We start from the raw sequence: 60948 nt of genomic DNA on the forward strand, positions 1-60948 counted from the left end.
CCCCACTATTTTCTACTGAGCAACTCTGAGGGTGAAAAAAGACTTCTTTGTACCTCTCCACCAAACTATCATAAAGTCACTAAAGTCTCGAAACATCACAAACAGTAACGAAAAGTCATGGAAAGTAGCGGAAAATGACGTCGCGAAAAGTCATTACAATTCGGCCATATCCGGAATGTCCCGGATTCACAAAGTCGAGGTTCTGACCGTCTTTTTTCGAGCCAGTTTTCCCCTCTGTAATACAACAACAGGAAGTGAGCGAACATCGTCATTTCATTAGGTCGATTTTGTTCATCGGTGGATCAGATCTCATGAATTTGATGGAAGAATCAAAAACTTTCGAAAATCTGTTCAAATCGTTAGGTCGATATTGATCCCAAAACATTTACTACTCGTCGATTCAAACCAAAATTTCCAAAATCGGTTCAGCATGGCTCAAAATACATTTCTGTATTTTCCGTTTTTTGCCGACATTTCACAAAATCGGTCATAGGTAACGCCAAGTCGAGACATATATCATGCCCGCACGTTAGTTAGCGGGCGTGACGCAAGTCCACTACCAAAAATATTTTAACAAAAATTTTTTGAGGACGGCGGAGCATATTTACAGCAACTTTTTGACTTCTTCTCCCCCTTAACTCCAACTACCCCCAAACTAGGATATCGGGAATCTTCGAATCTATACGAGTTCAACGAGCTATCACACGTTACTGCAGCTTCAAAATTGGTCGATATATTGAACTTCGAAATATTGATGTTTGTTTGAAAATAAGCAAAATTTCATATTTTCAGATAACTCAAATTGCCTACGTTAGTTAGTTAGTTAGTTAGTTAGTTCCTATGAAAAAGGACGATTTCGTAACTCCTAAACGTTTCTTACGATTTTCCTGAAATTTTGGTTATAGGTCAATCTCGGGCCCTAGATCAAAATAAGATTTTAAAAAAATGGGGGTATGCAAGCGTTTTTGGGAGCTAGGACTCCCGGAAGTTTCCATACAATGCCATATAACAGCGTGTGTTGTCTGTGTGTGTGTGTGAAAAGAAATAATTTTTTTTCAGCTAGTAATTATGAATTATGATTGGTAAATGTTGGAAAAAGTGTTTTGATGGATTTGCGCTATTTTCGTCATGATTGATGTGTTCCGAGGATGGTTCCTAAATTTTGGGATGACAGATGATTTCTCTGGCATTCCTAACTTCCAACGGATTTTTCGATAGATTTTGGTTATTTTCGATATAAGTGAGGTGTTCCAGGGTTGGTTCCTAAATTTAGGGATGACAGATGATTCCCCTGGCACTTCTTAACTTCCATCGGATTTTTCGATGGATTTGGGTTATTTTCGATATAAGTGAGGTGTTTCGAGGTTGGTTCCTAAATTTTAGGATGACAGATGATTCCTCTGGCACTTCCTAACTTAAATCGGATTTTTCGATGGATTTGGGTTATTTTCGATATGGATGAGGTGTTACAAGTTTGGTTCCTAAATTTTGGGATGACAGATGATTCCTCTGGCACTTCCTAACTTCCATCAGATTTTTCGATAGATTTTGGTTATTTTCGATATAAGTGAGGTGTTCCAGGGTTGGTTCCTAAATTTTGGGATGACAGATGATTCCCCTGGCACTTCCTAACTTCCATCGGATTTTTCGATGGATTCAAGTTATTTTCGATATAAGTGAGGTGTTCCAAGGTTGGTTCCTAAATTTTGGGATGACAGATGGTTCCTCTGTTACTTCCTAACTTCCAACGGATTTTTCGATAGATTTTGGTTATTTTCGATATAAGTGAGGTGTTCCAAGGTTGGTTCCTAAATTTTTGGATGACAGATGATTCCCCTGGCACTTCTTAACTTCCATCGGATTTTTCGATGGATTTGGGTTATTTTCGATATAAGTGAGGTGTTCCGAGGTTGGTTCCTAAATTTTAGGACGACAGATGATTCCTCTGGCACTTCCTAACTTCCATCGGATTTTTCGATGGATTTGGGTTATTTTCGATATAAGTGAGGTGTTCCGAGGTTGGTTCCTAAATTTTGGGATGACAGATGATTCCTCTGGCACTTCCTAACTTCCATCAGATGTTGAGGAAAATGGTTAAAAAATGTACTGAAAGAATTTAAACGGAAAAAACCGACTAATCTGCCACTTGTGACGCAAATTTATTTTTGTAAAATTTTCTTTCACAAATTTTTTGGGTCAATTTTTTGTTGATGAAACCTTTGCGTACGGCACACAATGCGTCACCCTCAGCGATATCAGTTATTTTGTAAGTAAGATAAAGGACTTGCGTCACATTTACCCTTTAAGGGTTTTTTGACTGATTCTGGTATAAGTCAAACTGCGAAGCGTTGATAACGACTGTAAAAAGTAACAATGAAATCGAGGGCATAGATAATATCGCATTCAGGATTGTGGTATGGCATTGAATGGGACGATCCGAACCGGGAAAGCATAATGGCTGTGTCGATGGAATACAATACTTTTCATGCGAGTATGTAGACAGAGAGGAACGGCTTAATGGAACATTCGAAACGAAAAAAAAAATGTTTTCTACGTTTTCAGTGAACCATTGGCTGGCTCGATGATCCGACCAAAAAAAGTGCGTCGCTTTGAAACGGTTCGTGATGCAATCGAGAACAGGTACATCCTCACTCCGATCGAAGACGATTTGAATTTCGATGATTTTCAAATGGTGATCGGTGCACCCCTCGTGGAATTCGTTGGTGTGGAAAAGACGTGGAAGAAGCAGAGGTAGAAACGGATGGGAGGATGATGTTGTTGTAGCACTCCAGTGAATTTAATATTTTTGCCATTTAACAGTGACATGAAGGCCTTAACCCTCTTTTATTTCTTGGTGAACATACTTACCAGCCAGGATTTTTCAATAAATGCTCTAGCGGTGATCTAGTAGGCAATGGAAAATCGTGCAAAGTTACTTTCACTCATCTAGTAGACTAGAGATCAAATATTTTCAGCTGTCTCTCGACTTAGTGTCATTTCAGTATTTTTTACGCAAAAATGAAAACAGACTCAAAATTAAGTCGAATTAAAGTAAAACCGAACAAAGCTCGGCAAATAAAAAAACCCAACAAAGCCGCAAAAAATCAGAATAGTGCAAACGGTGTTTTGCGACGCTCGATTCGGATATCAGAACGTCGTTTACAGCTTCATTTTTCATTGCCTGACTCCGATGACTCAGAAAACGAGGCAGATGACGGTGCATATGATGAGCTGCAAGAGCTCAGTGATTGTGAAGATAATGATGTTGAGAATAATTCTATCTCAGACTATGGTGAAGATGAATATGAAGATGGAAATGTAAGTGATGGTTCAGTCGAAGATTTGGAACATAAAAAAGCAGCAAAAGTTAATAAGGAACGTGATGCTGATTGGGGTTGCGAAACGGAGTACTTCGATAAGTTAGACAAAACGTTCGGTAACAGTCCAGTGATTATTGGCAATATTGGTCAATCAGAAGTCGATTGTTTTGGTTCGATTTTTGATGATCAAGTTGTGTCCATTCTTGTAACAGAAACAAACCGTTACGCAAAACAGAACTACTCGAAGGATTGGATCGATGTGACACTCGATGAAATGAAAGCATTCATTGGGTGCTTGATAATCATGGGGATCCACCAGCTACCGGCGTTGAAACACTACTGGTCATCAGATCCATTTTTGCGCGTCGAAGCGGTCGCCTCTGTAATGACAGCAAATCGCTTCAAGAAAATCGTCGAAAATTTGCATTGCAATGACAATGAAACTCAACCGCCAAAGTCAGACCCCAAATTCGACAAATTGCATAAAGTAAAACCGCTGCTGGATGTTTTGAATGAGAAAGTTCGCAAAGTGTATAAACCTTCTGGAGTCGTCACTGTCGATGAGTCCATGATCCCGTTCAAAGGCAGATACATTTTGAAACAGTACATGCCTAACAAGCCGGTAAAATGGGGATACAAAGTCTGGTGCCTTTGCGATTCGTATACAGGTCAGCTGAGTTTTACTATTCAAAATATAAACAAATTTCAGAACTAAAATAGTCGATTCTATCTGACCAGGCTTCGTCGTTGCATTTTTTATCTACACTGGAAAAGAGGACTCACTGAAAAATATGACACTGGGGGAGAAGGTCGTGACGAAACTAGTGGAAGCTGCCAAAATCGAGCGAGGATCGTTGGTCGTGATGGATAATTTCTTTAGTAGCTGCTCGTTATTCGAAAATCTTATGAAAAATGAAACGTTTGCATGTGGAACAGTGAAAGGAAATTCGAAGGGACTACCCGATTTCATGCGAAAGAACAAAAAAGACGAAAAGAGTATGGCGCGAGGTGAGTTCCAGTTTGGTGTCAAAAATAAAACAGCAGCGGTAAAGTGGATGGATCGAAAGGCAGTAAATTTTCTATCAACAGCCCACAGTCCTCGAAAAGCCTCAACTGTTCTCCGTCGACAACGAAATGGCACGCGTATTGAAGTCGGATGTCCAGAAGTTGTCAAAGCCTACAACCAGACAATGGGTGGTGTCGATAAGTTCGACCAGCTTCGAGAATGTTACGCTATCGGCAGACGATCAGTCAAGTGGTGGCACCGCATCTTTTACTATTTGGTGGACTTAGCCATAGTGAATAGCTTCGCTATGTGGAAAGTCAAAAGTGCATGTCCATCGAAATGCCACCAGCTAGACTATCGCATTGAATTGGCTCGTCAGTTGATTGACGGTTTTTCGTCGCGGAAAAATCGTGGTCGTCCACCGAATTTTCTAAAACAAAATGTTCCAGACTCGGTCCGAATGGCTAATGTAGGCAGTCACATGCCAGAAAAACATGAGAACTATCGTTGATGCAAATTGTGTGCACAAAAAAAACTTCAGAAAAGAACAGTGTTCGTATGCAGCTTCTGTAAGGTTCCATTGTGCATCTACCCGTGCTTCATAAAATACCACAAATAATTTTAATATTTCAGCTGTTTATTGAGTACTAACATTTAGTTGGTAAAAAATCCAGCAATGTATGAACTGAGTACTAACATTTGGTTGGTAAAAACTTCGAATCGAAAATAAATTCGGCATTTACTGAGTACTAACATTGTCGAACCAAAAATAAATTTCTGTGCGCAAAAACCAGGCCTTTTATACTCGATGCTCTCGTGACATCAAATGTTTCAAAACTAGTTAGACAAAAGCGGTTGGAATTCTGGGAATATCATAAAACAATATCCCGAGGTAATCTAGAAAATAGAATTGTATCAAACACACACAACCTAACCGCAAATCTCATCAAACCAACATGATCAAACAACAAGATTTCGTCATAATGTTGCTCTCTTTGTGCTGCATTACAAACAACGATCGGATCTAAACAAGTGCATAGTCAACGCCGAACGGAGTTATATCGTTAGATTCGAATAAACTTTGGAATTGTCTTGATTATTTGTAGCATCTTCTTCTTCTTCTTTTTCAGCCTGTTTCTATCCACTGCTGGATGTAGGCCTCTCCAACTTCTTTCCATTTCGTACGATCCATTGCCATTTGCTGCCAGTTTGTACCTGCAATATTCTTAATTCCGTTTGTCCATCTCTCTGGTGGTCTACCTATAGCTCGTCTTTTATATGGTCGCCAGTTCATGATCTTTTTGGTCCAACGTTCGTCTGTCCTTCTTGCAATATGTCCCGCCCAGCTCCATTTCAGAGATGCTATTCTTTCCATGACATCAACGACCCTGGTTTGTTGTCGAATCCATTGATTCGTCATTCTGTCTCTGAGTGTTATTCCAAGCATACTCCGTTCCATGGCTCTTTGTGTCACTCTCAATTTTTCTTCGGATGCTTTCGTTAAAGTTAACGTTTCCGCTCCATAAGTGAGCACTGGAAGGACACAAGTGTCGAAAACTTTGCGTTTCAGACTATTATTCATTTTGCTTTTGAAAATTAGTCTGAGTTTTCCGAACGCTGCCCATGCAAGACCAATCCTACGTCTTATTTCTGCAGTTTGGTTGTCCAGACCTAACTTCAGCTTATGTCCTAGATATACGTAGCTGTCGACTCGTTCAATGACAGTGTCACCAATTTTGATTTCTCTATCGTCCCCGATGTTGGTCATGACTTTTGTTTTCGATAAGTTCATCTTGAGGCCAACTTTGTTTGCCTCTTCACTTAACTGTTGTAGCATAAGCTGAGCCTGACCTAGATTCGCTGCTATCGGTACAATGTCATCAGCGAAGCGGAGATTGCTCAGGTACTCTCCATTTATCTTTATTCCCATTTTACTCCAGTTTAACTTCCTAAAAACACTCTGCAGAATCGCCGTGAATAATTTCGGTGAAATGGTGTCACCCTGCCTTACACCTCGGCCAATTCTGAATTTCTCCGTGCTCTTATGAAGTTTTATACATGAAGTAGCATTTTTGTACACATATCGAATTGTGTTGGAGTACCTTGAGTCTACTCTACATTCGTCTAATGCGTCCAATATCGACCATGTTTCCACTGAATCGAAAGCTTTTTCGAAGTCTATGAATAGCAAGACTATGTCGATGTTGTATTCACGACACTTCTCAATAAGCGTTCTCATCACTTGCAAATGGTCGTTTGTGCTGAAACCAGATCTGAAAGCAGCTTGCTCAACAGGTTGGTAGAAGTCGAACTTGTTAGTGTTCCTCTTCGTAATGATTTTCATAAACAACTTGTAGAGTGTTGACAATAGGCTTATGGGTCGGTAATTTTCCAGCTTTGTTATGTCTCCTTTTTTATGCAGCAATGTAATTACCGCATTTTCCCAAGCTTCTGGTACTTCTTCCCATTGGAGACATTGATTAAACAAAGCCGTGATTGCCTTTAATAAGGAGTCTCCACCTAGTTTAATGGCTTCCACTGGAACACCATCTTCTCCTGGAGACTTTTTGTTTTTCATCTCGGCTACTGCGGCCTTGACTTCATCAACAGTTATGTCGGGCATATCCTCCGATCCCACGTTTCTTATTATTGGTCTATCTTCGGTTTCTTCCGTTGGACTCTGTCTTGCTGAAGAAAACAAATTCTCATAAAATTCTGTTGCAATGTTTAATATCGCATTTCGATCCGTTTGGATCGTTCCTGTTTTGTCTCGTAATTTGAAGATTTCTTTTTTGGCGTCTGTCATTTTTCTCCGTAGGACTTTCATATTACAGTTAGCTTCAATTATGTTTTGAGCCAATTGGACATTATATTTTCTTTCATCTGATCTCCTTGCTTTGTTGATACTTTTAGACAAGTTCCGGTATTCCACCGAATCTCGTCCTCCGTTTTTTACCAACTCTGCTCTGCTTGCGATCAGGTCTAATGTTTCTCTGCTGAGTTTTGATTCTTTGTAGCATGATTGCCTAAAAAAAGTCCAAAGAGGACGAATAAATTTCCATGGAATTGTTAATTTTTCGAAATATGCCGTTTGATGTAACGTAAATAAGATAAATATTCACATGTTATTAATGCAGTCTCACCGATTGATTGGTAAAATTCGATTTCTTTTGTGACCATTGAATTGTTTTCAAAAAAAAAAAACACTGAAAGTAATAACGTGACAGTTGATAGGTTAGGTACATACACAGTAAAAGAAACACTGTAAATATGCTTCAAACAAGACTCGTACACTTCTAAAATTGCTAAAATTATTTACATACTAAAAGGTTAACTCACGTAGTTCTACCTGATTCGAATGTGAATGCTCCCGGAGACCTGACTCCGTTGAAAAATCTGAGTGAATTGCCCGGGTAAAAATTTCAGTCTCAGTGAGACCTAAAAATACGTAGTCTCAAGGGTCTCATTTCGGTCTCATTGACTTTTTCAGTTTACGAGAAGTCTCAATTTTAATTTATTTTATGTAAATGAACAAGAATGAACGAGAGAAGCTGAGTGGTCTCGTTTCGACTACTTTTCGAGAATGTTTGAGGATGAATGAGTAGTCTTTTTTGACTTTTATTTGTTAGGCGTGATGAGACTGTCCGAGTGGTCTCGGATTTAATACTTTCCGAGATTGGACAAGTGGTCTCTTTTCGAATAATTTTTCCTTACACTTTCCGAGACTGACCGAGTGGTCTCGTTTCGACTACTTCTCGAGAATGTTTGAGGATGAATGAGTAGTCTTTTTAGACTTTCATTTGTTAGACGCGATGAGACTGTCCGAGTGGTCTCGGATTTAATACTTTCCGAGACTGAACGAGTAGTCTCATTTAAAAAAAGAATTATTCAAATTTTGAGAACGGAAAAGTGGTCTCATTTCGAGAAAATATTTTATTCGAATTTTGAGAACGGAAAAGTGGTCTCATTTCGAGAAAATATTTTCTTCCAATTTTGAGAACGGAAAAGTGGTCTCATTTCGAGAAAATATTTTATTCGAATTTTGAGAACGGAAAAGTGGTCTCATTTCGAGAAAATATTTTATTCGAATTTTGAGAACAGAAAAGTGTTCTCATTTTGAGAAAATATTTTATTTGAATTTTGAGAACGGAAAAGTGGTCTCATTTCGAGAAAATATTTTATTCGAATTTTGAGAACGGAAAAGTGGTCTCATTTCGAGAAAATATTTTATTCGAATTTTGAGAACGGAAAAGTGGTCTCATTTCGAGAAAATATTTTATTCGAATTTTGAGAACGGAAAAGTGGTCTCATTTCGAGAAAATATTTTATTCGAATTTTGAGAACAGAAAAGTGTTCTCATTTCGAGAAAATATTTTATTCGAATTTTGAGAACAGAAAAGTGTTCTCATTTTGAGAAAATATTTTATTTGAATTTTGAGAACGGAAAAGTGGTCTCATTTCGAGAAAATATTTTATTCGAATTTTGAGAACGGAAAAGTGGTCTCATTTCGAGAAAATATTTTATTCGAATTTTGAGAACGGAAAAGTGGTCTCATTTCGAGAGAATATTTTATTCGAATTTTGAGAACAGAAAAGTGTTCTCATTTCGAGAAAATATTTTATTCGAATTTTGAGAACAGAAAAGTGTTCTCATTTTGAGAAAATATTTTATTTGAATTTTGAGAACGGAAAAGTGGTCTCATTTCGAGAAAATATTTTATTCGAATTTTGAGAACGGAAAAGTGGTCTCATTTCGAGAAAATATTTTATTCGAATTTTGAGAACGGAAAAGTGGTCTCATTTCGAGAAAATATTTTATTCGAATTTTGAGAACGGAAAAGTGGTCTCATTTCGAGAAAATATTTTATTCGAATTTTGAGAACGGAAAAGTGGTCTCATTTCGAGAAAATATTTTATTCGAATTTTGAGAACGGAAAAGTGGTCTCATTTCGAGAAAATATTTTATTCGAATTTTGAGAACGGAAAAGTGGTCTCATTTCGAGAAAATATTTTATTCGAATTTTGAGAACGGAAAAGTGGTCTCATTTCGAGAAAATATTTTATTCGAATTTTGAGAACGGAAAAGTGGTCTCATTTCGAGAAAATATTTTATTCGAATTTTGAGAACAGAAAAGTGTTCTCATTTCGAGAAAATATTTTATTCGAATTTTGAGAACAGAAAAGTGTTCTCATTTTGAGAAAATATTTTATTTGAATTTTGAGAACGGAAAAGTGGTCTCATTTCGAGAAAATATTTTCTTCCAATTTTGAGAACGGAAAAGTGTTCTCATTTCGAGAAAATATTTTCTTCCAATTTTGAGAACGGAAAAGTGGTCTCATTTCGAGAAAATATTTTATTCGAATTTTGAGAGCGGAAAAGTGGTCTCATTTCGAGAAAATATTTTATTCGAATTTTGAGAACGGAACAGTGGTCTCATTTCGAGAAAATATTTTATTCGAATTTTGAGAACGGAAAAGTGGTCTCATTTCGAGAAAATATTTTATTCGAATTTTGAGAACAGAAAAGTGGTCTCATTTCGAGAAAATATTTTATTCTCGAAATGAGACCACTTTTCCGTTCTCAAAATTGAAAGAAAATATTTTCTCGAAATGAGACCACTTTTCCGTTCTCAAAATTGGAAGAAAATATTTTCTCGAAATGAGACCACTTTTCCGTTCTCAAAATTGGAAGAACATATTTTCTCGAAATGAGACCACTTTTCCGTTCTCAAAATTGGAAGAAAATATTTTCTCGAAATGAGACCACTTTTCCGTTCTCAAAAATGGAATAAAATATTTTCTCGAAATGAGACCACTTTTCCGTTCTCAAAATTGGAAGAAAATATTTTCTCGAAATGAGACCACTTTTCCGTTCTCAAAATTCCAATAAAATATTTTCTCGAAATGAGAACTCTTTTCCGTTCTCAAAATTGGAGTAAAATATTTTCTCGAAATGAGACCACTTTTCCGTTCTCAAAAATGGAATAAAATATTTTCTCGAAATGAGACCACTTTTCCGTTCTCAAAATTGGAAGAAAATATTTTCTCGAAATGAGACCACTTTTCCGTTCTCAAAAATGGAATTAAATATTTTCTCGAAATGAGACCACTTTTCCGTTCTCAAAATTGGAAGAAAATATTTTCTCGAAATGAGAACACTTTTCCGTTCTCAAAATTGGAAGAAAATATTTTCTCGAAATGAGAACACTTTTCCGTTCTCAAAATTGGAAGAAAATTTTTTTTTTTCGAAATGAGACCACTTTTCTGTTCTCAAAAATGGAATAAAATATTTTCTTCAAATGAGACCACTCAACGGGTCTCACAAAGCGAAGAAAATATTTTCTTCAAATGAGACCACTCAACGGGTCTCACAAATCAAAGGAAATATTTTCTTCAAATGAGACCATTCAACGGGTCTCAAAAGTAGAAAAAACTTTAGAAATGAGACTACTCATCTGGTCTCGGAAATTGCAACAACGGTTCAAAATTAGATCCACAAATACATATATCTGATTTAGCAACATGAGTAACGTCGATGGCCGTCCAGATTGAAAGTTAAGCATCATTCGTCGCGGTTAGTACTTGGATGGGTGACCGGAAAAAACATTACAAAAAGGTAAAAAAAAAATATTACTAACGATTCTACATAATTTCAGTCAATTTGATCTAGCGAATTATAAGAAAAGTAAAGGGCAGTGGCCATCTATGAACTCAACATAGAAGTACAGATATTCACATAAACAAATCGTCCGATAAATAATATCAAAAGAAGAAAATAGTCTAACAGCATGGCCAAAGCAATGAAATATGAGTAGTCTCAAACGGTATCGGAAAAACTCAAAAATGAGGAGTCTCAAAGGGTCTCGGAAAAACTCAAAAATGAGAAGTCTCAAAGGGTCTCGGAAAAACTCAAGAATAAAAAGTCTCAAAGGGTCTCGGAAAAACTCAAAGATTAGAAGTCTCAAAGGGTCTCGGAAAAACTCAAAAATGAGAAGTCTCATAGGGTCTCGGAAAAACTCAAAAATGAGAAGTCTCAAAGGGTCTCGGAAAAACTCAAAAATGAGAAGTCTCACAGGGTATCGGAAAAACTCAAACAGTCTTTTTTATCCTATTTCTTCTTATCAAAATGAGACCACTCATCCATTCTCATAACGTCTAACAAATCCATAATGAGACCACTCATCCATTCTCATAACGTCTAACAAATCCTTAATGAGACCACTCCTTCAGTCTCACATCGTCTCAAAAAGTCAAAATGAGACCACTCCTTCAGTCTCACAGCGTCTCGAAAAGCCGAAATGAGACCACTCCTTCAGTCTCACAGCGTCTCGAAAAGACGAAATGAGACCACTCCTTCAGTCTCACAGCGTCTCGAAAAGACGAAATGAGACCACTCCTACAGTCTCACACCGTCTCGAAAAGCCGAAATGAGACCACTCCTTCAGTCTCACAGCGTCTCGAAAAGCCGAAATGAGACCACTCCTTCAGTCTCACAATGTATAATCAGGTCGAAATGAGACTTCTCACCAGTCTCTTGAAGTCCAACAAAAAGTATTCTCGTTCAGTCTCAAACATTCTCGAAGAATATACAAAATGAGACCACTCTGACATTCTCATAAAGTCTCGTAAAAGTTTGAAAAGAGACTACTCATCCAGTCTCAAACATCTCCGAAAGACATTTAAAACAAGACTTCTCAACAGTTTCAGATGAATTCGGATGAATTTTGGATGAATTATGAGAACTAATCCAGTCTCAAAGGTCAAAAAAGAGACGTCTCGCCTCCATACAAAATAGCTGTCTCGAAGAGACGTCTCACAACCACTTTTTTTTTTACCCGGGTGGTGCTTAGTGCGTCATTGATCTGGAACTGGCAGACTGTTGGCGACATCGTCAAGCAAATTCCATCGTTAAACGTTCTGGATTTGTCGTTAGTATCATTTTAGTCGAGTGACACACTCGACGACGGCTCGGAATCATTCTAACGAGACAACAAAATTTAATTTGCAGCAAAAATCGCATCAAACAACCGACAAGCGCAGAAATATCGGAGCTGCAACCAATTTTTGTGTTTTTGAAGAGTCTACATCTGCAAAACTGTAAAATGAAGTCGTGGACTGACGTTATGTATGTGGTTCAGCTGTGGCCGTTCGTCGACAATTTGTCGTTACATGGAAATGAAATTATACGACTAGTGGAGCCGGACCTGACTAACATTTTCAAAAATTTACAGTAAGTCGAATCGAATGAAATAAATTGGTGCCGTTGGGTGTGATTGGAAGGCAGTTTGAGTTTCAAATTTTCCTTTGATTGACAGATCGCTGGACTTGAGCAACAATAAAATTTCCAATTTCAACGAAATCGTTAAACTGGGAAAAATTGAAACATTGAGATGTCTGAACGTTGCTGGCAATGGAATTAAACGCATTGAACAACCTGAATGTCGACCTGATCAACAGCTGAATATTTTTGTGAATTTAGTCGAGCTTATACTCCGGGACAATCCGATTGAAGACAAGGTGAGCAAATGATTTTTCATCTTTTTGCCAACGAAGCCAATCTGAAGTCTGAACCGAACTGTCCCAAAGACTGAAGCAATCGAATTCAGTTTGTCACTGCTAGTCTGAACGATCTTGGTCTTTCTCATATACAACGATTTAAAAATCTGTTTCTTGACTATTGCAGAGCTTTGCATTCAATGAACTGGACAAACTTCCCTGTCAATGTCACGGAAAGGGGCCGACTTCAAAGACATGTTTTCGGATGGTGCGGCCAGAATCTCACGACTCAAAACACTGAACAACATTCGCATATCGGACGTGGATAGACGTGGCGCTGAATACGATCTGCTCAAAATGTACGGTCCGAAAATGTTGCTGGCCAAAGACGAACTGGCCAAGGAAAATTTATTCAGAGAATGTCGAGCGCTCTCCGTTATATTCAAAAGTAAGATCAAAATTGGTCGGGATTTCGAAGCAGTGGCGTAAATTTTAACATTTATATTCCGCTCTTCAAGAATATGGATCACCAGACGAACTACTCACTCCCGCCCCGAAGGAATGTGATCAACATTGAAATCCAAACGATTCCATTCACAAAGACCGTCAAGAAACGTTTACCGCGCAAGATTACAGTACAAGCGCTACAGGGCATCATCAGAAGAATCCGGATATTCGCGTGGAATTGGACAAAGTGTCGAAAAGTTTGGATTATTATTCGATACAGGACGGTGATGTTATATTGGTGGAGTGGTGATTTGGAGACACGTTTCCGGTTAAATTTTTTATTTATTTTATTACACACAAACTACACGAAGCGACAAAGAGTTTGAAGAGTTTTCGGATTTTTCTTTTGAGATTTTTATTTCTTTGCTTTTTTTACGAAGTGGAGTTCCCAGTCATTTGGCCTTTTAATTGAAACAATGTTGACGCACGACCCAACTTCTAAAAATGTTCATGGTAATCCTGGTGAGACTTACAAGATTCCTAAAGCTACCTGCAACCAAAGGTTACGTGTTGCAGAGGCAAGTAAGAGTTGTGAATTTTCTAACTGTTAAAGGGGTCGTTCTAATTCGCAATTTTATTCACAATTTTCAAACGACGTCTGTAAGGAACAGTTTTGACATGCAAAATATTTGGTTACAGTAACGTACATAAACTGAAGAGGAAGCCTTTTTTTAACAACTGATGGTACACACCTAGAACCTAGGGCAATATTTTACCACAATTATCAAACAGATATCTTGCTCATTGAGCAAGTCAAAATTAATAAAGTACGATGTCGAGTTGGAGAAGAAAAAAATACTATTTTTCATCAGCAAATCTGTGTATTTCAAATCAAATTGCAAGAACCATTAAAGCATGCGAAAATGTGTTACTTTTAACGGAAGAATTCATGGAAAAATTGGTTTAAGAGTTATAACTTTACTCACTTGGAGAAACCTTGCAAAATGTTTAATTTACACATTTTGCAAAGGTTTCTCCAAGTGGTATAAGTTATCAACCACAAACCAATTTTTCCTTTAAAAGTAACACATTTTCGCATGCTGGTTTTACTTTTTCAAAAAAGATTTTGGTTCAGAGAAATCATCAAAAAACGAATATTTTTGCGCAAAAATGTACAAAACCTCTTGGCTTGTCGAAATCGTATCAAAACCGTTTACTTTCGAAAGGTTAAGCTCTGCGTGAACAATTACAAGATCGGGATCCATATTAAAACAAAATATATTTAAATTTGTTGAAATTAACCGTTAAACTGGTAACGAATTAAGAGGTATCGGCGCTTTGCTGAAAAGCATACACGGAAAACTCATATATGCACCCCAGACGAAGAAATCGGGGACAGATTCACGATTATAGAACATTAGTTGTGTGCTGCATATTGATCTGAGGATCAATGCCCGCCTAATGAATATTGTTGCTGTGTGCTGGATATTATTTTTCAGCGTGCAGGTCTTAGCTGTATGCCTGTTTTATAATATAAAATGACGCCATTTTTTTCAATTCAATAAACAACCTAATTTATCGTTTAATAGAAGAAATTGATTTAATTAACTTTATCAATTTTATTTGCGTTAGAAAAAAAAAACAAAAAAACTTTTTCAAATTTTTTTTATTTTTTTATTTTCAATTTTATTATTATTATTTGTTATTAGCCGTAGATTAATATTTAAATTCATCATATTAAATTTCTAACAGAATTTTTTTTTTTGCTTACGTTTTTTCCGGTCACCCACCCAAGTACGGACGGGGTAGGGTAATCTCGCACACCACACAAATTCATGGTGTGCGAGATTCACCTCTAAGTGGTGAATCTCGCACAGTCGTGACTTTTCGTTACATGTCGTAAAAGGACGCATACTATGATCGCGTGTGCGAGATTCCCCGACACCGTACGGACCGCGACCATCGATGCTTAACCTCAGTTTCTGACTGCCAACGACTTTACCACTGCTGCTATACTGCTTGCATATAGTGGCAGTCTTATTTCGAACCGTTGTTACTTTGCTTTATGCAGCACACAGGCATATTTATACCTGCATGCTGAATATTGACTAAATGAATAAAGTCGTCCGTATTTGGAATGGGTTATGCAACAACATTTAATTGAATTTATTTTCTATGAAATGTAGTACTTCTCCCCACTAAGCAATGTCATCGGATATTATTATTTTAATTCTGAGCCTGGTTCTGAATTAGAGGTTTTTTCAATCATTCTACAAAAAAACTGTTCACATTAATAGTGACAACGCACTGCTCCTAGCATGAACACTACTTTGACAAACGTCGAATTTGGAGGCTTTTGTGATGAGAGCCACCGCTTAAGATTGATTGTATTGTGTGTTTGAACTCACACAACTAAAACAAGTCACCTATCTTCACGAAAGAAACGCAGTGCCTACTGTGACTTCATCAGCCTCCAAATATGTCTTATGTTCATGCTAGGAGCAGTGCGTTGATAGTGAGCATCTATTACGCGAATTAATAAATTAAGATTGGCTCACCTAGTTTGTGTATATTACGTAGGTGGAAGCACGGGGTTTCGAACATTTAGTTTTTTCATGTTGCAGATATTGCAGTGTCAAATTCTGTCCAAGATGTGACATATTTGCAAGGTATTGGCCTTTTTCACAAAGTATAATCAGCGTAACCTTCGTAAAAAGAATCTTGAATCTGACGTGTAAAAAACCAATGTTCAAAACCCCCTGCTGAACCGTGGAGATCCTGTTGTCAAACGGACATAAACAAATTCCATCATTTATTGCTGAATACAACCAACTATTTCTGTTAACATTTCAAAAGCCTTTAACACCGAAAATGGATTTAAAAGTTCGTTCGTCAAAATTTCTATTGAAATACATAAATGTAACATTATCATTGCATATTAATTCGGTAAAAATAGAAATAACTTTAAATGAAGGAATAAAATTAGATTTGATAATCATCTTTATGCGTATGTTCTTGAGATCTTCCTTTTATTTCATTAAAACAATAAATTTATTGTTGCATAGTCCATTCTAAATACAGACGACTTTATTCATTTAGTCAATATTCAGCATGCAGGTATAGTTCTTGATTAGGTATAGTTCGATAGTACCATTTAGTCAATATTCGGCTTGCAGGTAAAGTTAAGTAATACATCCCACAACTAATTTGAAGATATAATTCAGCACACAGCAAATATATACCTGGGAACCTCACAATATTCCTACGAGCTGAATAATATTGTTGCCGGAACTATATTTTGAAAATTTCTCATTTTTATCAGAGCTGGTCAACCGACTACAACCAAAACTGATTTTTATTTAAAGCTAACACATTCGTGGTTGGAATTGCGGTCGTACATTTGTGAAAAAGGGTTCTGATGGAAATAAAAATGAAATATGAGGCAGACAAATGTAGGCTACAATTTTAGCTAAGTACCACTGCCTCTTAAGATATTTTATGTATTTTCTATTAAAGAAAACGTATTTTGACAACGCACTTCAAGCAAAAGTGCTATTTATGACAGCTGCCAAATAGAGTACTTTTTGTATGAAATTTTATCCCCACTCTTTTTACAGTGTAAAATTTTGTATGGAGCACTGTCAAGTTTCAGTACCCTATTTAGAGTATCACTTTTGCTTGAAGTGCGTTGATTTTGAACATAAAAACAACTCCACACAATACGTTCGTACTAAATGAACGCTAAAAGAAATTAACCCTAGCAAGAAGATAGTTTCAGAATTACATTTAGTCTATTCCACGGATTTTGTTTCTGTTTTATATCGTGAACCAACTATTTTTCATTTGCAAAGATATTTCCATTTTTGGATTTTTTTTATTCCAAAACATTCGGCACAAACCAGTCTTGATCTTTCATTATTTTCTGTAGAGAAACTGGCTTTTTCGGTTAACTACCTGGTTTTTACTTTGCGACATAATGTTGTCATGTTGTTTGCTTCGCTTTACCTAATATTTTTTCAAAATTGCGTTTGTAGGACCAATTCATCGTATGAGTCAGAAAACTTGTCAGTGCAGAACTCGTTTCTTATAGAGTAAAGTTATACCCGAGGTGATAATCAAATTTTTAAGTTTTTAACTTTTTTGCAAATTAGTTTGAAGTGAAAGTAGGTATTCTTTTGAAAAGCAGCCTACCGAAATCGGACGCATTTTTCAGTGGACTTTTTAATAAGTACCTAGAAAGGACTTCGACCCTAGAAACCCAAAACCACTTTCAAAAAAAATTCTTCGAAGCCTGTGTGGTTGGTGAAAGGTGATAAAAAACCGAAAACTTGCACTCTTCTTACAAAAATTTCTCCAGTTACACTAGCCGTAGAGGTTAGAAAGGTAATCACATGTACTATTGAGCCGAATAGGGACTTATTTAATTCATCCACACTGAAATATAAGTTTTCAGCCGAAGTCTTATATTTACTGTTCTTACAGAAATTTCTCGAGGTACACTTCTAACTTCTATTTCATCGTAGAGGCATCAAAACCACATAAGACCCTATTTGGGCCAAAAGCACATAAAATTACCTTTCCTCGAGAAATTTCAGTAAGTCTTCGGTTGAAAACTTTAACTGCACATATTTCTGTGTGGATGAATTTTAAAACCAATAAGTCCCTATTTGGCTCAATAGTACATGTGATTACCTTTCTAATGACACCCCACACGACCCTCTACGGGCTAGAGGTGTGCGCCGATCTTAAAATAGTCGGCGGCGGTGCGCCGACTGGTAAGGGATCGGCGGCAGCGCGCCGGGAGAAATTTAAAGTCGGCGGCGGTGCGCCGATCGGCGCGCCGATAAATTTACAAAAAATCTATACTTTCGAAAATACTGCAAAAACATTTGAAAAAGCGTGCTCAATCCTTTTTCCAAACACTGAAATCTTACTATCTTGCGATCTGAAGTATCAACCACTTATACAAGGGGAATCAACTGAGACGTATCTCACCTTTTATATTTTGAATGTAAAATCACTGACCTATTATTTTAAAAACATCTAATTTAATGAATCCAAGAATGATTAGTGAGTTTGCGTAAATGACATATAAGCTATAAGTCAACTTATAAGTTGAAAATTTTAAGTCACATCTTCATACTAGATGTTCTGCAGGTTTCTTATTTCCAACTTATAATTTAGTGTCATTTACGGAAACTCACTACTATTATCTTTCGATTTATGCAATGACCGTTCCCGTTGCCTTTAGTCCATCTTCGATGTAGAAGTGAGATCGTAGTAGAAGGTTTTCGCAAATAAGAGATTTAGATAAACTTAAATTTATAAGTAGTAAGTGTATAGACTACGCCAAAATGATTTTTTTCCCAAAATTTTTTACATAAAGCAGCTAAAAATTGAAAATAAAGATACCCGTGTCTCGCCTTTTGACGAAAAAATTTGAAACCGGAAAGATTTTCCACCCTATAAATTCCTGAAACATGTGATTTGCGCCATCTTCCACCCAAATTACACATAAGGTCTTAAGTTTGCCACTTTACAATTACAGTAGTATTCACCCAGTTTTGACTGATTCACTGAATTTTGTTCTCTTTCTTCTTCCTCTTATCTGCATCAACAGACTGTTCACGTTAAGTGAGGATACAGAAAAGACAAATGCTGTTTCGACCTCGAGTATCAATGGCGGTCCCAGGCCAGCGTGATCTGACCATCCTCAGTTGTATCCATCGATACCCTTCCCAAGACAGCAGCAATCTTTTTCTTTGGACTACAATCGCTAAATCAAACTGGTGTGCATACGTTATTTTGCATCAGCTGGTCCCATTTGGAATTGTATGTGACCTGGTGCAAAATAACGTATGCACACTAGTTCGTTTTAGCGATTGTAGTATTTAAAAATTTGCATAAAACACTTGCCATCTACTGATGGAAATAGGATACGTTATAGAAAGCTACTTCGAAGATAACCGTATCGTAGCATCAGAAACAAAATCACCGTCGTACAGTGCAAGTAAGAAGAAAAACCCAAAGTTCCAACAAAAAAAAATTAACAAAAAACTCCTTTCTACGCATGTAGAAACATAGCAGCATATAGAAATCTGACTTATAAATTAAGAGAGATAAACATTTGCTAAAACCTTGTACTCAGGCACACACTTTTGTATAGATTTTTCAATTTAAGTTTATATTGCCGCCCATTAAAATGGCTGAAAGCACTAAACGTATAAAATTTCGGCGCGACGAAAATACAATCGGCGGCGGCGTGAGCTATTATTACTCGGCGGCGGCGCGCCGAAAATTTAGCAAAAAATCGTCGGCGCACCGGCGTAAAATCGGCGGTGCACACCTCTATCTACGGCTAGTGTAACTGGAGAATTTTTTTAAGAAAAGTGCAAGTTTTCGGTTTTTTATCACTTTTCACCAGCCACACAAGCTTCGATTTTTTTTTAAAAAGTGGTTTTTGTTTCTAGGGTCGATTACCGTTCTAGGCACATATAAAAAAGTCCACTGGAAAATGCGTCCGATTTCGGTAGTCTGCTTTTCAAAATAATCCCTCAAAGCGAACCAATTTTATTAGATTCACTAAAGTGAATAAAATCTGTAAAATTCGTTGCTTGTTGATTGTGAGATAGTTGAATAGAAGCAAGAAATAATTGAAGTGAAAAATTTGCAAAAGCTTAGGAAATGAAATACCAGATCATTGTGTTAACATTAAACATTATTTTCACACTTTTATCCTGTGAATCGAAAAATGATGATAATCAACCACAAGATGAAATCACATCAACGAACGACTACTTGGAATTCAATCGAAAGTACATTGAAAAAGCAATCGATTATGTGCACCCAGACAATTATAACAAAACAATCAAACGCAACGGATTCGAATATTTCTTGAATGCCGACGGTTTCGTTGTTAGGCAAGACCATGCAATAACCGCAACCAAGATTGATGGTTTGCCCCCATACGTAGACATGTTTCCGGATAAAAATTTCGATCTCGTTTATTTTGGAGAAAGCGAGGGAGAAAGTAATGGTTTATACGTCCTCAAATGCTGTGAAACAATAGCGACTAAAATCAGTGTAACAGACGGTATTGATGTTGGTTTTGGAGTAACTGATAACATTGGTAACGTTTATTTCGGCAGCGCAAGAGAAACTAAAGATGATTTGTATGTTTTAACGAAATCGGAACAAAATTTAATTAAAATTAAGGGAATCGAAGAGTCTCGTCTCGGCAGCTATACAAGTTACTACAGTATGGGGAATAGAATTGCTGTGGATTCGAAGAACAACATATACATTGGTACCTATACGCAGTACATTTACTTTTTGGAGGCCGGTCAAACAACCGCAACCAAACTCAAAGATATTAGACGTTATGGAGGAGTTACATCAGTCGTTGTCGATAGTAAAGACAATGTGTATTTCCGTACCAATAGTGCACTCTATATTTTAAAAAATAATTCGAAAAAAATGATCAAAATTTTGGAACTGGTTGATGATTTCAATTATTATTTATCGATTGATGCCCATGACAATTTATATTTTGCTGTCTATCATACTAATTTTGTATTAAAATCAGAAGACGTGCATGCGATACGAATGGCTTCACGTGGATTAATTGCTGCTACAAATTTTACTGTGTTTGGATATCCACAAATAAAAAACGAAATCTTATACTTCACCGCAGAATATAACGGTAAATTTCGAATTTATGCATTGAAACCGGATGAGACTAGCTTTTCCGAAGTTTTTGCGACAGAAAGTATTGAATCATTTTTTGTCGATAATTCAAACAACATTTATTATGTCGATGAATCACATGAATTGCCATTGATATTTGTTTTACGTAAAAATAGCAAATTTCCAATACCGATCCGAAAATTTACCGGTTCACTTCAAAAAATTGTATGCGATAAGAAAAATAATGTGTTCTTCGGATCAAGTAACGGGTTACACGTATTAATAGATGGCGAAGTGACACCATTTAAACTCAGGGCTACCGAAAGTCTAATAAATTCAATTGTGGTTGATGCGAATGATAATGTGTATTTCGCGACAGACTATGATGGAGCTTTCGTTTTAAAATCCGGTGAATTCGAAGCTGTTAAAATTGACGGTATCAATACCATGTATGGTAATTATATAATGGTTTATCGAGACCGACAGTACGATGTTATATACTTCCAAAGTGGCGGTGCACTGTATACAATTACTGGAGGTGAACCTTTAATCAAGAAAATATATGAAGGTTACAGTGTTTATGACCTATATTTAACAAATAGTATGAACGAAACTTATTTTGTGCCAACAGACTATGTGCCAACAACTATATTTGTCGTAAAGTCAAATGATACTGAAACAACGTCAGTAATTGAAGTTGGACACGAAGTGTCATACTTAAATTCAGATAGCCTTAATAATTTGTACTTCATAGCAAACAATCAATTACTTATGCTAGTATCTGGTCAAGTGACACCGATCATAATTGCAAAAAATCAGTCACTATCTAAACTGCATGTTGACCGTAGTGACAATGTTTATTTTACGGCAGATGGCGACCTATTTGTTTTAAGATCAGGTGAAATTGAACCGAGAAAAATTAAGAATATTTTCGGCGCATTCAAATACTTCGTTCAACACGATTATTTCGCTGAAAACAACGACAATGTTTTCTTCCTTACTGTTGACAATAGTCAAAAGTCCGAAGTAGATAATTTATTCCTAATTCGGTATAAATTGCAAATTGACACCGTATTTAAGAACCGATATTTGGGTGAAATAGACAATAACGAGGATGAGACAATTTTTAATATTCTAAATTACTTGAATGTTCAGGACAATTTTTTACTGAATAAGAGCAAGAATAAAGTGGTTAATAAAACGCCGACATCGGCCACAGTTTTGGCAATCAAAGGGAAGTTTAATGGTAGTTTGAATGTAACTTATACGATCAAAAGCAAATCCAATGACGATGTTAGTAATTTTAGACTAACAGAATTATTCGAGAAAGCCATATTTTTCGATTTTACGCACAAGAATTTGTTTAATTTTCAAAAAACGAACGATATTGGAAATATATCCGTTTCAACGGAGAATTTACAATATCTTTCGGTTGAAGTTACAACTAATTCGGAAACACTTTCATCGGTTGAATTCAAAAACATTTGCTTTAATAAAAAACGTGTCGCCAATACATCCCCGCTACCACAAACTATCAAAGTTCCCCAATGTAATTACCAAACAAAAGAACTGATTTCGTTTCAAATTACCACCGGACTGAATAAAACTAACGAAAACATAGATGAACCCGTCGTAGCTTCTTCCGTTTTGCGTTCGGATGACGAAAATGTTTTATTGAATTTCTTCAATGTTAACAGTAACAATGAAAATAAACCGACGGCTATACTATCCGGTGAATTCAATTTATCTAATTTAAATGAGCATAGTCGCGAAATCGATTTGCTTCCTTTCCAAGAAGATGAACAAGAAATTATTGTTCCACCAAAGCAACGCATTTTGGTCAACTACTCAGTTCGAACATTCATCTTAGAAAGCAATTTGAATTTGAGGCAAAAAATTACAGGGATACTCATAGCTAAAATAGCTTCGTTACAATCGGATGAAATAGTTCAAATTACCGTTTACGATGCAATGCAAACGTTGAAGAAATATAACCTTCTGCCAAGAGAGATATCAATTAATCAAGATGGCAAAAGCATAAGTTTCAATGGGAAGGCAAAGTTAATCATTAAACGAGAGAGTACTCCGAAAATAATAAGAAATTTCTTCGTCATATGATTGATCGACAATGGTAAACTAACTAAAATTCATTACATAACTCGGGATAAAAGTTAAAAAGTCTCGTTTTCATGTGTTTATTGACCTCGGCTTCGTCTCGGACCAACAAAATTCACACGAAAACTCTACTTTTTATCCCTTGTTATGTAAATAACTTTTTTTTTCCAAATGTCACTGTAATTTCTAAGGTCTGAGCACAGCACTGCTACTAGCACGAACATAGAAAATATTCAGAGGCTGATGAAATCACAGTAGGCACTGCGTTTCTGTTATACAGATAGATGACTTGCCTAAGCGGTAGCTCGTATCAATAAAGCCTCCAAATTTGACACATGCCAATTGAGTGTTCATGCTAGTAGCAGTGCTGTGGTCTGAGTGAAATAATAGTAATTTTTGATATCAGAGAATATTGCCAGCGTTATGCACTCGTACAAAACACGAGTGAAACGAGTGTATGTGTAATATACAAGAAAGTATTACGCGTGCAATATTCCCCGGTAACATTTATTCTTTTATTGGCGGAAACGACCAACTTATCGACATATTAATGTAGGCTTATGAGCTCTAGGTAATTAATAATGACGTCACGCATAGCGCACATTATGGCAGAATTAATGTTCGGTATAATACTCCGAAAAACAGTGTTTAATGTCGATAATGTCAATTTAAGGTACCGGTGAATATACCGAGAATTAATACTCTTCTGTATATTGCACAAACACTAGTGTAACGAGTGTACGTGTAATATACAGAAGTATTAGTGCGTGGTATATTCACTGGTACCTTATAATGTTTTATTGCATTGCGGTGAATATATCGACATTTGAAACTGTTTTTCGGAGTATTATACCAAACATTATTTCTCTCAATTATTCCATTGATATGACGTCGTTATTACTGATCTAGGTAAATATATCCTACATTAATATGTCGATAAGTTGGTCGTTTCCGCAATACAATAATAGTATATTATGATACCAGAGAATATTTCACGCGTAATACTTTCTTGTATATTACAAAAATACTCGTTGCACTCGTATTTTGTGTAATATACACGAGTGTATAACGCTGAAAATATTCTCCAGTATCATAATATACTATTATTGTATTGCGGAAACGATCAACTTATCGATATATTAATGTAGGATATATTTACATAGATAAATAATAATGACGTCATATCAATGGAATAATTGAGAAAAATACTGTTCGGTATAATACTCCGAAAAACAGTGTTTAATGTCGATATATACACCGCAATGCAATAAAATGATATTAAAAACAATCTTCACTGTTAATTTTATTTTATGTTGACCAGTTGAACTCAGCCGATAAAGATCGAAGATATAACTGGATTCGGTTTTGATGTGCTTTGATACCGACGTTACAATAGTTCTACTTTTTTTTGGATTGGATATCCCATTGGCTCGTAACAGTTGCTCGACCCTATTAATACGAAGGTTTCTGGTGGCTCAAGGTATGACTAACCAAAAATAGGTAGATTACACCAGAATTTATCCAAAATAGACAGATTTTCGTAAATCTGTCTATTTTTGGTGAACCATACCTAGAGCTGAGCTGAGAAAAAACCTTCTTCTTCTTCTTCTTTTTCAGCCTGTTTCTATCCACTGCTGGATGTAGGCCTCTCCAACTTCTTTCCATTTCGTACGATCCATTGCCATTTGCTGCCAGTTTGTACCTGCAATATTCTTAATTCCGTTTGTCCATCTCTCTGGTGGTCTACCTATAGCTCGTCTTTTATATGGTCGCCAGTTCATGATCTTTTTGGTCCAACGTTCGTCTGTCCTTCTTGCAATATGTCCCGCCCAGCTCCATTTCAGAGATGCTATTCTTTCCATGACATCAACGACCCTGGTTTGTTGTCGAATCCATTGATTCGTCATTCTGTCTCTGAGTGTTATTCCAAGCATACTCCGTTCCATGGCTCTTTGTGTCACTCTCAATTTTTCTTCGGATGCTTTCGTTAAAGTTAACGTTTCCGCTCCATAAGTGAGCACTGGAAGGACACAAGTGTCGAAAACTTTGCGTTTCAGACTATTATTCATTTTGCTTTTGAAAATTAGTCTGAGTTTTCCGAACGCTGCCCATGCAAGACCAATCCTACGTCTTATTTCTGCAGTTTGGTTGTCCAGACCTAACTTCAGCTTATGTCCTAGATATACGTAGCTGTCGACTCGTTCAATGACAGTGTCACCAATTTTGATTTCTCTATCGTCCCCGATGTTGGTCATGACTTTTGTTTTCGATAAGTTCATCTTGAGGCCAACTTTGTTTGCCTCTTCACTTAACTGTTGTAGCATAAGCTGAGCCTGACCTAGATTCGCTGCTATCGGTACAATGTCATCAGCGAAGCGGAGATTGCTCAGGTACTCTCCATTTATCTTTATTCCCATTTTACTCCAGTTTAACTTCCTAAAAACACTCTGCAGAATCGCCGTGAATAATTTCGGTGAAATGGTGTCACCCTGCCTTACACCTCGGCCAATTCTGAATTTCTCCGTGCTCTTATGAAGTTTTATACATGAAGTAGCATTTTTGTACACATATCGAATTGTGTTGGAGTACCTTGAGTCTACTCTACATTCGTCTAATGCGTCCAATATCGACCATGTTTCCACTGAATCGAAAGCTTTTTCGAAGTCTATGAATAGCAAGACTATGTCGATGTTGTATTCACGACACTTCTCAATAAGCGTTCTCATCACTTGCAAATGGTCGTTTGTGCTGAAACCAGATCTGAAAGCAGCTTGTTCAACAGGTTGGTAGAAGTCGAACTTGTTAGTGTTCCTCTTCGTAATGATTTTCATAAACAACTTGTAGAGTGTTGACAATAGGCTTATGGGTCGGTAATTTTCCAGCTTTGTTATGTCTCCTTTTTTATGCAGCAATGTAATTACCGCATTTTCCCAAGCTTCTGGTACTTCTTCCCATTGGAGACATTGATTAAACAAAGCCGTGATTGCCTTTAATAAGGAGTCTCCACCTAGTTTAATGGCTTCCACTGGAACACCATCTTCTCCTGGAGACTTTTTGTTTTTCATCTCGGCTACTGCGGCCTTGACTTCATCAACAGTTATGTCGGGCATATCATCCGATCCCACGTTTCTTATTATTGGTCTATCTTCGGTTTCTTCCGTTGGACTCTGTCTTGCTGAAGAAAACAAATTCTCATAAAATTCTGTTGCAATATTTAATATCGCATTTCGATCCGTTTGGATCGTTCCTGTTTTGTCTCGTAATTTGAAGATTTCTTTTTTGGCGTTTGTCATTTTTCTCCGTAGGACTTTCATATTGCAGTTAGCTTCAATTATGTTTTGAGCCAATTGGACATTATATTTTCTTTCATCTGATCTCCTTGCTTTGTTGATACTTTTAGACAAGTTCCGGTATTCCACCGAATCTCGTCCTCCGTTTTTTACCAACTCTGCTCTGCTTGCGATCAGGTCTAATGTTTCTCTGCTGAGTTTTGAAAAAACCACTTAGAAAAAAGTCAATTTTTCATACAAAAATCACATTATCTATGACAGGTAATGCTGTTTTTGTATGAGAAATTACATTATCTGGGGAGAGATTATCTGTCACAGGTAATAATCTGAAAACTTTTTTGTCAGTGTTTGATCTCTTAGTTTGTATGGAACGTCCGTAACGCAGTGGTATTACACCAACCTCAAAAGCTGAATGTATATGACAATTTTGGAGGCCCCTTATTTAAAAAATTCTGTTCTATTGCCTGTTCTTGGAGTCCGTTGTGCAGAAAGAAGCAACAGATATGAATTCATTAACTGTTAAAAGGGTCGTTTTAACGCACTCCAAGCACAGACAAAAGAACAGAATTTAGATAAGATGTTTGTATAAGCCATTGCGTTACGGACGCTCCATACAAATTAAGAGGGCTTTCTTATGAACTGGCCTGCTGTTACCTTAAACATCGACATAATTCAGAAAGGAACCAGAAAATCTTCTGAATTCACTGCAGTTCCTTAGACCTAGGATGTGGTGGACGACAGTGGACCATGACGATGTCATTTATTTTTAGGGTCTGACCTCTGGTGACTTCAAACTTCTAGCACAAAGAAGTAGGAGAAACTCCAGGATTCGATATTATGAGTCGACGAGTCACTCCACAAACAGTTACAAAAAGAATTTTATCGAGGAACTGGACCAATAAAATAGTTATGTCAAACGAAAAAGCTTTCGTAAAAGTGATCTGTAATTTACTCGTCTTATCTGACTAATAACACTACTCTCATGCAATGATCCGTTCAATTCAATTTAACAAAAGTTTCATCGTCAACGATTCGGAAAATGTCCTTCCGAAAATTCACCAGATCGTCCAAAAATCGTTGACTACTTTCATTGTGCAGTTTTGTCATTACCGGTTTCAAATTATCGATTCGGGCCGTACGAGACAGGTCATCGTAGTATTTATCCTGATCAGTGCCCATCATATGGGCCTGTCTCCTTTTGAAACCCTTTTCTAAGCGCAATCGCATGTCCTCTTCCATATCTTCAATCATTTCCACTTTGGTTGGCATTTGTTGCTGTCCGGTAATAAATTTCAAACAAAACCGCACCTTTGACCGATAGAAAATTAGGAAAGACGTTCAGGGCGGATACTGGATAGACAAACCTGCAAATCGGACATCTGCGATGCACACACATAGTATGGTAATCCAATCAAAGCCATTGTGGGTCGATTGATGTTCATGCAATGCTTGTACAGTGGCCGAACGTAATTATCATCAACGGAAATGCCACAGTCTACGCTCAGAAAGGGAAACGTGTACTTGTAGCCTACAGTTATAAAAAGTAAAATTACTGAGACAGTTCACTTCCCTCATCATACCTAATCTAAGGTACCGGTACAGTAGAATATTACAGAATAATTTCGATGGCTACCATCGACGAATTGGACACCGGTTTCAGTCAGACATTTAACATCTGGTTTGAGATCTACATTGTCTGGAAACTTGGTTAATGGTGCAGTTTTGTGATGGTGACTGAGTGTAACTCTGATGGCTACCTTTGATATTTCGTTCGCCAAATCCATGCCGCTGTATCAAGGTTTCGAAATTTATTATTTTTTTAAATTTTGATCATAATAAAAGAATTTACTTACGATGGTCCTGCGCCAATGACTAGAACCGTTTCACCTAAAACGTTTCTTCGAATTGGATCACAGATTTTGAAACCTAAAATGCATTAAAGTCTTTTACCTTTAAACGGTTCAGGACATCGATAATCATGGCTGTGAATTTGTTGCCCTTTGAATAGTTTTCTATCCGGATAAGTGGGAATCGATGGAGTGTTGTAGTGACCATTACAAACGAAAATTGCATCGAACATTTCCGTATCGATTCGATCGTTCGGTAGATCTTTCACAATTACCTATAAGTTGTTGATACAGTCAGAGGCAGTGAATTTTCAGCATGAATTTGCTTCAGCTTGTTTGTGTGGATCAGCTGAAGCAAATTAATTTGAAAGCAACAAATATTCGCTGCCTCTTTACCTCCCATTGTGTTTCGCCAATCGGTCGTACCCTTACAACATAATGTTCGAATTTTATGTGCTCTTTCAAACGAAACTCCTCGGCGTAAAGATCGAGAAACGCTAACATCTCTTCGGCAGATATGTACGACTTGTCCTGCTTCGGTATCGGGAAGTCGGGATATCCCATGATTTCTTTCGGTAAATTGGTGCTGTTCGAAAAAAGTTTCGGATTCGCAGAAATGGAAATCGTCTTTCCAATCACTACTTACTGTAATCCCTTATACATGCTGGAGTGAACGTCTAAACCATATTCATCACTACCAATATTGTCAGTGTACACCCACGTCCCACCAACTGTCCGTGCTTGGTCATACACTGTAACTGTGTATCCTTGAGCTAGTGTGTGTTTAGCGGCACATATTCCTGCCGTTCCTGCTCCGATTACGGCTACTTTCATTGGGGCGAAACTGTAATGACCATTTATTGTTTGTTTTTGACTTACGTTTAGAGGTATAGAGTGAAGAAACGAAGAGGATGGCATGAAAAGAAACTATATTGAAAGAGTGACTAGGTTGATGTGAAAATGATGGTGATTAAGTGGATCTAAAAGTACTCTTAAAATTCATTCGATTCCTCGGATTCAAAAATGAACACATTTTTCAGCCACAAAATGTGTTTTTTTTATTCGTTTTTCAGTTGGTATGTACTTCTACCGCGTGGCACATCCTTTAGTCAGATCTGATTGTCTCGAATTCATTGTGAATCATCTTAATTATCGAACTTTCAAATAATTCTGGACTGTTTATGGCTGCTTTCTCTCTAAACTTGAGACTTTGTGTATAAGTCCTGCAGATCGCCATTTTATTAGATGCGCGCGGGAACACACCTCTTCCATACTAACGTTAAATATTTTCTTTATTTTTACTGAAAATGCATGACGATTTTACATGTGATGAGTATTTACATGTTTTATAATTTGTAAACTTCATCTAGCTGATTGTTCCCAGAATGCTGGTAGCATTCCCCTGTTGTATGGCCATAGAAATTTTGTTGCACAAAAATTTTTGGCGCGAATATCACCCGATTCTTCAATAAGCATATTGTTAAGTTTTTGAATGAATTGTTTAGTCTCTTTACACCATGGTCTTAAAGTTTCGAAAGCTTGACCAGCTAGAAGAAAATTGGATGCGTTCTGCTGCTGAGCCTGCCCTTACTAACCAATTTGCATAACGTGATGAATTTTTAGTATATGGAAAGTGGTGCTGAGTCATCCTAAAAATTTACAGCCTTTCTCGTTCCAACAATTTTATGCAAATTTCATATAAATTCCACAGAAGTGATAACAGATGGCGTTGCTGCCGCTTTAATGGAGGCATAATCTGTTTTCATTTCTCCGATAAATTCATACAATTCCAGCTTGAGCAGTAGTAGTGGAAAAATAGAGACTATGAAAAATTCTTTTTCGCAATTCCGGTCCATAATCATCACCTTTCCATGCATCCATTTAATGTCGTTTTGAAGGTATTTATTTCACAGGGAGATGCGGGAAATCAGAAACAAAACTACATTTTTTATTTACATCTTTAAAAAAAAATTCTATTTAAAATCGCTTGATAAGATTTTAGTGTAGACAATTGAGTCGTACAACTTTACTATTGCATAGAAAAATAGGTCAGCATCCTCTTACATTTTTTGTGTAACAGTAACTTATTAACCGTACGAAGAAACACCTTTGGATTTTTGGCTAAAACATGAAGAATCGATTTTTTTAACTGTGAAAATTCTATGTCTCCAGTTTCGTGGCTGATCACAATGTGAATGTGAGATACTCTCAGAGTTCTACAACAACCAAATACAAAGTATACAGTAGAAGGTTCCAAAAATAACCAAATAAAATTGTACCAAGTCATACAAATCGAAACACTCCGATCCGAAACATGTTTCGAAGACTCTGCAAAATTCTGCGAATCTTGAAGACAGTGATACCGTACATCAAATGCAATGGAAGCGAAGGGAAAATGAATTTTGCCTGGTTTATGGTCCTCATAGACAGAGGACCTCGGCATTGCACGATATTTGTTTCTAAATTTGGTCACCCATGTCAAAAATGGTCTAAAATATCAGTCGATACTGTCCAGAATCTGGAAATAATCTGCAATTCTGGAAAAATTGGTCACTTACATCAAACGCAATGGAGGCGAAACGAAATTTAATTTTGTCTGGTTTATGGCATACATAGACAGAGGACCTGGGCATTGCACGATATTTATTCCAAAACAGGGTCACCCATATCAAAAATAGCGTGAAAAATGGGTAAATAAACCGTCGTTACCGTGCAATATTGCACGGTATCGACTGATTTCAAACTAATATTTCGACTTATTTTTGATATGGGTGACCCTGTTTTGGAATAAATATCGTGCAATGCCCAGGTCCTCTGTCTATGTATGCCATAAACCAGACAAAATTAAATTTCGTTTCGCCTCCATTGCGTTTGATGTAAGTGACCAATTTTTCCAGAATTGCAGATTATTTCCAGATTCTGGACAGTATCGACTGATATTTTAGACCATTTTTGACATGGGTGACCAAATTTAGAAACAAATATCGTGCAATGCCGAGGTCCTCTGTCTATGAGGACCATAAACCAGGCAAAATTCATTTTCCCTTCGCTTCCATTGCATTTGATGTACGGTATCACTGTCTTCAAGATTCGCAGAATTTTGCAGAGTCTTCGAAACATGTTTCGGATCGGAGTGTTTCGATTTGTATGACTTGGTACAATTTTATTTGGTTATTTTTGGAACCTTCTACTGTATACTTTGTATTTGGTTGTTGTAGAACTCTGAGAGTATCTCACATTCACATTGTGATCAGCCACGAAACTGGAGACATAGAATTTTCACAGTTAAAAAAATCGATTCTTCATGTTTTAGCCAAAAATCCAAAGGTGTTTCTTCGTACGGTTAATAAGTTACTGTTACACAAAAAATGTAAGAGGATGCTGACCTATTTTTCTATGCAATAGTAAAGTTGTACGACTCAATTGTCTACACTAAAATCTTATCAAGCGATTTTAAATAGAATTTTTTTTTAAAGATGTAAATAAAAAATGTAGTTTTGTTTCTGATTTCCCGCATCTCCCTGTGCGTTTTTGATTATTTTTTTCGCACTTGGGCTTTTTCACATTTTTTTCGCACGCTACATAGCTCAGTACCTTTAAGAAAGACTAAATTTTATAAATAAAAACTTTGCACAGACCAGGATTTGAACATCCAACACCAAAATTCTTCCAAACACCAAGCAACGACCATAGCCATTCGGCTACAGAGTCACACAATTATACAGAACGTATTGTTGAAGCGTACATACTAAGCCTTGACTACTTGATTTTATTTAGCGCGTCTCTATACATCACATTGCAATGTGTATATAGTGCAGGTTGCTTGATCGTTCAAATGAATTCATGTTTGCATGTGAATGTTTGGTAGAAATTTTGGTAATATTTTGCATTGGAAAGGTGATTATGGCCCGAAATTGCGAAAAACGTTGTATCTGCCACGGTAGGTATGCCGGTATTTTTTCGCACACGACGTCTTGTCGACCTCGGCTTCGCCTCGGATCGACAATCGACATCTAGTGCGAAAAAATACCTTCATACCTACCTTGGTAGATAAATAACTATTATGTACGAAGGGGCTAAAGTACGTAAAGTGCCAAAAATTCTTTTCATGCTTCGGGGCCGAAAATGAGGGCAATTTTTCGAATTTTCTCGGGTTTTCGGCCCACTGCATGAAAACTTACATGTGCACCTGTTTTGGACGGTTGATTTAAGGCACTTTCACTTGTAAGCCTCACTTCGTTCGGCCTACAATCCGCGAAATTGCCTAAAATCAATCGTCCAAAACAGGTACACAAATAACCATTGATACACTGTCCCGTTTCAGTACTCTATTTAGAGTACCCTAATGCTTTGGCTATTTGTGGAGAGCCTTTTTCTTTGGAAATTTTTTAATAAATCGACTTTTCAATAAGTTGTATCATACAACTTGTATGTGCGTCATAAGCACACCTCTTCTAAAAATTATTTATAAAATGTTGGTGACGTCGTCCTCTGACCATCCATATGGTTCACTGATTGCTAATACACAACATGAATGAAAGCCCAAAACGTCGGATAGTTTTAATCATTACATTATTTATTGCAATAAACGTTTTTAGCCGTGGCTATTGCTAACAAACGAAACCACGACATATTACGATGGAGGAATTATACAAATAAAAGTTTTTTTTTTCTTTTTCCTAATAAAAAATGTTTTCTCTCTCTCTCTCTATCTCTCTCTCTCTCTCTCGATATTTTTACATTGTAGCCTAGACCCTCAATCGAATAATAATAATAATTTTGATGAGACATTTTCATAAATGTAATAATAACGACATTCATATCAAATAATTTTTTTTTCTCTTTCCTTTTAAATTGCCTATACAATAACTATGTACAAATTCGCTTAATGATTTAATGATTATGATTTTTATATGATTATAACAAGTGAATACAAAACTCTATCCCGGTCTATATCGGGTATAGAATCAATTGTTGCTTTTGTTTTGATCAGTTTAATATCCTTTTTTTCAATCGACTTCCTTCATTTCTTTTCTTTTATTTCCACTATCCCGCGCTCTCTTAACCTTAACAACTATTTAATAAATTGCTACGTAAAATGTGTGTGTGTATAAGATAATAAAATTGAGATAAAATATTTTGTTGTTTTTGTTAAATTTAGAATTATAATTTTCCATCTTTTTTTCCATTTTAAATTTATATTTTTTCATTAAATTAATTTCATTTAAATTTTGTGCTTCTTCTTCTTCTTTAAATATAAATGCAAAATTGTTAAGTAAAAAAAGGTAATTAGACGATCGATTTTAAAAGTATTTTTTACAATAGTCAAACCATCTAAGTTTCAACGGTAGCTTGGGCAAATCTTATACAGTACAATACTTATCAATAAGACAAATGATGACGGTACAGCTTGTGTGAAATTTACCGATCCGAGACGAAGCCGATGACGGCAAACACACGAGAAGCCATTTATCTAATTTACAAAGGAGGTATTTTACTCAAAAGCTCGAGGTACAGTTTCGTCACCGTCAAGTAAAATCAGCTGAACCTCACGTTTACTTCTCGGCTTTTAAAAGCTCTTAACATAACTAACGAGGTAAAAGCAAATGTTTCGTGTGAAAGTATGGGTAACGCATGAGGCCGAGGTCAATACACAGGGCTGTATAAAGTCGCGGAAACATTTATTTCTTTACAAAAACACGAAGATTAGAATTTCTATCGAATTTGTCACATGGCCTCAGGAGGTAATACTCCCCGAAAAAGAAGATTCATCAGTCTATTGAAATTGTAACCATTGAGAAATTATGAATCTTCAGTAAATAGTTGCTATGATATCTGCACGGACAAGGATTCTTTTTGGGAAAACATTATCCATATTAGGGAACGTCAGATTTTTTGATTGAAAAATATAAACGAAAATAGAAACAAAAAGGGCAAGTTGATCCATTGAAAAATAAAAAAAAATTTGACAGAACGGATTTTAATTAATCAAACTACCAGTGCGTATTGCATGATCCCAGGAGTCCGGTAAACCGATTCTATTTTAAATTGGACCAACATATGCCGAGCGATAAGCCTTTGGAAACGTGAAGTGCAAAGTTTCTTTTGTATTGGTGACTAGAAAGGATCCCTGGGATCATGTCGATTTTTCAATGGATCTGCCAATCTTGCTTTTCCGTTTGAGTTTGGATTTTTCTTTTAAAAAATCTAACGTTCTCCATTTTCATGAATTTTTGGTTTGGGAAAATAGGAAACTTTGAGGAAACGACGGAAAATTTCTGAAAAATAAAATAAAATTGGAAAACGTTTTACCGAAAAGGGTCACTAGTACAATGACATACAAACGCCACACGAAGAAATGATAATATTTTATTCATCTCTGAGGTTTTATTGGTCCATAAATTATCGAAATTTTGTCCTTGTGATGATGATTGTACTGATCACCGCTCCATCTTAAATCAGCAAAGTTTCACACGATAACTTACAATGTAATTGTTATCAATTGTTCGGAATAATTTTGTCAATCCTTCTAAACGTGTGCCGCAACAGCCGCACCTAATATTATTCAGATTGCATAGGAAGATCGTAATAAAGTCTTCTTTGTGGTTTCATTAAAAATAATTTTGATTCATTGAGATTTATAATTTAAAATGTTTTTGATATTCCGGTTTGCACATTGAAATAAAAACTTTTTTTCTGGTGTCTCGGTCGTCTAATTTCGGTTGTACTTAGGAACATCAATTTATTTTTTGTTCTAAGCAATAAGAGTTTCGGAATCACATACTTAATTTATCAAAAAAGGGGAAAATACTGTCGATAACAATTTGTTTTAAAAAATACGGTCAAATGATGACCATCGTCATTGGTGTGAATTAGTTTTCATTCTTAGTGTGGCTTGTTGTCTAATTTGCATTCTTTTCTTCGCAACGTCAAACTTCCATTTTTCATAAAAGTTGTAATTACAGTGAGAGGCAGTGAAATTTCAGCATGAATTTGCTTCAGCTGTTCTTCAGCTGATCCGCACAAACAACAATCAAAACTGTTTATACGTTTGAAGCTGCTACATGCACGCGCGTAGTAGTGGTGAAACCGTAACCGTATAAAGACGTATAAACAGTTTTTATTGTATGTGTGGATCAGCTGAAAAACAGCTGAAGCAAATTCATGCTGAAATTTCATTGCCACTGATAAATTATTGAATAATGAGAAGTGTCTCTGGGGTCTTGGAGTTTATAGAATTTTTAATAAATTTAAAATGATCTGGTGATGAGGATGAAAGTTCTTCGTTAAATTAAATGAACAGCAAATGATTTCTATCAAACAATGAACGTGGAAAGAACAAGGCGATGAATCAATCAAAGAATGGTCCTTACATACAGATTCCTTTTTCCGTCAAAAATACAATGTCAACACTTCGCACAATCCTTCACTGCCTCTGCAAACACACCACAAAACGGAATCAGTTCTTGAACACCGAAAGTCTTTGGAATCACTGACGATAGTTGACTGGCGACAATACTTTTATTTAAGAAAAAGTCGGTTGATAATGGCACATTTTAACAACGGCATCAATTGAACTGGAATGCACACACATCAGTCACTTAAAAAATTGCACGGATTATGTATCTCAGACGGTGTGAGATTAGTTGATCTACGTTTTATTGTGAAATGGATGCGAGAAAATTGAGATTAAATCAACAAATGTGTTTGCTTACATGATGATTTTGCAGTGATAAGATTTGAGGGTTGTTGTTCTGGTGCGTCAACAACATCGATTATGACTTGGAAAAGATTGTCCTTACAAAACGACGTCAGGGATTCTGCGATTAGACTGTAAGACTTGAATACTAAGAGGCCATTCAAATAGCGCAAACGCACCATATATGTAGTTGGAGACGGGTTTCCAAAAATCGTGCAAAAGCGTGGTCAAGAGGTAATAAAAAAGGGTGCGCACTCCTTTCACAAACATTTTATTTTCGCTTCAACAGTCTTCCCAAACTGGCAAATACAAGTGCGACAAACCAATTTTCTTGGAATCGAAGGATAAACTGTTTTGAGGAGCCCTTTTACAGTATGAGCCATATTTGAATGACCCCTAATTCACTGCACATGACTGATCTACATTCTAGATGAAAGTCCCAAGAACTTGGAGCTTTTCAATTTAGACTCCAATTGAAAAACGAACTGGAGCCTGTACAATTCAATTTTCGGCCAGGGTATTACTATTCCTAAAAAATTACGATTGTCAACGAATTACAGTTTCCAAGGAATACGATTCAATTTTGATTTTCTAGCAATTCCGATTTCTTGGGAAATTCGATTCCACATGGATTGCTCACTGGAATTCTAATTCCTCAGTAATAACATTTCCCCTAGTGATTACGATTACGAGAAGTGTCATTTGAGTTTAATGTATCAGTGTGGCTGAGATTGTATCCCGGGTAACAGTGCTAAAAGACGATATAGGTCGAGACTATTGACATAAAACATTTCAATTTAGATTAATTTTTTTTTCCCGAGACCATTTCTATGGCATCATTAATTTCCCTCTGTACAATTTAGACTAATTAACCATTCAATAGCTTGAACTAAATAAATCAACGAAGATTTTGTATGGCTCCCGTGAATCATTGAGCACAATTCGGTTTATCTGAAAAAATCATTTTGTCTGTTCAACAATTCCAAATAACTCTCATGTGACATTCAACTTGAGCTCGTTTCTTTAATCGGCAAAGAGAGAAATCGAAATGAACCGCCAGTTTCACGAGACAGTGTCTGTGTGTGTGTGTGTGTGTGTGTGTTATTTAACAATGAAAATTTTCTGTTAATTTGACAGTCGTGCGTCGGACTAGTGTTCGTTCAATGTCTTTCTGTGCTACATTCATCACACATTATTTTGGGTCTTATCTTTCGTTTGATTCAAAACTCTTTGCCATTCGATTTGTGAATGAATGTACAAAGTCATCCCTTGATTGGCTCCTGTTGTAAATTTATCCAACACTCGGGGTACGATAATAAAATATGAAAGTTGCAGTTGTTGGAGCCGGATTAGGTATATAACCATTCGTGCAAAATGTAACAGAATTTGAGTGTCGATCATTCGCATGCAGCCGGTGTTTGTGCCACCAAACATTGCCTGGAGTATGGATACGATGTGACAACATTCGAAAAGACAAATACGATTGGCGGTACATGGTATTACACCGACAGTGTGGACAAAGACGAATTCGGAATGGACGTACACACTAGCATGTATCAGAATTTAAGGTAAACATTCCAACGAATGATATATGTTCCAATGAAACTGTTGGCGATAACTCAACATAGAATGAGATAATTACAAAAAGAATCATCTGAATCATTACACTGCGCGACAACAATATGACAATTGCCATTGTTATCAAACTATTAAAACGCTCGCCTGATCAACATTAATCTACGAGTCGCTGTTTACCTTTGATTATATTAGTTTACACAAGCAGCCAGTCTATCGTAAATCGTGCAAAACGGACGGCTTTGTTATAATCAGCAGGGAAGATTAGAATGGGGTTTTAAATCAAAACTGTACTCGACTGCAGCACCATGTTATTTATAGTTGCATAAAACATCAAAGTGAATGATGAGCCAACCATAACACAAACTCAACTTCGATGGAATAATGTAAATGGAAAGCGAATTAGTGATGCGTGTGAACGGTGTATCGGCATGGAGCTAATTCGATGCCTGTCTTTTACTATAGAATAGAAACATTTCGACGTATGCACCTGAGGCAACTGAAGGTGTAACGCGATTCGAGGTCACATAAAACGATTAATGAAACCAAACCTTTCCTTCCACCAGAACAAACTTCCCGAAAGAAATAATGGGATTTCCGGACTACGATTTCACTGGACCGAAAAATTCCTACGTATCGGCAGGTGAAGTTCTGGACTTCATAAAAACTTATGCTCGGGAATTCAAAGTGGATGAGCAGATTAAATTCCGTCACGAAATTATTCGCATTCGGCCAATAGGAATGACATCACGGTGGGAGGTGGGGGATTTAGTCGTAGGCAATTCAATTTCCCTGTTTAACGATTTGAAACGATTGTCAGATAGTGGTGCGAGATTTTAACAATGACTCCGCCGAAGTACAACAATTCGATGCGGTGATGTGTTGCAACGGGCACTACAGTTGTCCTCGGATACCAGACATTCCTGGACGGGATTTGTACGGTGGTAAAGTTCTTCACACTCACAGTTACCGGACAGCCGACATCTTTAAAGGTAGTGTGATATCTCGGATATCTGTTGCTCCCTTCGAGGATTTGTAAGGGGGCGAGACATTTCTACACGGTCAATATCGTTCAGAAAACGATATTGTCGTCCACATGACGATTCGATCGTTTTTTGAACGATCATATCGTTCCTCACAATATTGACCGTGTAAATAAGTCGCCTCTCCATTTCTAACGTTATTTCAGGCGAAACAGTTCTGGTTGTTGGAAGTGGATCTAGTGGCATTGATATCGCCTATTTGGTGTCAAAGACTGCGACCAAAACAACCATTAGTTTTCACGATCCGACAAGGATTATTCCGAGTGGAATCCATAAAAAACCGGACATACGAGAATTGACCGAAAACGGTGCAATATTTCGCGACGGAACGGAAGAGCATTTTACCGTCATCATATTCGCCACTGGTAAATTTCGCTTTTTCATTCGAAAAATGTGAATTCGAAGATGTCAATTCGCAACGCTTCCAGGATACCTGTACTCGTTTCCTTTCCTGAGCATTGACTGTGGTATGACAATAAACGACAACTACATTCAGCCGTTATTCAAGCACTGCATCAACATTAATTACCCAACGATGGCACTGATTGGAATGCCGTATTTGGTGCATCCACCTCTAATCAGTTATTTGCAGGTTGTGTGAAACGAACGGGGGGGAACAGAACAATTTGTCTGGTTGAGTGACAATGTTCCCATTTTACAGATCCAACTTTTTCTTAAATATTTGAGTGGCACTCAAAACATTCCATCGAAAGAAGAGATGATGAGCACAACCAATAAAGAAATGGACAGCCGATGGAAAAATGGATTCAAGAAGAAACAGGCGCACATGCTGGGAACTGATTTGTTGGTAAAATGTTTAAATCTGAGCTATCGATACAGTAGTCTAAACGAAATCGTTTCAGGATGAGTATTATGCAGACCTGTGTCAATTAGCCGGCCTACCACCGGTAAAACCTTACATGATGGAAATTTATCGCGAAAACCAGCGAAATCTGAAACGGGATCACATCAGATTCCGTGAGATTAATTTCACGGTCATCGACGACGAACATTTTGAGACAGATAAAGAATTATGTTGAAGAACCGAAGAAGAAGAAAGAAATTCGATTGGAAATTCACTTGCAACCGTTTCCGTTGTTCAATTCTTTTTTCTCTAAATTTTCGTCCTCTTCATCGTACGAATGAAATGCTTGCGACACCATCTTATTATTCACATCATCGACCGAACTCTGTTGGACCGAATGCTTTAAGTATTTCAACGGCTTGTTCCGACGCCTCGGTTCATCCTCAACGATGACTGTGCTGTTCTTCAACGAATTCTTGCGGAAACCGTCCGAAATGAAAAAAATCTCTTTGCGCTCGGTGTCGTTGCCGTTGCTCTGGACTTTCGAAAAAATTTTACTATTCAAACCGGGCGCCGTGTCCTTTAAAATGTAAACCTTTTTCGGCGTTTCCTGCAAACATTCGTCGGGAATGAAAACTAATTCCACCGAAGCAACAAGCGAATCGGATTTCGATAGTATCGTTTTGGTTCCGCCGGTCAACGAACCGTTTTCCGTGTGCGATTGATTGTTATTCGGCGGCGACGTGGCATCGGGTCGCATATCGTCCAATGACCGCCAATCAATGTTTTTGCGCGCTTTTAACAATTTCAAAATTTTTCGCTTGCTATCGATCAAACATTGCTGGTTGAGTGCATTGTCACGGAATTCGTTCGATATGACAACGATGTCGCCGTCGTTAATTTGTTCCGATTTGCCGTTGCGATTGGTGTTACGCTTTATGGAACTGTATTGTGTGCCGACCGATTTTGTTGCACTGCCATTGCAATTTGGCTGGCGTCCGTTACGAATTGAATTTTTACTAATAATTTTGCTCTTTGAACCATTCATTTCGTTTAAATTGCTCGATTTGTTACAAATTTTACGTCCTAACTTATCAATACTAATGTCACTCTTATTGTCCATACTACCACAAATTGAGAAAACACCGTCACATGGTGAGCGATCACACAAATCTGTCTTACTTACCCCTGTTGTTTTTGTTGAAATTGTTGTTGTTGCTGCTGACGACGTTGCACACAATTTATCAGTTTTGCGATTAGAATTATTGCTTGATGATGTGTTTGATTGATTTAACAGTTTATTGGAGTCGAGTTGATTGAATTGCTTTGGTGCGTTCGAATTGGAAGCGAGCGGTTCGGTTGGAGTATCAGTTTTGTTGGATTTTGTGGTGAGCACATTGTCACCACAGTCCTTATGCTAGAGCAATTTTTCCGTTGGTGAATGGTTTGATGTCGAACTTATGGTTATTGAAGCATTAAGAATATCGTCACCTGTAACCACCGAAATGAAAATGAAATTTGAATTTATCGCTCGAGCTATCTTTTTATCCTTGTATTGACTGGTTGCACCCGATCCCCTATCAGCGTTTGTATAAATAGAAAGGAATTAGCGGGAATTAAATGTCTCAACTTCAGTCAAACAGTCCCACAGTCGATACACTTCCCACAAAGGAATATTTTTGGGAAAACATTTTCAAAGCTTTGCTCAAATTTTATTAATTTTTCCCTTAGTTTGGGAAAAGATTGAAAAATTTGACAAAATTGCGGAAAATATTTCTTCAAAAATAGTCCCTGCCACCCACTGAACTTTAGTTTTCTTCCTGATTCGCTTCATCATCATTCATTTGCTGTCTCAAGAACTGTTGCTGCATCTACGCTTCGCAGTTATAGTCGCAAACCTCTTTGAAATGATTTCAGCTTAGCCACTTAGCCATCAACAACCACTTCACCGATATTTTCCATCGGCGAGCTTACAAATTGCGCGTTATATTTCTTGAAATAGAAATTTATCGAGTCTCATAACACTGGTGGTGATAAGATTCACTCGAATAGCGGACATTTTTGACAAGTTTCGTTTAGTTAACAAAGATGTCAATGGGATCAAATAACCGAGTTCAACACCGTAAAAGCAAACTTTAATTCAAAACTTACCCGAAGCCTCTTGTGCGCTGGTATCAGAATTGAGTCGTTGTCAGTTGACAAGTTCCACGGAAACGAATTGCTTTAACCTCTCCAAATACTGACTGTACATTTCTACATCATTGTGACCAGCGCCCTATTAGAATTAGACATTAGAAAAATCGGATTGATTTGACTTCCGTTGAAGTTTACCTCAACCCATAGCGGCTCAACCGCTCGTGGACATTTTTCGTATATCGTTACGCCATGGCTGAAATCGATTACTTCGTCTTCTGTACCATGAATCACCAACACCGGCGACGTAACTTTCGGAACTTTGTCGATACTACAATGGAACGACACTGAACAACCATCCGTTCATTATAAAATGAGAAAACTCAAAATTACCTAGGGAATGCATCAAAAAACCATGTTCGTTGCGTGGCTGGAAAAGCAACTCGCATGCCAGACATTAACGGTGAATGCAGTATTACGGCTCCGACCTGATAACGACTGCTAAAGTCAACGGTCGGTACCGTTCCTATACTTTGTCCATAAAGAATGATATTTTCCGGGCTAATACCGTAACGGGTGCGCAGAGCATGCCAGGCCGCATCAATGTCGGCATATAAATTTTTTTCGGTTGGTTTGCCTGTGCTCATTCCATATCCCGAATAATCGTAGCTGAATATGTTGCAGTTGATGCGCTGGCCGAGTCCAATGAAGAAGCTTGTCATCTGCCCCAGGTCTACGGCATTGCCATGTGAAAATAGTATTGTGAACCTAGTGGAAAGCGAAATATGTAGGAATCAAATGAGATGGTCGATTTGTGTTGTGTTAGTCACATTTGTGGTCACTACAGACTACAATGCAGAAGAACAAGAGTTCTCGATTTTCTCGAATCTTCCGAATTAAATGATTTTCTTGGGTGTTTGAACCGGTAACGGTAAAGACCGATTTTAGTGTAAATCAAAAAGTGAAATATCTCCGTCAAAACTGAATATTTTTTTATGGTTTCGACAGAATCTGAAAGGTCGGCTTAGTACCTACAATCGCTAGAACAACTTTTCTTGGAAATGTACAATGGTCTGAGTTATCCTGGGTTCCCTGAAAAGTGTACCCGAAAAACCGCTAACTTTGAACTCAAATTCCCTGGCTCTTTCTAAATCAAATTTGACGTTAGGGTTCGCGTTGGAAAACTGGTGACTAGTACTTTCAAATCTAGCCGGCAGAGCATGTACGTTGTAAATGGAATGTGAGACAGATCGCTAAGAAGCACCACCACTTCACACAGACTTATATGTTATTGATCATTGTAACCGAATATATTACTAGGGCCAAGTGCCTTTCAATGATCTCCCACAATATGACTATAAGTCTAAGTACTCCCAAGTGCGCCCAACGCTAGAACTCAAGGCTGACGTGAGCTTTGATCAGGTTTTTTGTGACACTTATTTTGTATTTATGGAAAGTTGAAGGACTCTACAGGTCAGTTCCTGACATCTCATCACTTCCCAGTGTCCATCTCGCTCCCAACCCTACACCTCAAGGATGACATCAACTTACAACAGTTTTGGATTGGACTTCTCCAATTTGACCACCAAAACTGCAAGATTTGGTAACGTGCAAAAGCTGCAAAACGTCAAATTTGATTTGGAAATGGCCAGTGAAATTGAATTCAAAGTTATCGGTTTTCCCGGTACAATTTTCATGGAACCCAGGATAACTCAGTACATTTTTCTCAAAAAAGTTGTTCTAGCGATTATAGGTATTGAGCCGACCTTTCAGATTCTGGTCCAACGATCAAAAAATATTAAGTTTTGACAGACATAGATATTTCACTTTTAAGTTTTACCTTAAAACCGGTTTTTACCGTTATTTACCGGTTCAAAACACCCAAGACAAAAATTTAATTCGGAAAGTTTCGCATCGTATCCCGTCGTCAGAAATCAAAAAATTTCCAAATCGAGCAGGATAAGATAAGAACCCGGACTAATTGGGATTTAAGAGTTTTAAGATGAAACACAGAAGTTGAAGTTGGGAATGTTATTGAATTGAAGAGATTTATATTTGTAACACCGTGACACAGCCCCAGAGAAGCTGTTTTCCTTAAGGCCAGATCATGGCTCTTTATTCATTTGCGATGTACGAGACTATGAACTGGCCTTAACATGCGCAAAACAATGTGAAATCCGACATGTCATTACACAACATTCAAGCACGACGAGCTAAATACGAGTTGTTAAGTACGGAAGCAATTTAACACGATTTCGTCAAGTGAATATTTACTCACGCAAAATGAATTTTTGCGCACTGCGGTATTCTTGCTAAACCTGTCTTAATCTTAAAATTTTTCCGGAAACTTATATACCGGAATCTAGATGGTTGTGTAATACAAAGTGTATTATTGCAACCTAAACACCACCCAAAGAATCGAGAGAGCGAAAAAAAAAATAATTTCAAATGAAAAAACGAATTTTGTCAAATTCGATTGGTTGACAAAAACCATCGGCCTATTATTTTGTGAAGAACAACAACGCGTTATAACTTAAGGTCATCTCCAGTCATAATACAAAACATTTCTCAACGAAATATTGTTTTTTTTTTCGAATTCTCTGATGGTTTACCTTCGAATTACGGTTTAATGTCACAATTCGGTTGAATTGCGTGGTCTGAATTCATTTCCTTTTGTTTGTAGTGTTTGAAGCTTTTATTTTTACTAATTATTTGTTTTGATCACAAACAAATGATAACAAATTTTCAAAGCACACAAACGGAATGAATAGACTATTGCACCGCATAAGTGTATATTTAGTATAATGTAACCGACGAAATGGATGGTGTGGTGATGTATTCTTAGAATATGGGATGACCTTTTTTTCATTCATTTTGAACGTCGATTTAGCCGGAAGTAGATAATTGAACGTAGTCACACTATATATTTATGAACTCGATGGGGGTGCGAGTGGAATGTATTTTTCCATTTTCAATAAACACCAGTGTGGCGAAGGCGAATGAATTGACGAAAAACGAAATGTTTTTCTCAATTAAAATTTGGGTGCCGTTTTACGGTTATTTGGCTGTTGTTGTTGTTGAAGTTAATAAAATATGAGTCACTAACTCGTTCACGTTTGTGATGTCGGAGGAAAACAAACCGATTCGATCGGTTCCCAAGACAAGATAAAGAAAACTGTTTAGGCAAAAACACACTCACCTAGCATTCGTACTGCAACGGACAAACAGGCAAGCGATTCGATTTCCTCTGCTGGATCGCACAAAAAACGATTCAAACAGTTCCTTTTCACGATCACCGTACTGCCAATCAGCCTTTTCCAGTAGAGTCATTTTGAATTTCGTGCTACTAGTTTCATCAGCCTTTAAATCGTACGAACATTCCGGTGGTAGAAACGCTAATTTCGAAGCTAAAGAAACGACACGAAATTCCGATAAGCATTTCGATCACACATCGATACGTAAATGAAAAGTTTATTTTTTTTCGCAAAGTTGAACAGCAGAAGAAAAAGAAACAACAGAAAAACAAACCTATTTTGCCTGGGAACGGCGGACAACAGAATAGACAACATAGTTCACTTAAATTTAATCCATTCATTGTAAAATGCAATTGTAAATGGCACAAACTATGAACAAAACAATTTGATCTACGTGTGGAAGCGACAATTCAATAAATAAACAGATTTTTCTACTAATTTGTGTGTACCACTTTGTTGTGATTATTTGGATTGAAATTAAATTTTACGCCATGACAGTTGAACAGTGTTGCAGTCGATTTTTATTCAGTTACCGATGTTTCAGCGTTCTCAGCTTTAATTCCAAAAAATGTTGACAAAAATGTTTCTTTGTGTCACAGAAAAAAAAAATTGGGAGCAGTATAAGCAATAAACCAGGTATGGTCTGTCCATACAAGCCGGAGGAAATAGCGATTTCATATAAAAAAACTCACCTTTCAATGATTTTCATTGAGAGGTGAGTTTGTTTGTATGAAATCGCAATTTCCTCCGCTCCATACAAATTTTGACATTAGACCATACCTATCCCAACCATAAAAATACGATCTATAAATGAATATGTTCGGAACTTGACAGTAGAGTTCCGATTATATCGGATTAAATTCAGAACTTGTCTTGTCAGGTATAGAGCATAAGCACTAGGGAGAGGCAGTCTCGTTTCAGCCGTCGGCCGGTGAGGACTTGCGGCCCTTGGTGAATACTTCGGGTTCCCAGGTTTCCTCAGTGGAGTGTCGTATGTTTGAGCCAGTCTTGGGGACTGGAGCGAGCTCAAATTGTGATGTAGTCATGGTTAGCCCGCCACCTTAATGGGCCGTGAAGTGAACGTGTTTTGTGAATTAGACTTTGGTTATCCTACCATCTAAAAGGAAAATACGTGAAAGACAAATAATTTAGACTTTTGTTTTACAAAATGGTGGTGACGCCATCTTAAATTTTGTGAAAATTTGTACGCGTGATCGACATTAGCGCGTACGATATCTTAGACTTTTTGTAAATTGACCTGGCTGATAACGGATCAGTAGATCCACGCCACAAGGAAGGGGCTTCGCCCTGCGAGACAACAACAACAACAGCACTAGGGTGTAATTTTTTAGAAATAATATACCACCCAGTGGGTGCTCTGACCTGCTCTGACTCCGGGGAGTGTGGGATATTGGGCTCAATGAGGTGTTTTTCTGGTCCGGAAGGCTTAAATATTGGACCCATATCTTTTTTTAGAATTTAAAAAAATAGTTTAGGCATGGGGAGCGAGGCGTTTGTACAAATGTACGAAAGCGTTTGTTAGAAGAGAGGAGAATGATGGTGTATATCTTTTTTACTCTTCGCTTTCGTCGGACCCACATACGTTAGAATATATTATTTGGCGAATCTAGTAATCCAGAAGCGTATGTAGGGTGCTAGGAAGAAATTAGTTTTCTTCAGTCGATCGCTTCGGACACTTTACAAGAAATTTTCTTAATTTTGTTGTTACTGTTTTGAAAATCAACAACATTCACCTTTTTTAACTCATCCACAAGCCCAGATAACATGGATGGTGTAGAGTTGGCCGACGATGGAGTGGGCACACTATTGGAAATGGAAAAAATTGGAATGGGCACAATATCAAAACAAATAAAAAATGATCAGAACTGGCCGGAACACAACCGGAATTATGACACGATCGGAATTAGTATAAGCCAATAGATTCGGGGAACACGGATGACGATCGGAATTGAGAACACGTTCGGAATTCGACATACGATCTGAGTTGGAAACGATCGGAAATATTAAACAAAAGGAATTAAAAATGAATGAAAAACGACTGGAATTTTATGGATGTAATCAGAGTGTTAGAGGTAAAATTCGTGAAATATTGGAGCTGAACGCGCTCGAATTCGAGAGTGTTGCTGAAGTTTAAAGTGGAAGAAGTCTGGAATGGGTTATTTATCGCCAAGTCATTGTTTGTTGGTTTTAGCCAAAGTATATAAACAATAGATCATTGTCAAATAGCGCTTTCTTCTCTCAAGAAGTGTCAAATGAGTTGTCAATTTCACAAAGATAACCTTAAAAGATGTTTCGTTCACACAGCTGCCCCCTGAAATGTCTGAAAATTTGTGTGGCATCTCACCCCCAATACTTTTTTGTTCGACTTGAGGCTAGCTTTGGAAATTGACAACTTATTTGACAGCTCAAACGACATTAACAATAAGGGAACAGCTGCGAGGCTTCATCAACTTTTGTTTTATAACGAAAACAAACTGTCAAACATTTCTCCAGTCAGTGAGACAATAAATAGATTAGGATTGGGTTGTTCGGATTGTTCTGTATGTGAAATTAAGTTTCTCTATGTTGAGCACAATGCAATTTCAAATATGTGCCCAAGGCCTTTAATTTGCAGAGAGATGCTAATATGACGACTGAGCACGACATAGTAAAGTTAACCAGGCAGGAGCGCTTGTTTGACTAGGGACCTGAATAATCTGAATAATTCCGAATAGTGGGAATATGTTTTGAGGGAGAATTCAATACATTTTCTCTCTACCAAATTCAAAATCAATCGACATATTCCCTCTATCCGTGGAAACGATCAAGTCATATTATCATCTCTCTGTTAATTTGTCCTAGGTGAAGACCTTTTTCTAATTTAAAAAACAAAATGAAGTTGCCAGCAACGTTTGGTAACGTGTAAAAAACAGAGAATGGTGGGATTCGCCTGCTGCTGGGATAGAGTGCGACATGGAACTAATGGGAGGAAATTGCATGTAAACTTCAGACCATGTGTCAATGTGTCAAAAATGTATGTCAAAGTGAGAGAATTGTCTCTCAGACGTACATACCAATATATCTTACTTATTCTTGTAAAAAAACGAAAATCAAACCCCACTCGAACCCGGTGGCGATCAACTTGTTCGGACGAACAAATTCCATAATCTATAGATTTGGATTTTGTTCATCTCACTTGTTGTATTAAGTTTCTTACCGTGTTGTTCGAGGTGTTGTTTCCAAAAACTGTTTCTTTGTTTCTAATGCAGCAACCTGTTAAATGAATTGGAAAACAAAAAATTCATTGAATTCCTGATGAAGGACATAAACTAAGTCCGAAATATCTCTAGAATCGCAGTCTTTCAATTTCATCATCTCTTGCCGCATAAGACCAAGAAACAAAGAAAAACATTTGTTCTTCGCACCACACGAAAGTTTGTCGCGCAGCATTGAAAAGTGTTGCCAAATGTTACCACTGTCAATATGGTCAATATGTGATTGAAAAACTTTTGCACCGAACTGGCACGCACAGCAAACTTCACTTCATTAATATTTAAAGGTCTGTCTAACTGTGATTATTTTGATGCAATTCAAGTTCAGTTTATGAGTTCCATTCAAAGAAACCCACAAAATTTGCAATCATTTTTACCATGTCGCACCTGCTAACATCGGGAAAGGATATCCAGTTGCATTCATTGCCATCGTTGAATTCCAAATTTACCTACAAATATGTGGCAGAGCCGCGAAAGTTTTCCATCTTTCCCAACGACAATATCATTGTTTCGATTTATCGCGACAACCGGATCGACCTACTACATGCATTCCAAAACAGTGCGGGTAATGAGACGATCAAACGACTGAAAAAGCTGAAATTGGATGGGGTAAGATGTGCGAATGTATTGCAACATGATGGAAAGTATGAGATTGCGATGGGGCTCACGAATGGCAACATCGAATTTGTCGATTTTAACACGAAGACAATGTTGGAGAAGAAATTTGCGGCTGGTACGGCGGAAGGGATTTTAGTTTTTGGGTTCGTTTGTGTAACTTTGCTATTCTGTTCCCATAGATGTGTTCGGAAACAGCGTCGAGAACATTGACTTCAACAAAGACTATGACATCTTGGCTAGTACGTTTCAAAGTGGTGAACTTCAACTGTTCAACATGAAGAGTTTTCGCAAATTGCAGCGCTACAGACTGGATATGAAGTAAGTTTTTTTCGAACGATTTTTTCATTTTCCTGTTAAGCCAAGTGTACAACCAGCCGGTGAAATGAAATTTTGATACAAAATGTATGGGCCATCTGTCAAAAATGTTCAGCTCGAGTGGAGAAGTGTATGGGAATTTCACTTTATGCGCAAATAGGTGTCCGACGGATAGCAAGTCTCTACGTGATCAATTGTGAACCCCTTCCAACATTTTTCAATTTTATTTTCGACTCAGTTCGCTACAAATTCACCGTATGCTTTGCACAACTTCTCCAAGCCGTTGGCCAAGTTTTCTTCGTTGTGAAATCCGATGGTGATTCGCAAGCAATTTTTGAATTTACCATCCGACGAAAATGTGTCTCCGGCTATTGCCACCACTTTGTATTTCTCCATACAAAAGCGATTCAAATCGGCTGCCACAACATCAGCCGGAAATGTGACCCAAATGAAAAATCCCCCTTCCGGCTCAATGAACGTACAGTTCTTCGGCAGATTTTCACGGAGCACTTTGCATGCAATTGCCATACGTTCCTTTTACAAAAAGCCACCCAGTCAAAGATGATCACTTAAAGTTGTTGCTTTTTTCCCCTTACCTTGTACTTATTCCGAGACATGTCCAGGTGCTTCTTCGCTAAGCCAAGTTCAATCAAGCTGGCCACAATTCCAGAAGTGTAATTATTTGTTGCGCCTCCACTTCGCATGATGCCACTGCAATTTTAACTGTCAGAATCAGAATTTCATTGATCCGACTGAGAAAACCTTTCATCGAATAACCGTGCACATCTTGATGGACACTCCATCCAACCGACACGAGCCCCAGGCGATAGGATTTTGGAGAAAGACCCATTCGATATAACGTGACCTTTGTAGTCGGCATCATTGCGGTCATCATAGGCGTACAATCGTTTCGGCGGTGAATCCATTCCGTAGTACAGTGTGTTGTATACGTCGTCGCAAGCTATGAGAAAATCGTTTTTGCGACTCAGCGTGACCAATTGTTTGCATAATTCTGGAAGTATTGTAGGATATGACGATGGGTTTACGGGCTTCTTATTGACTGCTCGCATTACCTTCCGAATATAGCAATCCGGTTGGATTGTGAAACACCGGTATTGTGTAGTACATTCCCCAAAACATTTTCGTTTTTGACTCAAATCTATATTGAGCGGTTAGCTTCCTTAAGGCTTCAATATCGATGCCGTTTTTGGTCAACGGAACTACAAATGCGAAATCGGAAATGTGAAATTTTATCAATTCAAAAGTCGCCTTGTTACCATACCCGTCACGATCTTCATCGTGGTGAACTGAGACATGGCAGAAAGTGCAATCATGTACGTAACTTCATCCACGAATATCACGCCACTGAAGTCAATTAAAGTTGACAAAATCAAATGCAATCCCTGGGTCGCTCCAGTCGTTATGATGATGTCCTCACTATTGTGTGACAAGATGAGAAATTTGATAGAAATAGGCGGAACAGTAAACGCTGACTATATTACAGCTGGCCTCACTACTCACCCGTAGACTTTTTCCTTGTATTCTTCCGTAAGATACTTAGCGAATGAGTCTCTAATGTCAAACCTCCCGATGGCTGGCCCATATTGAAACAATGTCGATTTGCTAGCCAATTCAAGACTCTGAAATGACGCTGCCCAGAATCAGTCCCGCATTTCTCTTTCAATTTGTTTTCCGCACACACACTTACCATACGATGCTTTGTCGCTTCATTGAATATTTCGCAACAATTGGCCAGTAGATCGGGACCCGGCGCACCAACTGACAAATTGATGATGTTATTGTCGTACACATTGTACAATCCGAAATCGAAAAGATGAGTGGATGTCTGTTGGTAGCGTTCTGAGTAATCGTTCTGCGACATTGTTCAGATTGAGAGCTTTCCAATGAAGTGAACTGTTGGAGCTATTGTTTTGATGAACGTAACTAAACTGAGCTACAATTGAAGAATTGAAATGAACTTATCTCAGTATCATGTGTTTTCTGTAAACACAACAATGATGTACATGCAGCTGGGTATCGTTGATCTTTTGTTTTCATTTGTAAGCATTCGTAAATTCGCCAGTTCTTGTTCTTAGAATAGAAATCATAGGTGCGCCCTGGCTGGATAGTTTGACACGGTGAATATCGTCAGGAACGATATTATCGTCCGAGAAAACGACAAAATCGTTCAAATCGTTCCTGACGACATTGACCTTTCTACACGGTCCCTATCCGAACTGATAAAAATTGAACAGAATGAAACTATGATTGCGAATCCATGTAATCTTGACGCATTTCGGATATTCTAATCGAACTTCTGTCATTTTGAAATTCGTAGTCTACGCTTCGTTGTCGTATGGGTCCGTAAAATTACCAACGGCCAACGATTCTTTTTTCGTAAAGCAATTGACATTTCTTTAATTAAACTCTCAATTGTCTGTTTTAAAAGTGTATGTATGTGTGAGTGTACGTAAAACATCGTCATGGGATCAACGATCAACTAGTCAAAATAAACACATCGATGACCGATGCGATGTCTTATCTTAAGAGAACGGTCATTGAACAATTTTATCATTCAAACCGTTCAGTAGTTAGTCTGATGAGCGCTGGATTACTTTATGTAAGAGCAAAACTTTGATCTTGCCTCTTTGTTTGCATCTTTAATATTCTACATAAATGATACTACACGAATATTGAAACTGAAACTCGATAAGATTCCTTGCATTTGGTTAGTTTGCTTCAATTTGTGGTTAGGTGAAGCACAAAATAGTCTCGAACTGAAGAGAAGTTCAGTCGAGATAGCTGTTATACAATGGCATGACCAAGGTTTTATATGACGAGGTTACGCCGATCGCCATTTTTCCACTGGGGCCGTATCGGCAATTCAAACTGAATTTCAATTCAAAATTTTAACTGAACTGAAATCGCGCTAGAATTTTGTATGGAAATTACAGGAAAGTTCAGTGGATTTTTACGATAACGACCCCAGTTATCGGTGTAACCTTATCATATAATATCATATTGCGTATGACCGGCAAAACGAATTCTTAAAGGAAGATTATTATTCTTGCAACAGAAAGCATGTCATGGTGTGACCATTTCATCTGTATATCTACACTGCCTTGCGTGCTCAGACAAAAAACGAAATTTTTCTTTTCCAAGCGAGTAGCTACAACCTAGTCTTTGATACAAAATCTTTTACTTCGTTTGTTTTAGCAAACATTTTCCTCGAAGACATCAACGTCGAGCTCTTCTTTGTCGCCGGTTGTAGATAATAGATGGCCAGCCTTTTCTCAATAGTTTTCAAACTATTTGAAATATGCTATCAATGTTTGCTATCCGTAAAGCTGGAAACACACGAGCAACTTTGAGTTGAAGGGATCGACAATTATGTTGGATTCTACATTGTTTAGCCTGTGGTAAATAACGGTTTACAATGGGAAAAGCAGCATAATTGCCGATCCCATCAACGCTAAATTGCTCGTGGGTTTTCGGCCTAACTATAAATACTCTGGGAAATTCTCTTCTTCTTCTTCTTTTTCAGCCTGTTTCTATCCACTGCTGGATGTAGGCCTCTCCAACTTCTTTCCATCTTGTACGATCCATTGCCATTTGCTGCCAGTTTGTACCTGCAATATTCTTAATTCCGTGTGTCCATCTCTCTGGTGGTCTACTTATAGCTCGTCTTTTATATGGTCGCCAGTTTTTGGTCCAACGTTCGTCTGTCCTTCTTGCAATATGTCCCACCCAGCTCCATTTCAGAGATGCTATTCTTTCCATGACATCAACGACCCTGGTCTGTTGTCAAATCCATTGATTCGTCATTCTGTCTCTTGAGTGTTATTCCAAGCATACTCCGTTCCATGGCTCTTTGTGCCACTCTCAATTTATCTTCGGATGCTTTTGTTAAAGTTAACGTTTCCGCTCCATAAGTGAGCACTGGAAGGACACAAGTGTCGAAAACTTTGCGTTTCAGACTATTATTCATTTTGCTTTTGAAAATTAGTCTGAGTTTTCCGAACGCTGCCCATGCAAGACCAATCCTACGTCTTATTTCTGCAGTTTGGTTGTCCAGACCTAACTTCAGTTTATGTCCTAGATATACATAGCTGTCGACTCGTTCAATGACAGTGTCACCAATTTTGATCCCTCTATCGTCCCCGATGTTGGTCATGACTTTTGTTTTCGATAAGTTCATCTTGAGGCCAACTTTGCTTGCTTCTTCACTTAACTGTTGTAGCATAAGCTGAGCCTGACCTAGATTCGCTACTATCGGTACAATGTCATCAGCGAAGCGGAGATTGCTCAGGTACTCTCCATTTATCTTTATTCCCATTTTACTCCAGTTTAACTTCCTAAAAACACTCTGCAGAATCGCCGTGAATAATTTCGGTGAAATGGTGTCACCCTGCCTTACACCTCGGCCAATTCTGAATTTCTCCGTGCTCTTATGAAGTTTTATACATGAAGTAGTATTTTTGTACACATATCGAATTGTGTTGGAGTACCTTGAGTCTACTCTACATTCGTCTAATGCGTCCAATATCGACCATGTTTCCACTGAATCGAAAGCTTTTTCGAAGTCTATGAATAGCAAGACCATGTCGATGTTGTATTCACGACACTTCTCAATAAGCGTTCTCATCACCTGCAAATGGTCGTTTGTGCTGAAACCAGATCTGAAAGCAGCTTGTTCAACAGGTTGGTAGAAGTCGAACTTGTTAGTGTTCCTCTTCGTAATGATTTTCATAAACAACTTGTAGAGTGTTGACAATAGGCTTATGGGTCGGTAATTTTCCAGCTTTGTTATGTCTCCTTTTTTATGCAGCAATGTAATTACCGCATTTTCCCAGGCTTCTGGTACTTCTTCCCATTGGAGACATTGATTAAACAAAGCCGTGATTGCCTTTAATAAGGAGTCTCCACCTAGTTTAATGGCTTCCACTGGAACACCATCTTCTCCGGGAGACTTTTTGTTTTTCATCTCGGCTACTGCGGCCTTGACTTCGTCAACAGTTATGTGGGAAATTCAGCGAAGGAAAATGGGTTCTGCATGTCGGGTGTATCAATTTTCTCGAGAGTATAATTGTTGTATAAATGGTGAGACGTGCCACGATTTCCTTTAAGTAAATTTCATTGCCATTTTAAATGGATTGGACCAATACAAAAAGTAAAAATTTCTTTCTTTTACAGGTCAGACATTGTTCGTTTCCATCCATCCAATCCACATCTACTCGCAATCAGTTCACTTGGTGGCTCGTTAAACGTTTTAAATGTGAACCTGAAGCGAACAATGTACTCCATAGGAAAGGCTCATAAGAACTATAGTGCCGACATTGCCTGGTTGCCATCATCCCAATCCATATTGTATTCAGTAGGCGGAACAACAATGAAAGTGTTTGATACGCGCCAAAATGTTACTCTATCTGTTACGGATCACGCTTATTCCTACTCTACGGTGGCCATTTCCCCGTGTGAAAAGTATTGTTGTGTGGGAGACGTCAAAGGGACCGTTGTGTCTTACGATATAAGGAACATCAGAACTGCCTTGCAGATGAATAATTGCCATGACGGTATCATTACAAATTTACGTTTTCTCCCGTGTCCTTTGGAGGCGGAATTATCATCCGATGACATTGTGCACGAAGGCGACTCGGAGGCAGATTCAATTGATAGAAAAAAACCGGATAAAAGACGCAACTCTGCGCAGATGTTTTTCGACCTTGTAGCGCCGGTTAAGCACAGTGGCAGCGAAACCGAAACGGATCCACTTAATCGGAAGAGGTCATCTACGAGAAGGACATCTGCCCAAGATTTCTTTGATGTTGTAGCGCCCGTTCAACAACGAAAAGAGAAGTCCAGCCCAAGTGGCGATGTTTTCGGTAAGCGATCTTCCGATCCAAGCAAATCCAAAGATTTGAAGTCAGTTCCCGAAGAAAATACGACAACCGACTCATCGCATTCAAATCATCAAACATCTGCTGACGAAGTGGGGGAAGTCAGGCCATCCACAGTTAATTTTACGAATAAGAGACACACAATCAACTCATTGACTGGCCGAGAATTCTTAGGATCGGACAATGTTTTCAGGTCTCCCAACTGTTCAACACCGCAGGATCATCTAATGTACAAGAATTCAATTCAATCACAGAATGGCTACGCTGCTACCGACATGAATGACATGGAGGAGAAATTGCACGATCTGGAAATTCGGATGAATGAAAAACTGTCGAACATGCAACGGAAATTCGAAGAGAAATTGAACGAAAAGAGCGAAGAACTGAACGAAGTAATTGTGCACGGATTCCGGTCGATTCACTGCAATTTGTGGACTATGGCCGAAACTGATGTCCGAGACACAAAAGATATGGTGGCCAAGATTTTCGAAAATTACAGTGAAATCTCAGACGTTTTCATCGAAAATCTTCGTTTGAAGGAGCAGATAGTCCAATTGCAACAACGGGATGCAGATAACAATTCGCCGAGGGACATTCCGATGGATTCCGATAGTGTTTAAGTGTGATGCTCGTCGGGATGTTGTAAGAATGTGCGCTGTAAATAATGATTCGTTCTATTGGATTAAGTTGATTGCTGGTCGTTGTAAATGTTGTGATGATTGCCCTGGTGTGAAATAAATTTTTCGATTATTTACGATGCGATATTTGGATTATTGTCTTAGGCCGTCGTTCCCACATCGTACAGAAAATGTTCAAGTAACCAAAAAAATGCAGATAAATTGTAGGGCTGCCGCGCTTTTATTCCGCTATAAATTACACAATCGAAGCACTAGCCACGTTCACATATAATTTCCACAGCATTCGGCTCCATCAGATTCGGTTCTAAGCATCGATGAACTGCCGAACTTAAAATCTCATCCAGCAAGAAGTAGATGAGGCTGAAAAGTAAAAAAGAATTTTATGAGGTGATCCCTTTGCCAGTTACAATAGGTATCCAGTATCCTACAACTTAGCAACGAAATACCTCCACTGGAGTAGCTGTAAAAAAAACGGAGTCTGACAACACTGCAGTCAAGGCTAGATACGTCCTTATGCAACTAACTTGACAATTACTTCAGGATTTTGGCTAAAAGCTGTAGAAGTGGCAAACGTAGTGGCAAAACCAACAAAAGTAGTCTGGTTCCTTTCTGAATTCTGTTGATGGTTAAGGTAACAGCAGGCCAGTTTATAACGAAAAACCAGGAGGGAACCAGAAAAATCGTCTGAATTTCCTGCAGTTCTATAGTTCTAGGATAGGGAATACATTGATTGTTGTTTTTCTCAATTTTTCGATCCAATGTTTGTAAACAATAAAACACGAAAAAGTGACAATCTAGTCAAAAGCCAGACTGAAATTTTCATATTTAAAGCTGATGATGTAACAATATAGTTACGAAACGTACAAACAAAAAACTTTTTCGTGTTTTATTGTTTACAAACATTGGATCAAAAAATTGAGAAAAACAACAATCAACATATTTCGTTCACGATCAAGAAAGCTACCAAAAGCATTGCTGCTGGTTAACACCATAGGGAATACAATGGACCATGAAGACGTCACTTATTTTTAGGTGAGCTCAAACTTGTTAAAAATGTTAGTCGAAAAAACCAAGGTTCTGAAAGAACAATTTAAGACAACCCTGAGTTGATCACGAAGGCGGTGACACACAATTGCGTCAACGGCTGCGAAGTTTATATGTAAAATGGAACTCAACAAAATCAAAATCTGAATTTTCGAGAAAAATATTTTCTTCAAGTTGATTTCTCACACTATCTGTTTATAAAATTTGGTGCCACCCGCCTTCGTGGTTGTCTTAACCTGTTCTTTCAGAGCTTTGGAAAAAATTAGTAACTTCAAGCAGAAAAAGGAAACTGTTCTTGGAGTCATGGCGGAAACAAGGCTCGATTAATCCGAATGAAATTTGTGTTCTGCTCCGCATGGTGGAACTCCTTCATCGTCTTCTATACTTACTTCTCATCCGACACAAAACGCCAGAGATTCATTTGCAGATAATGAGCATCCACTTGCACTTGTTGCAGACCAAATTTACTGAACGTTCGGAGTCGAACGCATTCCAACAATGTCTGTAAGCGGAAAATAATATCGTTGATGTAACCCGTCAAATCAGAGTAATTTAAACGGTAAATGTCCTTGCCTTTAAGCTGATTTTAATGATTCCAGTGACAATTGAAACTTTGGAAAATTCCACCGAACTGAAAATCTCTATTCGCTCCGAGAACAGTCGATGGATGTTCGAAACGAAACTGGATTCCAACTGGGACGGTGTGTAATTCGACCAATTCGAACGAAATTGTTGCTTTGATGCTGTTAGATTACTAGTGACACAGAAAAGAAAGATTTTCGAAATGGAACCAGTTGAAAGGGCAAATTTTCGTTCACCTTAGGTGCGTCTTTCGACTGGAATCGCTGCTGGCTGACGTCTTTGTACCAATTTCATACAGATCTCCAAGAATTTGTTCAATTGATGACAGTTCCTCGACCACTCGTTTCATAACTGCTCGCACAGTACGTGGCTCCAGGCAATTCAACCAATCCCTAGTCTCCACACTCTTCCGTAGCATCTGTGGATTGCAATTTTTTTGGTCATGTCGCTTCGTGAACCTTTACAATTCTCATTATACCTGTGAAATGTGCAGTCCCTGCAGACGAACGTATGAGTCCAGCAAGACTTGAGCTGATTCTCGCATCTCGGTGCAGATGAATGTTTCGTGGGTTAATGTAGCCGAATCGATTCCATACAGTTCGTCGACCAAGGAAAGCTTGGGTGAGAGAAACACAAAGAGATTAGACGACGAGCCGCGAAGACTTTTCCTTTTCCACATACCAAAACATGGACGCCATTCTTATCGAATTCTAGGCAAGTTTTCGATAGGACTAGGTGCAGGTTCGGTGGACACGTTTGCGATACATCAACGAACGATGTCATCATTAAAGCGGTGTGTTTCAGGAATCCTACATGGAGATCGAGGATGGGGATTTGTTTTGCAGATACTATAGCCATAGATGAGTACTTACCGACCAATAAATGCTCTCTGACCCCTTCAATGCATGCCGAACCTTTTGTCGTCGATTTTAAGTTAAAGGAGAGTTCCGGTTGCAGGAAAATCTGAAAAATTGATAGCAATGAATGGAGACACAAACTTCCGATGCAGCGGTGCGACTAACGGTTAAGTCTTGAAGAACCCCTTTGACCTTTTCCACAGTCGACACGTAAAAGTTCATGATGACTTCGTTCAAATTCATTCCGCTGGTGAGAATATTCTCATTTTTCCCGGTTGTCAGCGACAGGCGAACCGTGCTGATACTGTCAGCCAGAAATTCTCTCAAACTCTTCAGGTGGTAGTTGCATAGTTGCTTTGCCGCATTTATTATGATGTCCATTCCAATTCTGGAAGGCACACGAGATAAATATCGAGATTGTTTCGACGAACAATTGGAAATACTCACTTTGCCATGTCTATTTCGCAGTACGTGCACTTCATGGCCACCAATCGAATATTCAATTTGTCCAGAGCTTTCAACAGTATGCCGGAATCACCCCTTCCGGTTTCAATGTCGATGCGATCCTGCACCAACGACAAATATTTGTCCACATTCTTCGTCACAAATTCATTCAAGTCTTCGCGCACAGCATCTTCGAACTGGTAGCTGAAATTTAATGTGCCGCATCGAACGATGTGGTTCAATTTCGTTTTTCTTCGTCACAAAATTGGTAAAAATTACATTTCATTGTCGACGGAATATTTGCCGAAAAACATCCCCGAATACGAATTGATGACCAATGTTAAATCGTTCAGGAAACCGGTGATGCTCATGTCCACGAATTCGATCATATCCCGTTCGGTTTGATCCTAAATCAAGGACATAGAGCAGTGAAGGCATTTCAGGGATTTTTTTGAAGATTCCAATCAAAATACCTGCAACATCACAATTTGTTCGTGCAGCCGACGCGATGCACTCTGAAGTAAGATCTTAGCCAAATCGGACGGTCTCTCTTCCAAGAGCAATAATAGGTCACCCGTTTCAGCCAGAGATTTGGCAGTTAGTCCCGGTTTCTGGAAGTCGGATTTCAGTTTTTCCTTGACGTCATCCATGATGTTCATGCAGTCCCGTTGAATGCCCTGAAACGTGTGCGATAATGAAAATGTGAACGGGTGTGGTGAACAGGTAGAAAATGATGAACGCTCGTGACGCAAATAATATCGTTAGCACCTAGAATTTCCCGGAAATCTGGAAATTATCGGAAATCTGAAAATGACCGGAAATGAAGAAATGACCGGAAATCGGGAAAAGACCGTAAATCGGGAAACGACCGGAAATTGAGAAAAGACCGGAAATGGGGAAATGACCGGAAATCGGAAACTGACCGGAGATCGAGAAAGGATTGAAAGACTAGCAATTCGTAAAATAGCCAAATGAGTGTGAAGCCAACAGGAATTAAAATGATTGGATGATAACAGGTGAGTACAGCGGGATTCGAAACGAGATCTTTTGTAGGAAAATAGAGAAGAGGCCTTCCCATTGAACTGTAATAGTGATCAAACGATCAATGTTCAGTTCCATGATCGACTGATACCACTTGCCGAATCATTAAATGGAACCAAATTACCTGAAACGATGGATGACTTCCGTATTGGTCCAAAACCTTCTGTGCCTGGATGTAGTCGTCGACAGCTTTTTTGTAATTGCCTTCATCGGTTAGCGATTTCAGAGTGGTAGGCAACGAGGACAAGAACTGCAGTTTCTGCAGCAGCGAATGCTTTTCCGCTAATTTGCAAAGATGCTGTCGTGTTCCTTGTAACGTGCCGGTAATTTCACCACTGAATTCGGCTATCGATGTCATCTTTCCGACCAGTAAATTCATTTCCGTTTCCATCTTCTTGAAATCGGTCTTCATTTTCCGGATGGTATCGGTGGCCGATATGAATTTGTTGTAATTTTCGTACACCAGCGTTTGCATGTCACTGTGCAGGGTCTGGGTGTCTTTGACGATCACAGCCTCCGTGTCCATGACCTGCTTTAATGTACAATCCTGTGGAAGTGTTTTGGGAAGTGTTGGTATGGATGGAAGAGGAAACAGCTGGCGTATGTGTTACCTTAAGTATTTTCTGCAGATACAATTCCGAATCAAAAGTGTTTCCGTCCATGTCTAGGGCATCGACGTTGGCACCACTTCGGTCAGTCATGGTTAGATCGGAGAATTGTGGCCCTTTAAAAATTGTGTTTACAAATCGGACCAAAATATTTCCTTTTGCAAAGCAAACGTCATCCAGCAAGTTTTTCAGTTGGGTGGGCTAGCCGTCTTCACGAATTAAAAAGCGCGAAAATTTGAATTTGAAATTATTGGAGTAGAAGCCAATTTTTTGTCTTCTTCTGAATTCACTTGAAAGTATTGGCATTGGAGGGGAATTGAGAAAATGGAAATTGGTGTTTTCTGGAAAATTAGGGTATTGTATTGGGAAGGAAGAACGCGTGCAGGAAGACCATTATACAGTCTAATCGCAGTTGAGAAGAAGGTTCCCCTATACTTCACTGTGTGACGCGACGCTCGGGTTCTATCCAAAAGTGGGAATCTAGCTCAAGGAGAGGCCGTATATATTCAGCGACAAGTTCGTCAGATGAGAGACACCTCTTACATCTTCGTAGAAAACCCAACCTGTTCGTTACATCTTCGTCACCTCCAACAAATCACAAATCACAAAAGTTTTTCCGACACATTCCTTCATAAAACCTTTCCATTTAAATTTGTGTCAATGTTGTATTGCTCGGCTCAGACATTAAATGAAACTCCAGATAATTGTTGGTAAATTGTAGTTTACTGCACCGAGCTTTCGACTTTAGTAGTCATTTTCAAGGTGTAAAGCGTAAAAATAAAATTTTTATTGAAACATCAATTCAATTTTATTGAATTGACAACTTGCCCGCCACGATAGCAGTGCTACAGCAGTGCTGTGCCTAGATTCATCCTCGGTAGGACTCTACTTCGATTCGTAGGACTCTACTTCGATT

The 60948-nt window shown here is 38.0% G+C and overlaps 6 protein-coding genes across 7 annotated transcripts; 2 read left to right on the forward strand and 4 right to left on the reverse strand.

The window, feature by feature from the left end:
- Nucleotides 1-27266: 27266 nt before the first annotated feature.
- LOC119082098 (senecionine N-oxygenase) lies at nt 27267-36874 on the reverse strand. Of its 2 annotated transcripts, none has more exons than XM_037191467.1 (8): nt 35585-36874; nt 28854-29051; nt 28604-28793; nt 28311-28482; nt 28214-28247; nt 27955-28148; nt 27725-27888; nt 27267-27668 (listed from the first exon to the last, which is right to left on the reverse strand). In XM_037191467.1, exons 2-8 carry the CDS (start codon nt 29039-29041, stop codon nt 27357-27359), a joined length of 1254 nt encoding a protein of 417 aa, XP_037047362.1. In that variant the 5' UTR covers nt 29042-29051; nt 35585-36874; the 3' UTR covers nt 27267-27356. The 2 variants fall into 2 exon arrangements, with proteins under 2 accessions (XP_037047362.1, XP_037047361.1); XM_037191466.1 differs by having other exon boundaries at nt 35581-36874.
- A 182-nt stretch (nt 36875-37056) lies between these two features.
- LOC119082097 (senecionine N-oxygenase-like) lies at nt 37057-39599 on the forward strand. Its single transcript, XM_037191465.1, has 8 exons — nt 37057-37259; nt 37318-37474; nt 38048-38240; nt 38302-38473; nt 38671-38889; nt 38953-39116; nt 39186-39332; nt 39388-39599. The coding sequence occupies exons 1-8, from the start codon at nt 37229-37231 to the stop codon at nt 39562-39564; spliced, it is 1260 nt and encodes a 419-aa protein (XP_037047360.1). The 5' UTR covers nt 37057-37228; the 3' UTR covers nt 39565-39599.
- A 55-nt stretch (nt 39600-39654) lies between these two features.
- On the reverse strand, nt 39655-45218 carry LOC119082099 (alpha/beta hydrolase domain-containing protein 17B-like). The gene is made up of 6 exons (XM_037191468.1): nt 44991-45218; nt 44662-44869; nt 41856-42230; nt 41661-41793; nt 41481-41604; nt 39655-40820 (listed from the first exon to the last, which is right to left on the reverse strand). The coding sequence occupies exons 1-5, from the start codon at nt 45055-45057 to the stop codon at nt 41521-41523; spliced, it is 867 nt and encodes a 288-aa protein (XP_037047363.1). The 5' UTR covers nt 45058-45218; the 3' UTR covers nt 39655-40820; nt 41481-41520.
- Nucleotides 45219-48215: 2997 nt separating this feature from the next.
- LOC119082095 lies at nt 48216-55669 on the forward strand. The gene is made up of 3 exons (XM_037191462.1): nt 48216-48721; nt 48786-48924; nt 54115-55669. The coding sequence occupies exons 1-3, from the start codon at nt 48367-48369 to the stop codon at nt 55436-55438; spliced, it is 1818 nt and encodes a 605-aa protein (XP_037047357.1). The 5' UTR covers nt 48216-48366; the 3' UTR covers nt 55439-55669.
- LOC119082096 (2-aminoadipate transaminase) lies at nt 48893-50887 on the reverse strand. The gene is made up of 8 exons (XM_037191463.1): nt 50630-50887; nt 50443-50561; nt 50204-50358; nt 49995-50141; nt 49684-49933; nt 49518-49632; nt 49149-49455; nt 48893-48996 (listed from the first exon to the last, which is right to left on the reverse strand). Exons 1-7 carry the CDS (start codon nt 50801-50803, stop codon nt 49156-49158), a joined length of 1260 nt encoding a protein of 419 aa, XP_037047358.1. The 5' UTR covers nt 50804-50887; the 3' UTR covers nt 48893-48996; nt 49149-49155.
- LOC119082094 (vacuolar protein sorting-associated protein 51 homolog) lies at nt 55658-60279 on the reverse strand. The gene is made up of 13 exons (XM_037191461.1): nt 60036-60279; nt 59549-59971; nt 58857-59060; nt 58663-58790; nt 58387-58587; nt 58105-58327; nt 57955-58045; nt 57764-57891; nt 57561-57698; nt 57319-57500; nt 57074-57254; nt 56890-57002; nt 55658-55816 (listed from the first exon to the last, which is right to left on the reverse strand). Exons 1-13 carry the CDS (start codon nt 60123-60125, stop codon nt 55708-55710), a joined length of 2211 nt encoding a protein of 736 aa, XP_037047356.1. The 5' UTR covers nt 60126-60279; the 3' UTR covers nt 55658-55707.
- Nucleotides 60280-60948: the final 669 nt, after the last annotated feature.

This window comes from Bradysia coprophila, unplaced genomic scaffold, assembly GCF_014529535.1.
Source record: "Bradysia coprophila strain Holo2 unplaced genomic scaffold, BU_Bcop_v1 contig_373, whole genome shotgun sequence".
Lineage (NCBI taxonomy): Eukaryota > Metazoa > Arthropoda > Insecta > Diptera > Sciaridae > Bradysia > Bradysia coprophila.

Excerpts from the sequence above, each read along its gene's own strand:
- LOC119082098 (XM_037191467.1), bottom strand. The coding sequence starts at position 29,041 with ATGAAAGTAGCCGTAATCGGAGCAGGAACGGCAGGAATATGTGCCGCT. Across the intron at positions 28,794-28,853 it reads AGCATGTATAAGGGATTACA|CACCAATTTACCGAAAGAAA; the intron begins GTAAGTAGTGAT and ends TTTTTCGAACAG. Across the intron at positions 27,669-27,724 it reads CGCAGATGTCCGATTTGCAG|GTGCGGTTTTGTTTGAAATT; the intron begins GTTTGTCTATCC and ends TATCGGTCAAAG.
- LOC119082097 (XM_037191465.1), top strand. The coding sequence starts at position 37,229 with ATGAAAGTTGCAGTTGTTGGAGCCGGATTAG. Across the intron at positions 37,260-37,317 it reads AGTTGTTGGAGCCGGATTAG|CCGGTGTTTGTGCCACCAAA; the intron begins GTATATAACCAT and ends ATTCGCATGCAG. Across the intron at positions 39,117-39,185 it reads CTCTAATCAGTTATTTGCAG|ATCCAACTTTTTCTTAAATA; the intron begins GTTGTGTGAAAC and ends CCCATTTTACAG.
- LOC119082099 (XM_037191468.1), bottom strand. The coding sequence starts at position 45,057 with ATGAATGGATTAAATTTAAGTGAACTATGTTGTCTATTCTGTTGTCCG. Across the intron at positions 41,794-41,855 it reads TTTTTTGATGCATTCCCTAG|TATCGACAAAGTTCCGAAAG; the intron begins GTAATTTTGAGT and ends GTTCCATTGTAG. Across the intron at positions 41,605-41,660 it reads TTGAGCCGCTATGGGTTGAG|GGCGCTGGTCACAATGATGT; the intron begins GTAAACTTCAAC and ends TAATTCTAATAG.
- LOC119082095 (XM_037191462.1), top strand. The coding sequence starts at position 48,367 with ATGTCGCACCTGCTAACATCGGGAAAGGATATCCAGTTGCATTCATTG. Across the intron at positions 48,722-48,785 it reads GGAGAAGAAATTTGCGGCTG|ATGTGTTCGGAAACAGCGTC; the intron begins GTACGGCGGAAG and ends CTGTTCCCATAG. Across the intron at positions 48,925-54,114 it reads CGCTACAGACTGGATATGAA|GTCAGACATTGTTCGTTTCC; the intron begins GTAAGTTTTTTT and ends TTTCTTTTACAG.
- LOC119082096 (XM_037191463.1), bottom strand. The coding sequence starts at position 50,803 with ATGTCGCAGAACGATTACTCAGAACGCTACCAACAGACATCCACTCAT. Across the intron at positions 50,562-50,629 it reads AAGCGACAAAGCATCGTATG|AGTCTTGAATTGGCTAGCAA; the intron begins GTAAGTGTGTGT and ends GCGTCATTTCAG. Across the intron at positions 49,633-49,683 it reads GCACGGTTATTCGATGAAAG|TGGCATCATGCGAAGTGGAG; the intron begins GTTTTCTCAGTC and ends TTAAAATTGCAG.
- LOC119082094 (XM_037191461.1), bottom strand. The coding sequence starts at position 60,125 with ATGACTGACCGAAGTGGTGCCAACGTCGATGCCCTAGACATGGACGGA. Across the intron at positions 58,046-58,104 it reads GGGTTCTTCAAGACTTAACC|ATTTTCCTGCAACCGGAACT; the intron begins GTTAGTCGCACC and ends TCAATTTTTCAG. Across the intron at positions 57,255-57,318 it reads AGTCGAAAGACGCACCTAAG|TAATCTAACAGCATCAAAGC; the intron begins GTGAACGAAAAT and ends CTGTGTCACTAG.